This window comes from Lygodium microphyllum, chromosome 29 (assembly GCF_053477565.2).
Source record: "Lygodium microphyllum isolate KBCC chromosome 29, Lygodium_microphyllum_v1.1.10, whole genome shotgun sequence".
NCBI classification, from domain to species: Eukaryota; Viridiplantae; Streptophyta; class Polypodiopsida; order Schizaeales; family Lygodiaceae; genus Lygodium; species Lygodium microphyllum.
Window position 1 is genome coordinate 99,988,097 of NC_141163.1, and position 72,089 is coordinate 100,060,185.

The 72,089-nt window shown below is 39.3% G+C and overlaps 2 pseudogenes; both read right to left on the reverse strand.

The window, feature by feature from the left end:
• Window positions 1-41,022: 41,022 nt before the first annotated feature.
• LOC148010961 (eukaryotic translation initiation factor 3 subunit F pseudogene) lies at window positions 41,023-42,837 on the reverse strand (annotated as a pseudogene).
• Window positions 42,838-43,018: 181 nt separating this feature from the next.
• Window positions 43,019-43,384, reverse strand: LOC148010962 (V-type proton ATPase subunit F-like; annotated as a pseudogene).
• Between the last annotated feature and the right edge of the window lie 28,705 nt (window positions 43,385-72,089).

Here is a 72,089-nt window from a genome sequence, read left to right on the forward strand (position 1 = left end):
ATCTTTGAGACAATTCAGCATAAGTGGAAAAATAACTTCGAGACAAATCAACATAAGTGGCAATACCTTCCAATAGACTTCCTGGACTTCCTCTTCCTAGGGGATTAGTTTGGATTGAATTTAAGCAATAATTTCATACTTGAGGATAACTCCCTTGGAGTTACATGGGTCTTTGCCTGCAATAAAAGAAAATCTTGGTTAGTTTAATTATGTACAATATCATTTGGCAATTTCATCTCAAGGTCTCTTATATACTGAGGATTAGTGTTTGTGATTACACATAAAATATTTTGTTTGATCAACAAAAAAAAAAATCAAAAATATTAAATCTTTTTGGGACGTAGTACATTCCTTGTACTTGCTTAGGTTCATCTTGTATAGACCTAAGTTACGCCTTGGAATTTGTGGTTAAGAATTTATCGAAGAGATTATATATATGAATTGAATAAAATCTGATTGTATGCTCATGGCATCAAAGCCTGCTAGTTTTTTTTAAAAAAAATAGTACCTGAAGATCCATGATGGGTGCTTGGTTGATGGTATTTGCGGCTTCATTTGTAATTCTTGTACTCGCCATTCCAATTGTAGTAATTGTATCTGTAGTGTCATTGGTAGCTCCTACCTCCACAACCTCCGTAGCTTTCTTCTTTGGGGCCATGGTTTCTAGTCGTGAGATTGCAAAAAGGAGAATTTGGTGAAGGAGATTGGGGGTAAATAGATTGACAGAATCTTGATTGACGGGGGAAAAAGCAATCACCAAGAATTTTGAGAAATCAAGAAGAGTCTTGATTCCACAAAGAAATAGGATAAAAGGGATAGAGAAATTGAATTCGAGAGCTCGCGGAGTATCCACCTTGTCTTCTTGATGAGGAATTCATGTGCTTATGCTTCTCTTGCCCCACTCTCTCTTGCTCTATACTCCTAACAAAGGTCTCTCCCCTCTTGCTGGAACTGCTGTCAACGGCTCCCCATGCCTCTTATTTATAGTAGCTAAATTAGAGAAGAAGGGTTGCGGCTAAGAAGAAGAGCTCTTTATGGAGGGGATCTTGACAAAATCAGCAATCTAAAGTTTCCAAGATGCAATCTGATGCTCAAACTGCAAATCTAATGGTTCTGTTAGATCCAAAAGGGAATAAAACCCTAGGACACCTGATCATAATTATTCCACGTCACTCCTTCTCCCCGTTCGGGGTGCTTTTTAGTGCCTGTAAAATGCGATCGCAACACACACGATTTCTTCAATTCTTCTTTTTGCATGAAATCTCCAAAATTAGCTCAAAAAGCTACTTTTTATATGGCATCCTATTTTAGATGTTTCCATAGATTTTTAGAATATTTACAATAAATAATATCCAAAATATTAAAAATATGCTAGTTTTTTCCAAAAATCTAGTACTATTGGACCATTCATACTATAGACACTGACACTAATGACTAATATGGTTCATAACTCTCGTTCACATGGTAACTTTTGTGATGGGTGGCTACAGTCCTTGTCAATCCAAAAAAATGTCAAGTTATGATTCTTGGGTCTTTTTGCTCGAGATCTTCTCTATTTAATGATTTTAGAGTTCTTCAAGTCCATTCTATGAGAAATCGAGAAGATTTTCAATCAAATTTGGGATATCACATCCTCTCCCCCTTAGAGGAATTGAGATATCCTCATCTCGAATGAAACTCGGGATATTGGTTACATAGTGACTCATGGTCAATCTAAGTGGCATTTTCTTCAGGATAGTCTTTCCACTAGGCAAGGTTTTACTTCTTAGAGTCTTTTCCTGCATGTCAAGTATCTTTTTTGGTTGACGTTTGAGGACTCCTTGGCTGGACATTACAATTTTTTGGTTGTTTAGTATATGGGAGTTGCAGCTTATAGGCATTTGGCCCTAGACACTTGGCAACTTTTAATTTACTCAATATCTTCTCTATTTAATGATTTAGAGTTCTTCAAGTCCATTTTTGTGAGAAGTCGTGAAGATTTTAAATTAAAGTCAAGATATCATATCCTCTCCCTCTTAGAGGAATCGAGATGTCCTCATCTCGAATGAAATTGGGGATATTGGTTACATAGTGATTCATGGTCAATCCAAGTGACATCCGCTTCAGGGTAGTCTTTCCACTAGACAAGATACTCTCTAAGATTTTTGCTTCTTAGAGTCTTCTCCTGCATGTCAATATCTTTTCTGGTTAAAGTTCGAGGACTCCTTGACTTGGCATCACAATTTGTTGGTCATTAAGTACATGGTGTGGGTTAGAAACATAAGCTTTCAATAGATTGACATGAAATACATTATGTACTTTCAAGTTGTTATAGGGAGTTGTAGCTTGTAGGCATTTGGTCTGAGAGGCTTTAGCACCTTATATGGTCCACAATACTTGGGACTTAACTTCTTGAATTCTCCTAAAGATAAGGAAATTTTCTTTGGGAAAAATCGTAGAAAAACCATGTCACCTTCTTTGAAAAGACATTCTTGCCTTCGTTGGGATCGACATATGCCTTCTGTCGATCCTTGGTGGCTTGAATATCTTGCCTTATAGTTTTCACTTGCTAAATCCATGCTTCCAGCATTTGCCTAGATGCTTCCACTTGTACGGTAGGATCGGAAAAATTTAATGGTGTAAGACAATCTTGCCCATATAGTGCCTAAAAAGGAGTCATTTGAATACTTTGATGGTATGATGCATTGTAGGCAAATTCAACTAAGGGTAGGTATTGGATCCACCATTTGGATTCCCTATTACAATAAACTCTTAATATGTCTTTAATAACCTAGTTGACCCGCTCCATTTGACCATCGATTTGGGGATGGTAAGTAATAATGAAGTAGAGCTTTGAACAAACTCTTTCAAAAGTTTGAGGTGAAGACAAAATCGCGGTCGCTGATGATTCTTTGGGGTAATCCATATAACCTCAAAATTTTCTTATTGAAAAGCCTCGCGATATCGGAAGCTTTGTAATTGATTTTTACAAGAATAAGATATGCAACTTTTGTTAACATATCAATGACTACCATTATGGAGTTATATCCTCCTTATATCGAGGGTAATTCGTTTGGCACCTTGACATGCTCAGCCTTAATTCATTAGGTAGTTCAGGCATTCGGTCATATACTTGAGTACATCACCCTTGAGTCTTTCCTAGTAGAAGATTCTTCTGACTATATTAAGAGTCTTAGCATAACCAATATGACTTAAAAATGGGGAATTGTAAGCTTCCCAGTGTATTTTCCTTTTGAGTTCCTCACTTGCAGGAATACATAGTCTTATCTTTTGTGTAAAAATTACATGGCGCAGCTAACAAAATCTGAGATAGAGATAGAGAGTACACAACAAATAAGAGGAGAATCAGTAAATTCTTTAGCTCCAAACAACTGATACAAAGATGGATCTGTCCACCTGTGCACTTCCACTGTGCGAAGCTTAGATGGCGATCTAGATAGAAGATAGGTGAAGAGCTTAAGGCTAGCTGGAATAACAACTCTGACTGGGTGAAAGATGAATGATCGATGGCTGTGAAGGGGTTTAGCTTTTATAGCCTGCGAAGGCCGTTAGGTTGGCCTGACCGACCTACCATATAAGCCTCCACTATCCCAAAATAGGGGTCCCTTTTAACTCCCTTACCCCGCAACTCGATGCAATGCGCCTCGAGTTGCTACCAACTTAACCACTCCGTCTAACCCAAAGATTAGACCCACAACGGTCACCTTTTTGCCATCCGGTCACATAGACCTCATTTGATATACAAGTCAGGACTCAACTAATGTCGGGCTCACATTTGGCTTCTCCTCATAGTGGGGGCCTTACAACTTTGAGCACCATGGATCATTGGTGGTACCTAATGAGGGTGGGGCATTGATTATATCTAACATTTTGTAATAGGCAAGCTCCTCGTTTATGGAAAAATCTTGATACTTAGCCTTGAGTTTTGGACTTGAATCCAAGTTGACGAAAATTTCTCTTAACAAGTTTTAATAGCTTGGATCCTTTGATGCCTCTTCTTTAGCCATTTCTATGAGAGGGTTACTGGGCATTGAAATCATTGTAGCAAGAGTTCCAATCCTAGAGGGTTCCTTTAGGATTAGAGCATTAGGAAATGATTTACGCCTTAGGGCATCCTCAATCACATTCTCCTTGCCTAGTCTATACTTGATTTCAAAGTCAAATTCTTGCAAGGTCTCAATCCATTGGTGTCGTCTCATATTGAGATCTGGTTGAGTAAAAATCCTCTTTAGGCTTTTATGATCAGTGACTAGAGAAACCCTATTACCAAGCAAGTAATGTGTCATAGTTTCTTTTGTGGATCTTTAATTTTCTTGAAGCATAGGCTATTGAATGTCCTTCTTGCATAAACACACAACCCAAAGCAAGAGAGCTCATGTTAGTTTTATGACTTTGAATTCTTTGCTTAGGTCGAGTAGCCTTAAGATAGGGGTAGTTACCAAACTCAACTTAAGCTTCTCAAAGCTAGATTGTTTTGCAAACATCCACGTAATGGGGATCTACTTTTTGAGAAGTTCGGTGAGAGGCACGACGATTAAGGCATAGTCTTTGATGAAGACTCTATATCAATCCGTTAGCCCTAGAAAGCTTTGGACTTCCTTGATCGTTATCGAGAGTGGCCAATCTTGTATATCTTGGACGTTGGCAGCATCCATTGAAATGCCATTTGCTAATACTATGAATCCTAGATATTCAATATGCTTCTTGAATAAGGCACATTTCTTTCTTTTAGCATACAATTTGTGGATTCTCATTGTTTCAAGAACTATTCATAGTTGTGGTCCATAGTCTTCTTCATTCTTGGAATATGTTAAGATATCATCAAAGAAGATGAGGACAAAATTGTCAAGGTAGGGTCAGAAAATGTCTTCCATCAATTTGTTGAAGGTGGCAGGAGCATTTGTTAACCCAAATGACATCAAAACAAACTCATAATGACTGTACCTTGTGTTAAAAGAATTCTTAGGAATATCTTCCTTCCTAATTCTTATTTGATAATAGCCTTATCTAAGATCAATATTTGAAAAGACCTTTACTCCCTACAGTCAGTCGAGCAACTCATCTATTGTAACGTGCCCACCTAACGGTTATCCAAACATGTCTTTAGCAGTCCATCAAAAAACGAATCTAAGCGTCGCTCTGCCTGGAACTCCCATGGAATGTTCCAGGGTTTGTCGCCTAGGGTTTCCTGAGAGTGCGTCTCACAATGGAATGTTCGCGGCCAAACCCATTAGGACCAACTTGAAATCTGGGTTCTTAGTGGCCAAGGTCTCCTAACAACATTCTAGTGTCGAATCCTAGACATCCTACTTTATGCAGAGATACCCAAGCCGAAGCAGACCCATGCCACACTTGGTTCAAAGAGAATGGGAAACGAGAGGGATGCATCACTCAACCTCTCTACCCATAGGGCATAGTCCCATTCCGGTCCCCTAAAATGGCATGAATCGGGTTCTAACCTAACAATACCTAAAGGTCGTACAATTGTATAACCTTGTGAGAAGCTAGCTGAACCTTAGGGTTTCATGCTTTTCCCTGAGTGCTTACTTATTCTCCTTTTGAGTTTTGGAATGTGATTTGGCCCTTTTTGGAATGGATATGGGCATTATTTGGAATTACCCAATCCATTCCTAGCAAATACTCATAAGCCCCAAGCTTCATAATTCAGAAGTTCATTTTGGAAGAATTGCCACCCAAGCTAAATTCTACCTTGCTAGTTTGTTGTGTTGATAGAACTTATTTTCCGTTTGCTAACTCCATAAGCATTCTAGGTACAAGAATAATGTTTATGCCTATCCTTTTTGCACATTTTGGTGATACGAAAGAGTGGGTACTTCCACAATCGATTAAAATTTGAAAGGGTTTACCTTGATAATCTACCGGTGTTTCCATTACTAATAATTGGCGATTTTGACCATTCTTATTGAGGGTGGTGTGTACTCTGGCTCTTTCCATATCGGATTCCATTGTGGGATCTTTATCATTATTGACCTCCTTTAGGTTTATTTCAGCAACCTTTTCCTTGGCATCTTAGCTTTGCCCTCGAAACTGACCTTGGCCAAGCTTCGGGCACTGCCTCTTGAAATGTCCTAGTTCCTTGAAATAGAAGCACCTTGGAGTCTCGTAGTTCCTCCCTGTGGGCATAAAGCTTCCCATTACATTTGATTTGGCCTTTTTTGTCTTGTTTGGTTGGTACTGCTGCCCTTGGGCTCTTTTTGCATAACCTTGGAAGTTGCCCTTATTCTGATTGTTTCTATTCCAAATTTTTGCATTTCTTGGCCTTTGTTCGAACTTCTAAACTATTGGAGCTCCTCGAATCGATGCATCTTGTAAATTCGATGGTCTCATTGATTCAAGACACATATTCAGGGGCTGATTTAGACCATTGCAAAATTTGGATACTTGTGAAACATCCATCGTAGGTGCATATTTTAGAAGAATTACGAATCTGGGATAGTATGCTTCTAGGCTTAGGCTTAACTTCTTTAGATTGAAGAACTCATGGATCTTCTATGCTTGATATGTGGGCGAAAGATATCTCCTATGCACCGCGTCCTTAATCTTGACCCAACAACCGATAATGCTTTTGGACGTTCTTTGGTCCTTGCACCATTGTTTCCACCAAAGATGGGCATCTCTTGTGAGTTTTAGTTTGGCATTCATGGCTTGATTTGATGCTGCAATCCCTACAGCAGTGAAATAGTCTTCCATAGATTCTATCCATGTTTCTGTCTCAGCTGGAATGTCCCTCCCTTTACCATCAAACTCCAGTGGATTGTACTACTTGAGAAGAAACTTCTTCTCTTGAGCTTTCATAATATTGAGATTCAGAGTGACATTCTAGAAAATTATGTGATTTTATGATCAATTTTCTCTCCAACCATATTCAAGATAGATGTTTAGTTATTTAAACTACCTCATTAATTTAGGAATGAAATTATGTACTATTTGTCCTTCCAATAATGATCAAGGTTTATACTTCAAAAGAGATTTTTTATTTTTAATCAAAAAAAATATATCTACTATTTTTTATTTATCACAAGGAGACAAACGAATTGACAAAAATAATTATTTATGTCAATAGGAAGGAAATACATTACTCAGTAATTCGAGAGCTCATATTATTCTTGGGAAAGGTCCTTCTACCACAATGTAGGCATGGCATTGCGATACATCCATCGCATAGTAATTAGGATTCTGAGAATAGATATCTAGAAATCTATATTTTAGGGGAAGATCAGGCAATCCATCTTTCTTGTAGTTCCGGCAATTGGAACGTCCTACTACCATGACTCGATCACTCATTATAACCTCCTCATAGATGTACCGATTTAATTAAACTTGTTGCCCTCTAGTGAACATGTTTGAGTTTTATCCTAGCTTCATAGAAGAGATAATTCTTGGCAACCTTAAGGGCTTCCATCCACCTTAACCTCTTTAAATTATTCTGGAGGTAAGAAAGATGGTTTGCGTCAATGTAACAATACCCTCCACTTAACATCCATCGTCTTTCGTAATACAAAGGCAAAGGATTGTATATCTGATCTAATATTCACATCATTTGGTTTCTCTAGCTAAAACTAGAGGAGTGCATTGCTGACATAAACATAACTTGAAAATTTAAGAATCGTTCCCAAGGTTTGTCTTTCTGCCAGAAATCAAGAACATATATCAACAAGAGAAGATTTTCACTATTCTGAGGAAAAGATATTTTATAGACCATCTCCTTGTACATCCAAATCACTCAATAACTTTTGTAGCTTTACCAACTCACATATTGCCATAGTAGCACCTCTATACTCAGCGTCTATACTCGATAAAGCAACTTTAGGTTACTTTTTACTAATCCATGTAACCATTGCACTACCAACAAAAAACATGAATCCATTGGTAGATCTTCTGTCAAATGTGCTACTAGCCCAATTTTCATATATGTATCCAAACACATGTATATCCTTACCTACCTCATAAAAATGTTTGTAATGCAAAGTGGACTTGACATACCTCAGTATGCATCTAATTGCATCCAAATGAGGCTTTCTAGGCATCTGCATAAATTGACTGACAAGGGGCTGACAACATAACTCTAGCCTTGTGATAGTCATGTAAATCATCAAAATCCCTAATATTCTCTTGAACATAGTAGGGTCTTCTATTTCATCCCTAACATCAACACTTAACTTCAATACAAGATTGAACATGTGCTCAAGATTTATCCCAAAGGGAACACAAAGTCATATAAAAGTGGAGGGAGATATATATAGGTTTAAGCACATACTCAACGTCTATCCTAGTATCTTGCCAAGTTTCCTTCACCTTTGTCTCAAAGGCACCTCAAAGTGTAGATTCAAGGTTGGGAACCTCAAAGTCATATCCAAAAAATAAAGTCAATATAGGCTTGATCAAATGCTCATGATCTCTATTGGAATATATCTAAAAGAGTAAGGAGAAACCATGAACCTATCTTGCAAAGTCATTTAAGAAATTCACATACTTGAAAGAAGCTTGAGCACATGCTCAATCTCTATCATAGATATATCAATGATAGAGGAGAAACTACCCCACCACATTGAGAGATAAAGGAAAAACAACACTACCATGGATACTCCCCAATAAAGAGAAGGGTGATACAAGCTTAAGCATGTGCTTAGGCTCTCTCCCAAAGAGAACTCAAAGGCACATAAAAGTGGAGAGATACATATAGGCTTAAGCACATACTCAACCTCTATCCCAGCATTTTTCCAAGCTTCCCTTGCCTTTGTCTCAATGGCACCTCAAAGTGTAGATCCAAGATTGGGCACCTCAAAGTCATATCCAACAAAGAAGATTGATAAAGTCTTGATCACATGCTCAAGCTCTCTCCTTAAATATATCTCAAAGAGTAAGGAGAAACTAGGAACCTATCTTTCAAATTCATTATAGAAATCACATAGAAAAGATAGTCGCTATAAGATTGAGCACGTGCTCAATCACTTTCTCATAGATAAATCAATGAGAGAGGAGATACTATGCTACTATATTGAGATATAGAAGGTTTGAGCATGTGCTTAAGCTTTGTCTAAAAAAAACTCAAAGTCACATAAAAGTGGAGAGATATATATAGGCTTAACCTCTATCCTAGTATCTTTCCAAGTTTCCCTCGCCTTTTTCTCAAAGGAATCTCAAAATGTAGATCTAAGCTTGAGCATGTGCTCAAGCTATACATATCGGAGGATTGGTATACTACAATCCTTCTCCAAAAATGGAAACGATCATACAATTTTTCTTTCCTAGAAAGAGACGGGTGAGATAGCCTTGGAAGCTCTTTTTGTGAGCTATCTCAGAAGTCTTGCAAGAGTTTATCTAACTTTAAGCATGCTCTATCCCTAAGACACCTAAAACTCAGATCAAAATACGAGAGGGTTTATACACACCTGAGAATGTGCTCAAGCTCTATCTCAAGGAAAATCAAAGATAGTGAATAGGCTATGAATCTATCCTGCCAAGATCCTCCCCAAGAAAGAGAGGGTTGAGATGAGCTTGAGTGCATTCTCAAGCTCTATTTATAAGACATTTTAAAAATTCATATGAAATAGAGAGCATTAATGCAAGCTTGAGCACATGCTCAGCTCTGTCTCATACATGTCTTAGTGGGGGAGGAGAAAATATATTGTTGTGGTATCAATGAAGTGAGAGTAGAAACATTCATGCCACTTTGCTCACCTAGAGAGAGTGGCCTAAGAGATTCTTGAGCACGTGCTCAAGCTCTTTGTGAGGGCTATCTCAAATATCTTGTGAAGAAGAGATAGTCGATACAAGCTTGAGCATGCTTTGTCCCTAAATCACCTAAAACTCACATCAAAATATGAGAGAGTTGATATATGCATGAGCATGTGCTCATGCTCTATCTCAAAGCACCTTAAAGATAGAGAAGAGGCTAGGAATCTATCATATCAAGATCCCCCCCAAGAAAGAGAGGGTTGAGATAAGCTTGAGCACGCTCTGAAGCTTTGTCCAAAAGACATATAAAAAATTCATATCCAATAGAGTGTGTTAATGCAAGCTTGAGCATCAAGATCCATGTCATAGGCTTCTCGATAGGGGAGGAGAAAATTCCTAGGCATGGTCTCAATAAAGGGAGAGGGGAAACACTCATGCTAGCATACTCCCCTAGAAAGAGATAGAGCTTAAGCCTATATGAACCTTCTAAAGTCCTATCCCAAAGAGAATCCAAAGACACATAAAATTGGAGAGTGTCTATACAGGCTTTAGCACCTACTCATGATGTGTCCCTCTGGTTTGCAAAGTTGCCTCCCCCTCCTCCTTTCCCCAAAAGAAATAGAGGGAAATTTAGTTTGGGCCACATGCTCAAGCTCTTATCCAAAGTTACCTCAAAAGTCTTGAGACAAAGAGATAGTTGATACAAGCTTGCATATACGCTTAACACTACAAGATATAGACCTTATAGCGACGTTTAAAGCGACGAAAATACAAACAACAAAATTTGCCCCCGTCGTCGCAAAAAGCGTCGTTATTGACGACGCCATGGAATCGTCGCTATTTGCGTCGCTATATGCATCGCTATTTGCGTCGCTATATGCGTCGCATTTGCGACGCATATAGCGACGCAAATACCGACGCATATAGCGACGGTTACAGAGAATTTGCGACGCTGATAGCGACGACAATAGCGACGCCTGCAGTAAATTTGCGACGCAAATAGCGACGGTAACAGAGGAAAAAAAAATTTTGTGGTAGGGCAGCAAGCTGCCCTGCCACATATAGCACTGTGTGCTGTATGAGAGCCATACAAAATAGTTTCTGCACTGCTGTATACAAAGCGTTTGCAAACAAAAAGAATCTATACTGAAATCATAAAACTGATAGATGAAATAAATACATGATATCGCATAAAATGCGATTGGTACAATCATAAAACAATATCACTAATACATAGAAAATGTCTACATAGATCGGGCGACTAAAAACTAAAGGTATGTGAGCGCTAAGGATCCGAGGGCGAGCTACAAATCGTCGTCCCCCGAAAGCTCGTCCCTCTGCAAAGGAGCATCAAACGGATTCTGCAGAAAAAGAAACAACATATCAATCCACCATACAATAATGCATTCAAATATCTCATGGTAACTACGGACATGAAAGATGAGAGACTTACTGGGCCGCCGCGTCTGTACAATCGGTCGATCAATGATCTGAGACCGTGCCTCTCTGCATATTGAGTCTCAAGGCCTTGCGGATCACGATTTGTAATGGAGTGCTGCAAAGAAAACAAAATGCTAACTGTTAGAAATATGATTGTCAGTACAAATAATATCTCAAAAAAACAAATAAGCAAAACAAAAGAGAAACTTACAAAGTCCTCCAAATATGTCCTGTGGCCGCCACTCCCAAGATGATGTACCGATCCGGCCTCGATTCGTGCCCTCGCCGCCTCCCGCTGCTGACTCCAACGTCCTGGCGAATTTGTAGCCTCCTCCCTCAGTCGGCGCCAGTCCTCTGCATCTAACCACTCGGGCTTTGGAGCCCCACTCTTGATTGCCTTGCGTGCGTCGGATCGTCTATGTGACATGTATGCACGCATGCAATCCATCATCCAGCCCGTAGAGAATCTATCCACTGCGGCTGGCACCGGGAACTCCTCATGCAAGGATGCTACTATGTACTCCTTGCTCCCCTCCGGTATGTTCCTCCAATGATCCAGGACGTTGTGCCGAAAAACTTGTTGGCACAACTCCCTCATGCGAGCTATCACCCTCCTCCCCTCATCATTCATGATGATAGCTCCTGACCTGCCATCCACTAGGTATCCATAATCCCTAGGAGTGTGCCTCGTATGGGCCCTCTCCCATCTCCGTCCACGCTCCTGGGCATATCCAGGAGACCCCTGAACATCCGGTGTACCGACGGGGGTACCCTCTCCCGGAGTGCCACTGAAAGGGGTGCCACCAGAGGGGGTGCCACCAAAAGGAGTGCCACCAGAGGGGGTGCCACCAAAAGGAGTGCCACCAGAGGGGGTGCCACCAAAAGGAGTGCCACCAAAAGGCGTGACATCTGCCGACGGCTGCGCAAAAGCCGGAGTAACTGGAGTGGACGTCCCCACAAGTGTGACAAATCCTGGAGGTGACCGAGCTCTAGCTGAACGACGAGACGGAGACACCGCGTCCGTGTCTCCACAGCAGCACCCCCCTGATCCTCCTGCAGTCGCAGTCCCTCCCTCTGGCCCAAGTCGCGAGCGTCGAGATCGTCTGCTCGAAGCTGAAGCATCTGATCGCACTGAAGCTGATCTAGCAGAGCGCCCTGACGAAGAACGAGACAGCTCCTGATCTGCTATCTCTCTGAATCTCGCGAGCTGATCTGGAGACATACGTGCCATCATCTCCTGAAACTCCTCATCGCTCATCCCTCGACTCATCCTGAAAATAAAGATACCTGCAGAGATAAAAAATAATGTTAGAATAATCAATTGAAACTATACAAAGCGCATTAATATAAATCATTTTTGAAAAATCCATCTTAAAATGCATATCTTATCTACCTTTATGGAAGATCTAAACAACGAATTGAGTAATACAATTCTCCAAGAATGAAGTATTCTATGGTCCCATGTTAATCTCCTGACATAACTCTGCATACACTGGAAGGTCGATAGACATGTCACCACAAAAGAACGAGTCTGCCTCGTTCTCAAAAAATTCTACGACTTCTGTATTTCCATCATTGTTAGCCGATGCGGGCTCCAAGCTTGCGGTGGCCTCCACCCCTTGTAATTTCGATCCCTCTATTTGCATATATTCTTCATCTATGCCTGGAACATCGCTTTGATCGTATACTCTCGCACCTCTAGGAGTTGAAGGTATAACATACCACCATCGAGGTTGTCGGGGATTTGGATAGAAGATTACCTGTTCACAAACACTTACAAACCGTCTTCAAATCATTGTGACATAAAGCATGTCGTATTACAATTAGCAAGCAAATGACTAGAATATTACCTGTTCACAATGTGCCGGCAACACAAAGGTGTCGCGCAAATCCATCCATTTTTTTTCGGAATCTATTTCGAGAAATCCAGATGGACCTCGTCGAACCGTTGCGCCAGCTCCTCCAAGTACCACTTTGAACCACTGCACATCGAATATTATCATGGAGAAGCTACGGTAATCCACCGTAATAATACTTTGCAAATTCCCAAAATACTCCATCTCATCCACAACCGTGTTCGGATCCGTTGCTCGTCGTCGGCTCTCTTGCTCAAACCTTGCCATGACACCACAGTCCATTGTGGAGCGCATTTTGTCAATACGCTCCACCCGAAAATGCCGTCCGCGCGACCACGCTGCACTATATATTTTGTACTGCACATTGAAACACTCAAATTAGATGTAGCAAACAAATTCAGATACGACACATTCTAAACCCCTCATTACCTTTGGACTACATCCCCTCGAGAACTCCCACTCCTCCATTGAGACCTCTGCCCCTTCGCTGGATGCTGCGATCAAGGCTCCATGCAACCATCGTGTTGACATAAACCGCGGCATCTCCTCCATGCCTTCGGGATATCGAATCGGTCGGTGACGCGTACTGCGTCGGAATTCAGCTCGCGCTTCCTCTCGATCTTGCCTTGCAATCTGGTACTTGGCGAGCCACGTCTCCATGGAGGCATGGTGCAACATACAAAAGCGATTCACTTTCTCTTCCATTGAGGCATCCATTCTTTTTTCTACCCCATTTCCAACCACCACATCTCCAGTCAGCCTGTCATCGTCCTTGAGCGTCCATAGCATTTCATTGTCTGGTTCCACCGTTGGTAGCCATTGTGAGATATGCACTAATGCCTCTGACACCAACCAACCCTCCGCCATGCTACCTTCCGGACGAGCTCGTTGTCGCACAAAGCCTTTCAGGGTTTTCATGAAGCGCTCCAGGAAGAACATCCATCGCGTATGGACAGGTCCGACAATCTCCACTTCGTCCACAAGATGCACAAGAAGGTGAACTTGTATCGTGAGCATGCTAGTGGGCAGGTATTTCTCAAAGAGACAGACCGTCTCAACTGCTCCCCGCCTTGCGGATTCAATAGAGGACGTCTTAATCTCTTTCTGTGAGATCCATTGCACCAAAGTCGACAGCTTGTAAATGGCCCCGCGAATTTCTGGAGTTAGGCATCCCGCGATCGCGATCGGTAGGACAAACTGCCACAAATGAGAAAGCATTAAGAATAATGGTCACTTTTCAAATTTCAAAATGTCCACGCTTATTAAAATCCATTCTGTTCACAAACCTGACATATCTTATGCCAATCATGGGATTTTAGCCCAGACATTTGGTCATCTTTAGAAAATGCGGACCTGAGAGAACGCATCATACCCGTCGGAGTGCGGATAGACTTGATTACTTGCTTCACAATGCGCTCTTCTTTGGTAGACAAAACCCAGGGAGCGCGAGGAAGCTGCACTCCCCCTTCAGCACTCGACTGCGGCCAAAGCGCCTCCATCTTACCTACCTCCTTTAAATCCATTCGTTACCCTATAGTGTCTCTCTTTCCTGTGATGTGGTCCCATAGCAAGCTGCCCACATTTTTGAAAATATGCATGGGATCCAACAAGTGGTTGACCTGTAAGTGGGTCCAATATGGCAACTCGTAGAAAACTGAGAACCGTCGCATTCCATTTGGATGTGATTCCGGGTTTACCATTTTCAGCTCGTACCAGCTTGCAGCGTTCATACGTGCTGGAGGTCGTCCAAGAAAACCTTCCCTGAGTTCATGATCCTCCGGCAAGAAAGTGGCGTGTCCTTGATATACCATCTTCTTCATGGTTCGTGACCTTCGGGAGTCTAACTGTGGCCCACACAATGGACATGCATGATAACCTGAGGTAACGAGACCTGCAAGGCGATCCACGACCTAGTGAATACTTGATTGAATGAAATAAAATATAGATATTACCGGCGTGAACAAAGGTCTGCTCACCTGAGCACTCTCCCAATCCCGGAAAGTCATGCATCGTCCACATGAGAATGGCTCGAATGTTGGCTGACCGCCGACCATCGCGCCTGCTCATATCTTGCACCGTGACCCCCTCCTCCCACAAAATCTTAAGCTCATCGACTAATGGACGAAGATACACGTCCATATTTTTTACTTTGTAGCGGCCCGGGACGAGCAAGCTAAGGATGAGATGTCCTTTCTTCGTAGAAAGCCATGGAGGAATGTTGTAGTTGACAAGCACTATAGGCCACACACTGTAAGAAGTCGAGCGCAGACCGAATGGGTTCACACCATCCATGGCGAGACCGAGCCGAAGATTCCTTGGCTCTCGCGCAAAGCCTGGGAAGGTAGAGTCAATGTGGCTCCATGCGCGCGAATCTGCTGATATTCGTTGCACTCCATCCGTAGACCTATTCTGCACATGCCACGTTGTCAAGCTTGCCATGGCAGACGTGCGAAACATGTGGTTTATGCGGGGGATGAGCGGAAAGTGTCTGAGGACTTTTTGAGGGATGGTCTGCCCTTGCAAGTCCTGTCGATACCTGTGAGCACCACACTTTGGACATGTCTCCATAGTCTCGTATTCATCTCGAAACAATATGCAGTCGTTGATACATGCATGGATGTTATTGTAGTCCATGCCAAGCTTCCGTAAAACATGTCGTGCATCATCACGAGACTCAGGCATGGTGTTTGCAGGTGGCAATATATGATATTTCAATAACCTGAAAACATCATAAAACACCTTGAAAAATCCATCCATATTTACAATAATACTGTTTAAAAAAAAAACAATGAAGTCTGTATGCAAGGTACCTGAATAACTCAGTCACACTCGTATCGCTCCAACCGTATTTCGCTTGCACACTTAAGAGTGCAAGCAATGTCTTCAACCGAGATACTCGGCACCCATCATATAATGGTATGGATGCTTCCTCTCTAAGCGGGTCAGATGTCTCAACATCCATGGGAATCAATGCATCGATCATTGCCTCCATCTCAGGCTCCAAGATTGTAGGCAAGTCGGGAAGGTTGTCTGTCTCCTCTGACATTGACGATATAGATGGGCCTTGCGAGTGGTCTATTGGCTCCTGCCATCCATCCATCTCACGTCCACGAACTCTTCTAATTGGCCGCAAAGGGTGCACTCCCCCTTGGGTCGAGACATCACCCCCCTGGACACAAAATTTGCCAACAAGACCCAATCTTATTGTGTATGGTTTTCAATTAGCTTGAGAGTACAATGCATGAAAAATGCTAACTTGAAAATACCGTTTGCTGAAAATCTGCAATCGCCTGATCAATAATCTCAGGTTGAAACTCGCCAAATCGTCGTACGTGTTCTATAGACAATCGGTGTTTTCGTCTAATTGCCAACTTGCATTGAGAGCAAGGACATGGGACACGCTGATTAAGATACGACTCGCGGTCTTGAACAATAGGACCTTCTTCGTTTGCCATCTTATCTACATTACAGCAAACGAGGCTTAAATGGATAGCTTTTTGGAGATGTACGTCAACTTGCAAGTTGACCATAAACCTTGCATTGTATATAGTAGTCGAGAGATTTTCCGATGTTATATCTCGGCCTTGTATCATGCTCAACGATTTGTTTGTCCCGGTAGATAATTTTTTGTTATATCTCGGCTTTGAGTATAAGTAATCCATTTTAAAATTAATGCGCGCCATCTATGAAATTTTACAACTATAGTAATAAAATTTATTTCAATCAATTCTACTCATAGTCATAAGACCTGAGAGAAATTATCCTATACTCAATTTAAGGGATCTCCACTTCTATAACAATAATTTTGGGTTAATTTTGATGAAGTACGTGGCCGTATGCAAAGCACATTGCATACCATTATCGATACGTATATTATCTTAAATTTCATTCCCTTCTCTCTCCCTCTCCCTCTCCCTCACCCTCTCCCTCTCTTTCTCTCACCCTCTCCCTCACCCTCTCGTTCTCTTTCTCTCCCTCTCTCATTTCCTCCCTCCTCCTCCCTCTCCCTCTTTCTCCCTCTTTCTCCCTCTCCCTCTCCCTCGCTCCCTCGCTCCCTCTCCCTCCCCCTCCCTCTTTCTCTCCCTCTCTCATTTCCTTCCCCTCCCCCTCCCTCTCCCTCTCCCTCTCCCTCTCTTTTTCTCCCTCTCCCTCTCTATCTCTCTTTCTCTCTCATTTCCTAAACAAGCAAAAAATAAAGTGATTTAAACATCCTCCAAGCAAAAGGGAGAGGGAGAGATACAATGCACTCTCCCTCTCTTTCTCTTTCTATCCCTCTCTCATTTCCTTCCCCTTCCTATCCCTCTCACTCTCTTTCTCTCTCATTTCCTCTCCTAAACAAGAAAAAAATAAAGTGATTCAAACATTAAACAAGCAAAAGGGAGAGGGAGGGAGAGAGAGAATGCACTCTCCCTCCTTCTCCCTCTCTTTTTCTTTCTCTCCCTCTCCTATTTCCTCCCCCTCCCTCTCCCTCTCCCTCTATTTCTCTTTCTCTTTCTTTCCCTTTCCCTCTCCCTCTCCCTCTCTTTCTCTCTTACTCTCTCGTTTCCTCTCCTAAACAAGCAAAGAAGAAAGTAATTTAAACATTAAACAAGCAAAAGGGAGAGAGAGAGAGAGAGAATGCACTCTCACTCTCTTTCTCTCCCTCTCCCTCTCTTTCTCTCCCTCTCTCTCCCTCTCCCTCTCCTTCTCTTTCTTTTCCTATCCTAAATAAACAAAAGAGAACGATTTAAACCTTCAACAAGTAAAAGAAAGAGAGAGGGAGACTCACCAATGAGATATGGCGAGCGTGGGCGGCTTCTCTTTGCAACGAGGGCTCCTCCTCTCCTTCGCGAACAACGACGGTGGCGGTGGCGGTGGCGGCGGCGGCGGCAACAAGTCTCTTCCTCCTCTTCTTTCACAAAGCCTTGGCTCTCTCCCTCGCTCTCGCTCTCAAAAGGCGAAGAAAACAAAATGAAAACGGCGCTCTGGTTTCGGCCGCGCTTTTTTTCCCTGCGGCGTCGCTATATGCGTCGCTATTTGCGTCGCTATTTGCGTCGCAAATGCGACGCAAATAGCGACGCAAATAGCGACGCATATAGCGACGCCAATAGCGATGCCGATAAACGCCGTCGCTAATCGGCGTCGCTATTGCCCCAGTCCCTTGTAGTGTAAGCTTTGTATCAACAAGGGCAATTAAAAGACAATGGAGAAACCATGAATCTATATTGCCAAGGTCCTCCCCTATAAAGTGAGACTTGATATAAGCTTGATATATTCCACAACACATGCTAAAGCTCTATCTCAAAGCACTTCAAATCTAGAGAAGAGACTATGAATCTATCATACCAAGCTCCTCCCCAAGAAATAGATGGTTGAGACAAGCCTGAGCATGTTCTCCATCTTTGTATAGAAAAAATTTGAAGAATTCAAATCAGATAGAGAGTGTCAATGCTAGCTTGAATCAATGTCTCATAGATGTCTTAATAGGGGAGGAGAAATTGCCTTTCCATAATCTCCATAAAGGGAGAGGGGAAGCAACCATGCAGCTATCCTCACCTAGAAAAGGAGGGCTTAAACAATCTTGAAGCTCTTTTCATGAGCTGTTTCAAAAGTCTCACCAAAAAGAGATGGTTGAAACAATTTTTCCCTAAGATGCTTGGAACTCATGTCAAAATTTGGGAGGGCTAGTACACACTTGAGCACATGCTCAAGATCTCTCTCAAAGTACTTGAGAGGTAGATCAGGGGTTGTGAATCTATCATGTCAAGATCCTCCCCAAGAAAGTGAGGGTTGGGAATCTATCATGCAAACATCCTCCCCAACAAAGAGACGGTTGGGACAAGCTTGTGCACGTTCTCAAGATTTATCTAAAAGACATTCAAAAAATTCATATCTAACAGAGAGTGTTAATGCAAGTTTAAGCATGTGCTCAAGCTTTGTCTCATAGACATCTTAATGTGGGAGGAGAACTATCTTGCAATTTTCTCAAGGAAGGGAGATGAGAAAGAGTCATGCCACTTTTCTAACATAGAAAGAGAGGGCTAAGACAGGCACACATGCCCAAGCTCTATCTCAAGGAACCTTAGAGATAGCAAAGAGGCTGTGAATCTATCATGGCAAGATCCTCCCAAAGAAAGAGAGGGTTGAGACAAGCTTGAGCACATTTGCAAGCTCTATCTAAAAGACATCTCAAAATTTCATATCAAACAGAGAATGTCAATGCAAGCTTGATGCTCAAGCTCTCTCTCATAGATGTCTTAGTGGGGGAGGAGAAACTATCTTACCTTGGTCTCAATGAAGGGAGATCAGAAACAATCATGCCGCTTTGCTCAACTAGAAAGAGAGGATTGAGATAAAGAACTTGCAAGGGTTATCTCAAATGTCTTGCAAAAAAGAGATTGTTGATATAAGCTTGAGCACACTCTATCCATACAACACCTAAAACTCATATCAAAATATGAGAGGGATAAGCATGTGCTCAAGCTCTCTCAAAGCACTTCATAGATAGAGAAGAGGCTGAGAATCTATCTTGCCAAGATAAACCCCAAGAAAGAGAGGGTTAACACAAGGTTGAGAGAATCTAAGAGACATAAAAAGTTCATATCCAATAGAAAGTGTTAAAGAAAGCTTAAGCATGTGCTCAAGCTTTGCCTCATAGACTTCTCAATGGGGGAGGAGAAACTACCTCGCCCCATGCTCTCAAAGAAAGGAGAGAGGAAAAAATTGTGTCGGCTTCCTTACCTTGAAAGAGAGGACACTCAAGCCTATATGAACCCTCTAAATCCATGTCCCAAAGAGAACTTAAAGACACATAAAAGTGGAGACTGTCTATATAGGCTTAAGAACTTACTCATGCTCTGTTCCTCTAGCTTGCCAAGTTGCCTCCCCTCCCCCTTTCACCCAAAATAAATAGAGGGTGATAGATATTGGGTCACATGCTCACTCTCTAGTCATCACAAAATTCTTTCCAAAAGGAGATAGTTGATACAAGCTTGCATATATGCTCAAAATGTGTCTCAAAGATAACTGAAAGACAATGAGGAAACCATGAATCTATATTTCCAAGGTCCTCCCCTATAAAGAGAGGCATGATACAAGCTTGATACATGCTAGAGCATGTGCTCAGAGTTCTATCTCAAAGCACTTCAAAGATAGATAAAAGACTATGAATCTATCATACAAAGCTCCTCCCCAAGAAAGAGAGGCCTGAGACAAGCTTGAGCATGTTCTCCACCCTTGTCTAGAAGACATTTCAAGATGTCTCAAGGGAGAGGGGAAACAATAATGCTACCTTCCTTCTAGAAAGAGAGGGGCAAGATAGGCTTGATAGCTCTTTTCATGAGTTATCTCAAAAGTCATGCCAAAAAGAGATAGTTGATAAAAGCTTCTATCCCTAAGATGCCTAAAACTCATATCAAAATATGAGATGGTGTAGACACACCTGAGCATGTGCTCAAGCTCTATCTCAAGGAAACTCAATGATAGAAAATAGGCTCTAAATCTAATGTGCCCAGATCCTCCCCAAGAAGATGAGCTTGAGCACGTTCTCAAGCTCTATGTAAAAGACGTTTCAAAAATTCATGCTCAAGATGGAAAGAGAGGGGTGAGATGGGCTTGAGCACATGCTCAAGCTCCTTTCGAGGGATATCTCAAAAGTATTCCCAAAAAGATATGGTTGATACAAGCTTGATCACGCTCTATCCCTAAGACATGTGAAACTCATATAAAATTACAAGAACATTGATATATGCTTGAGCATGTTCTAAAGCTCTATCCCAAAGCACCTCAGAGATAGAAGCTCATATAAAAATATGAGAACATTGATATATGCTTGAGCATGTGCTTAAGATCTATCCCAAAGCACTTTAGAGATAGAAAAGAGGCTATGAATCTATAATGTGAAGATTAACCCTGAGAAAGAGAAGGGTTGGAATCTCAAAGAGGTGAACTAACTATCTTTCACCATTATTTCCATCCATGCCCATTACCTTTTCAATTGGAATTTCTTGAAGATGTTTAATGCCATGTCTATCATGTGTAAAAACTAGCTTCTAACAATTGCAATATTCTAATCGATGTGAACTTGCCTTGGATAGGATGGCACCTACAACCCTCCAAGAGATCTCGATGCAAAAAACACTCAAAACAATGATGATAATATACTCTATGCTTTCTCTATTGGGGGTAAAGGTGCCTATGCCTACCCACCTGTGTATTACTACACTGGGGTAGTACTCGCACATCTATACACATTGCAGGTGGTGGACACCCATCACTGTCACTTTATTATTTATTCTTTTAGTGACATTTAAATAAAGGGAAGGTTGATTATAAATTGTGATTGTTGGAGTTCCCACATCTTGTATCTTTCTCTCTCTTGCTCTAGCTCCTTCCACCATAGCTCTTACTTCTGCTTACATGCTTCCACTCCAAGTTCACTCTCTTCAACTAATATCAAAGCCAACCATTTGAGGAGCTTCAACATCCTTTGCTTCAACCCAGATTCAGAGCTTCAACTCAAGGTTTCATGGCAACCATTCTTTTTTTCTCTCGAAGTATGCATTGAGTCTTTCCTTCTTTCGGCTTGTTTCAACATGCTCCATGCTTGTTGAGTAGCTTTTCAAGGCTTAGTTGAGACTTGTTGAGGGCTTATTAATGTGAGGAGTAGTAATTTTATCCATTTTTTGAGTGGATACAAAGCACGTTGGTGGGTGAAAATGAGCAATCATCGGGGACATGATGCTGCGTGGAGTCAAGTGGGGTAACCTATGCGAATATCACTTTTTTGTCTTTCTAACACCTACCCCTAGCAAGAGTTGGGTTGATAGATGGAAATCATAAGTGGTATCATTCATGTTTGACTTGTGATTGTGATATTTCAACTTTGAGACCAACGCCTCATGCATGAAGAGATATCCTCATACATGGAACGTGTTCTCACTTCTGATTTTGAGTCCCTGAGGAATTTTACGTGGCAAGGGGCATGTTTGCCATCTAGCAACTAAGGGAAAGTAGAGGGAAGCTTGGTAAAATAGATTAAAAAAGCAAAAATGTGAGGAGTTTTTAAAAGAAAAAAGAAAGAGAGAGAGAGAGGGATTCTACACAAGACAATCAGCGTATGAGAGAGAGAGAGAGAGAGAGAGAGAGAGAGAGAGAGAGAGAGAGAGAGAGAGAGAGAGAGAGAGGAGAATCTTGCATTCTAAAGAGAAGGGAGAAATCTGAAGAAAGAGACCATGTGGTTGAAGTTATTGGAGTCATGGAGCATGATGGCAGGGTTGTTGAAGACAATTGGCCGATACGAGTTCTCAGTTTTTAGATGGTGGTAATAAAAGTCCTCCTTTTGTCTTATTTTCCTTTACCGTTGTGTGGGGAACAGAGTATGCAGATCTATTCTGATGTATGGATATGAGTGAAAGATAGTAGAGGGTTATTATTTGTTGTGTTGAGAGTGATGTATATTAGTTGTTTGTGTGAGCCTTCATGTCTAGTGCGAAGTGGAACATGTGGCAAATATGTTGCAGTTACTGTAGAAATTTCTATGCTTTGAATCTTGATGTTTTGACGTCACCATCGCGTGTGCCAAAACTCCCAAAACAACTCTTGAAGCTCTGAATTCCGATACCAAATGAGGGAGAAACGAAAAAACTCAGTTTTCGTCCCCTTCTCCTGTTTTGCACGCGATCCTATTGCTTTTATAAAGAAAGCTAAAAAAGCCTTCTAAACTTAACCACATTAAGAAAATAGCAAGGTATTCCATAAAGAAAGCTTATTTCAATAAAAGCATATCTTAAATCTCATATTCTAAAATAACCTATATTAAAAATAAATAAATTAATAGTACTAAGAAAAATGATCTAATTATTACTAAATAAGTTTAAATTTATAACTTACAAATAGAGTAATAATTTTATTAATACAATATCATATAAATATATAATATTATATATTATACTTAAGATAACTAATTATAATTATAAAATTCATGCTTGGACCCACGCCAATGCCCAGTGCTATCCAAAGCCACCGCTACCCGCTCTACACATAAAAAACTGAAGCATTCACAATTGTCTATAAATTAAATAAACAAACAATAGTAAATACTTAACAGTCTTCAACTACAAATAATTAAAATAGGTTAGAACACTATCCTAACCTTAATTTAATTCGAGTGTGCTCTCTCATAAACGCTTATTAATTTGATATGTATTTTGCGGAATCGCCCGTTGTTGAATCACCCACATGTACATTAAATTAATTTGACATCTGAAAAGGACAGGCGTCCCCGTCAACTTCTTACACAAGGAATTCACCTTATGTACGAGCCCCAACAAATACATATAGTTTTGCAGAATTCATCATAAAACCTCACGGAATCCACTGTTGAATATGCCTCTAGTTTTACCGAATCCAGCGAAAAACCTCATGGAATCCACCTTGGAATATGCTTCGTCCACAATTGCTATTAGTTGCTCAATGTGGAGCTAGTAGTGTAGAGTAAGCACTAAGAGGGCAAGCGGTCATCCATTGCATGTCTTCAACTGAACCAATTAGTATCTAGTATAGGACAATGAGTCAATCAGAGTCTAATTATTAGCAAACAATTGATTCTAATAAGATTAAAAACTAGTGTTAGTGCTATAGGTCTTTTATGGGAGTAAGAGAGTCCAAAGATACATAAATATTATGAATACTAGGTCTCATACTCAAAGCATCGACAATAAGAAAAAAAAGTGTTATTTTAGTTTAGTAGTAAGTAAAAATTTAACTAATAACTCTAGAAAAGAAAGAAGTAAAAGATTACTTATCTTAACTTGATTGGAGATCTCTATCTTTACTAGAAAGTGTAAATTCACAATAGAATTTGGAAGTTGCCCAAAGTACTTTTATGAAAAATTTGTTAGTCTCAATGTTTATCAAATCAAAAGATAACAACATTAAATGCATACTATAATTGTCAAAAATTAAAGAGAATCATATTGAAGGCCTACTTTGAATAAAAAACAATTTATATCTTCTTGTGAATCAAGTTAGTCTATAACTAGAGAGTTGGAGCTTATAAGGAATTTTACAAAACATTTACTCATGACTAAGACAAAAATTTAAAAAAGAAACATATTAAAGATAAGGCTAAAGTTGGATAGAATACTAGTCTCTTGGTAAGAAAATAGTAATATTCAAGTTGTATGGCATATTTAGATATGATTATCTTTTAATATATGCATATGTAGACAAAACCATGTCTAATATAAGTTTTAGATCTTTGTACAAGCTAAAAATTTTTCTTTTGGGAGTATAAACCAAGACAATTCATTGATAGAAGAAAGACTAAAGATCAAAGATAAAGATGAAGGTTTTTTAAGAGTTGATTGTGGTTCTTCTTCAAATTTGTTCGCAGGGACGCTTCACACTTAAGCATAGGAGGAATGATAACCAGGAAATCATTGCAAATAAAGGCACCAAAATGTGTTCACATGAAAACAAATTTTTTGTAAAATGAATCATTGCAAATGTACCCCTTTGTCAAAATTTCAAATATGAAGCAATGTAAAATGTGTAGTCCAAAAAGGCTCACATTAAAAAAATGTTGAAAGGAAAGGGAAGGTCAAACACCTTTTGTCTCATTCAACAAATGAAGGGTTTTTAGACCTTATCCAAGATGTATGCAATTCAATTTTATAATATCAAGAAAGGAAAAGGAAGAGGCTTGTTGGGTGATTTGGGGAGGTGGGAGGTTGAGGTGGTTACACCCTCTCTCTTCCTTTATCTTCTCCTCTCACGCTTCGTTTCCTCCTCTCCCATTTTGGCACAACTCTCATCTTTCTTGTTCTTGCTCCTTTCTCTTGTGCTTCATTGCCAAATCTAATGGAGAGTGAGGAAGAGGAAGAGGAAGAGAGCGAGGATGGAAGAATTGTCCAATTTCTTGTGGGCATTCCTATTGTGTGTTTGGAGAGCATGGATTCTTGGTGAAGAAGAAGGTTTCTTGCAGGTTTTTGTGTCCAGCAAGTGTGCTTGCATCCTCTCTTGGCTGGTTCATGATTCATATTGTGTCGTGGCAGGGTGCTCTTCATCAAGTATGTCAACGAATGCCTAAACTACCAATGAATTAAGGTCGAGCATGTCAAGATGCCAAGAAACCTCCAGCCACTTGACATCCCTCAAAGGAAATGGGAGTATATCAACATGGATTTCATAGCTGGATTACCCCCGATACAAGGTGGATATAACTCCATAATGGTAGGCATTGATATGCTAACAAAAGTTACACATCTTATTCTTTTCAAAACCAATTACAAGGCTTCCAATATCTCCAGGCTATTCATTCAGGAATTTTTTAGGCTACATGGATTACCCCAAAGAATCATCAACAGCTACCACAATTCTCTCTTCACCTCAAACTTTTGGAAGAGTTTGTTCAAAGCTGTAAGAACCCAGCTCTACTTTAGTACTGCTTATACCATCCCCAAATCGATGGTCAAACAGAGCAGCGGGTCAACCAAGTTATTGAGGACATACTGATAGCTTATTGTAATAGGAAAACCAAATAGTGGATCCAATACCTACCCTTCATTGAATTTGCCTACAATGCATCATACCATCAAAGTGTTCAAATGGCTCCTTTTCATGCACTATATGGGCAAGCTTGTCTTACCCCATTAATTTTTTCTAATCCTACCCTACAGGTAGAAGCATCTAGGCAAATGATGGAAGAAATGGATTAGCACAAGTGAGAGTTATAAGGAAAGATATTCAAGCCGCCAAGGATTGACAAAAGCCATATGCCGATCAACGAAGGCAAGAACACATCTTCAAAGAAGATGACATGGTTTTCCTACGAGTTCACCCAAAGAAAAGTTCCTTAACTTCGGGGGAATTCAAGAAGCTAAGTCCCAAGTATTATGGGCCGTATAAGGTGATAAAGTGTCTCAAACCAAATGCCTACAAGCTACAACTCCATATAACAACTTGAAAGTGCATAATGTATTTCATGTCAGTCTATTGAAAGCTTATGTTCCTAGCCCACACCATGCACTTAACAACCAACAAATTGTGATGCCAAGTCAAGGAGTCCTTGAACTTCAACCAGAAAAGATACTTGACATGTGGGAGAAGACTCTAAGAAGCAAAAATCTTAGAGAGTATCTCATCTAGTGGAAAGACTACCCTTGAAGAGGATGCCACTTGGATTGACCATGAATCACTATGTAACCAATATCCCCAGTTTCATTCGAGTCCCAAGGAATGACACGGGGTTTGCCAACTAGAGTCTCTCGAGCCTACCTCGCAATGGAACTTATCAGCCGTTCCCACTAGGATCGACCTGAAGTCCGGGTTCCCAGTCAACATTGTCTAAGGTCATAGACCCGACTTTTTCCTAACACTTTTCGTTAACATTTCCTTTGAGGAAAGCTCTCAGCTAACTGAGACCACCCTTCCGTAGGATAGACCCATTGGTCACATCCACCACACTTCCCTCGGGGGCTGTTTTAGTTATCTAATTACCTGCCACGTTATGTTTGACACATAAAAGTAGCTTCCTTAATTAACCAATTAGTCACAGGTTCCTTTACGTAATTTAGGGCACAGACACGAAGACAAGATAAAACAAGATCAAACACTTCCTTAATTTATCTTCGGATTAATGTGTGTCTCTTGTCCATAGAGGAGAATTAAGTGTTCCTTTCTGCCTCTGCAGAAAAATCCTTCCTCCTTCCGGGAATAAAACCGGAAGGTTTATCCTTCCAAGATTCCACCTTGTAACTAGTATCAAGGCCTTGAGATCCCATCTCGAGTCACGTAGAACACTTGTGTAGGGCTCAGAGGCATCGGGATTTACGGCTAGAGCCCCCATTGGCACCCAAGCGTCCTCCTATGCCAAGTGATTTCCATGGAGAGACATCTCGTGGTGGGTTTGGTCCACATTCCTGGCACGGATTCATAACCCCCTTGGTTAGGTTTTGGCGGCTCGGGGGGGGGGGGGGGGAGGGGGGCTAGCACCATCCTTCCTTAATTATCCCTTTAGAAGATCAACCATAGCTAAAGCAACCAGCATAATAACAATCGCTACGGAAAACATCCCTTTCGTTTCCATGGCAATCAGTCATCTCAGACCCGACCTTGAAATCATCAAACACTCCCCCACTTGGGTTAACATCCAAAACCACATTAACAAACAGTTGAATGCACAACCTCTTGCTTCAAGGCATCGCAATCCCATTGCATGCACAATCGAAATTTTAACAAACACTCCCCACTTGGGTTAACATCCAAAACCACATTAACAAACAGTTGAATGCACAACCTCTTGCTTCAAGGCATCGCAATCCCATTGCATGCACAATCAGAATTTTAACTGAAAGTATCAAGCACTTGCTTAAGGGATTTACAAACTTTTCAAACTGCCAAGCATAACTTGGGTTAACAGTCCATTTGGGGTTAGATCACCAACTCAATTAGGCTAGGAGCGTATTTATTTGCGATAGTCTATGGCAAGACCGATAAAACAATTCGCATGCAACTATGCTTATTCCTAATGCACCGGATCGTATGAAGGTCTAGGTCTCTATCCATGGAAGACTATCATTTCATGTGTTTCTTTAAATCATGTTTGCACTGAACTGGGTTAAGAGCTATTATTTTATGTGAAATAATGCGAAGACCTTATCATACTCTACCATTTCACGCATGCAACTTAGTGCTTAGAGTAAACAAAAACCCTATTGGTCATTCTGCTCGCCCCTCCAGCATTATCGAGGGCTTGGGCGCCTACGATTCCCGCGACTTTCTTCTTGGGAGCCATTTGCCTCGCAAAGATTGGGCAGTCTAGACCTTAACAGGTTTCGGGGTTGACAGGTTCGGTAGGAAAGACCACTGGATAGGGTCCTTCGCCAAGGGAGTGGTTTGGGTGTGGCTTGTTGCGATTACTCACCAACTCTCACTTCTTTCTTTCTCCCTCTCTCTCTTCTTCTTCTTTTCACTTATTCTCCTACTCTCTCTCTCTCTCCCTCTCTTCTTTCTCCACTTATTCTCCTACTCTCTCCCTCTCTTCTTCTCCTTCTCCCTCTCCCACTTCTTTTCTCCTTCTGCTCCTTCCCTCTCTTTCTATTCCTCTTCTCTTCTTTTCTCCTTCTACTCTTCCTCTTCTTCTTCTTCTACTACTTCTTTCTTCTTTCCTTCTACCTCTTCCTCTTGTTCCTCTACCTCTCTCCTTCCCTCTCCCACTCCTTTTTCTCTCTCCTTCTCCTTCTCTCCCTCTTCTTTTTTCCCCTCACTCCTTTTTCTCTCCTCACTCCTCTCCCACTTCCCCTTCTCTCCCTCTTCTTCCCTTCTCTCTCTCCCTCCTTTCTCTTCTCTCCTCCTTCTTTCCCTCTTCTTCCCTTCTTTCTCTCTCTCTCCCTCCTTTCTCTTCTCTCCTTCTCCTTCTCTCCCTCTTCTTCCCTTCTCTCTCTCCTTCTCCTTCTCTCTCTCCTTACCCCTTCTTCTTCTCCTTCTCTTCTTCTCTCCCTCTTCTCTCTCTTCCCTCATCTTCTCCTTCTTCTTCTTCTCCTTCTCTCTTCTCTCCCTCTTCTCTCTCTTTCCTCTTCTCTCTTCTCTCCTTCTACCCCTTCTTCTCCTTATTTTTCTTCTCTCTTCTCTCTCTCCTTCTCTTCTTCCTCTCCTTCTCTCACTATACACGGGGGGGAGAAGCGCAACTGTCAAATGTATGAGGAGGGGGAGTGAAGAGTGCTCTAACGGAGGCCCCCAGGGAGCCCGCTGTTGCCCACGATGCTGGGGAAGGGGGCACTGCTACGTTGAGGCAGAGGAGGCCAAGGAGCAATTGTTGGAGTCGGAGGGGGGGGGCGCAGTGCCAGTCGGAGGGGGGGCCATAGCGTCATTCGGAGGGGGGGACAGAGCGTCTGTCGAAGGGGGGGGCACAGCGTCATCACAGGGGCCCCCGTCATTTGCTAGCAGGGGGCGATTTATAGGTGGAGGGGGGGTGGCAAGGCGGTGCCACCCGCCACCTAGGGGCTGCATGCCCCCCTATCTTCCACACATCACACACACACACACTATCTCTCTCTCTCCCTGCCACGCACATGGCAGGGGGAGAGAGAGGGAGAGATTAAAAAAATTGAAAAAAAAAAAGGGGGGGAGAGTTCCCATGGGGGGACATGGGGGGAGGAGAAATGTTACAGATCTTGAGTAAAATGACCCAGGGATCGTAACCCGCCAGATTAACAAGGACTGTAGCCATCCATTATGGAAGTTACTGCATGAACGAGAGTTGTAAGACATAAGTCAAAGTTGACCAAACACGTTTAAAACTTGGCAAGCAAGGTAAGTCACAAAAGATTTAAGCTTTAAAGCTTAATTATTTATTAAAAAAAGAATGAGAATGAGAGCGAGATGGCAACGAATAGGTCCTGGCCCCTCCCTCCCCTTTTTTTGGGAAAAAATGACACACGATCTTTCCCAATTTTGGCAACTTTGATTCGAAATCAAAAAGCTTGAATTCACATCAGTAATTCAACAATTAACTCCAGCAATTTCCCCCTCTTCTTAGTTTGACAAGAGGCTTTGATTGAAGTAAGATCATCTGAGAGCCAAGTGAATCTGTCATGGTATCTTTGGCAGTCTCTCTCTCGGGTAAGTTACTTATGAATATATGTGTGCATCACGTGGGTTCAAAATAATGTATTTTTGAAATACATTTTTTGTACATTTTTTACATTAGAAGGGTGTAATATAAAGGGGTTATTTACAAATTGAAAAGAAAAGGGTTATGTTTTATTCAAGAAAAATTCATAGATAAGGATATTTATATAGGCCTTGAATTCATGTGATGTAGAGGGCATACATATAGTAACTTCCCAAAGGCCTCTCTGGACCTCAAATATCAAATTCCCAATATCGAATTGCATCTTGAAAGCTTCAAATTGCTTATTTTTCCAAGATCCCTTCCATAAAGAGTTCCTCTTCTTAGCCACAACTCTTCTTATTCAATTTAGCTATGAATACGAGGCATGGGGAGTCATTGAGGGTAGCCTCAGCAAGAGAGGAGAAACCCTTCTCAAGAATATAGAGCAAGAGGGAGTGGGGCAAGAGAAGCATGATCATAGGAATTTCTCATCACGAAGACAAGGAGGATACTCCGCGAGCTCTTGAATTCAAATCCTCCATCCCTTCTATCCTATTTCTTTGTGGAATTCTTCTCAAATTTTCTAAATTCTTGGTGATCACCTTTCCCCATCAATCAAATTTCTATCAATTTAATTACCCCCAAGATCCTTCGCCAAAACCCTCTTTTAAATCTTGAAATTAAGACCTTGGCCTTGAAGAAGAAAGTTACGAAGGTCGCGGAGGCAGGAGCTGCCAATAATGGAATGGACATAATTACTACAAACGGATGGTGAGTACGAGGATTACAAACAAAGTTGTGAATACCATCAACCAAGCGCCCGTCATGGATCCCTAGGTGTATTATATTTTATAATTAAGGCAGTCAGTAGGCCTTCATCCCATGAATGGGCAATAAAAGTTACATTTGTGAAATAAGATTTTATTCAATTCATGCATATAATCTTTTTGAAAGAATTCTTAACCATAAATTCCAAGGGAAAACTTGGGTCTGTACAAGAAGAACCTAAGCAAGTATAAGGAAGGTATTGTGTCCCTGAAAGATTTAATATTTTTAATTTTGTGATATCTGATGGGTAATCACGGATGCTAATCCTCGGTATATAAGAGACCTTGAGATGAGATTGCCAAATGATATTGTTTGTAATTAAACTAACCAAGATTTTCTTTTATTATGGGCAAGGACCCATGAAACTCCAAGGGATTTATTCTCAAGTATGAAATTCTTGCTTAGATTCAATCTAAATCCCCAAGGAAGGGGAAATCTAGGAAGACTATTGTAAGGTATTACCACTTACACTAATTTTACCACTTATGCTAATTTGTATCAATGTTATTAAGGTATTTTCACTTACGCTAATTTTGTCACTTATGCTAATTTCACCTTAATATTAAAGTCCAACACATGAAAAAAGTATTGGAGTTGAGCAGTAGCTCTAGAATTTAGCAATCCCAAAGTCGCTATATACCCTACCTTCAATGAGTGAAGACAACAAAGTGCTTCAAAGCCAGCAATCAGCCATAAAGTGGAGCCTATGAAAGGTAACAATAGACCTCAAATTAATTCTGAAAACATTGCCAAGTTTATACCTATGGATCTTTTTAAGAGAAGGAAGGAGCAAGGTTTATGTTTCAAATGTGGTGAAAAGTATGTGGTTGATCATGCATCAAAGTATATTTTCAAGAATGCGAAGGCTAAGAATTACAACATGATAGTACTTGAGAATGGGGATAATGAGATTTTTGTTGATGAACCAATAGTGAGTGCACAAGATGAATTTGAAGAGCATGATGAGGATCCTGATCCTGATCAATCTTATGAGGTTGCAGATGGATCTCCATTTGACCTAGGTGGGCATATTCCTTTTGATCCTAGTGGGACAAATTTACCTCTTGTTGCCACTACCCTTTATTTGATTTCCATGGATGCTTGGACATGTTCAAAGAACCCTAATGCACTTTGTATGAAGGGTATGAAAAATGAAATCATGATAGACAGTGGCAGTGCACAGATTTTTGTAAATAAGTCAGTGTTGGATAGGTTACATTGCTTTCCCATTGAGCTACAACAACCCATAAGAGTACAAGTAGTAGCTAATGCAGAAGACGAAATCATCACTCAAATGTGCCCACATGTTCCCGTATAGTTAGCTGAAAATTTTAAAGTACATATGAGCCTAATTGCTTTGGAAATGGGATCCATTGATATTGTACTTGGTTGTGATTGCTTGATAACTTTAAGAAAGATTACTATGGATCTCTTGCAATTGGACATGGAGTTTGCCATTGATAGGTAGCCTATCCATCTACATGGAATCTCAAGTAAATTTGATTTTTAGCTTATCACTATTAAGTAACTCAAGGAGTACAAGAAGTGCTCATAGATTTTTGTGTTGCACTTAAATAAAGAGGTAGAAGATCAATCTAAGAATTTAGCAGAGCATTTGGCTTTAAAATCTCTACTTGAGGAGTACAAGGACTTATTTGAAGTACCTGGTTCATTACCTCCCAAGAGAGCAGTGGATCACTCTATTGATTTAGAGCTTCATTCAAAGCCAATCAATAAGCCACCCTACAGGTTGTCAAAATGCAAGCACGAGGAAGTAGTCAAGAAAATCAATGAGCTTTTACAAATGGGATTTATTGAGCCTAGTTCTTCACCTTACGCATCTCTAGTCTTGTTAGTGAAAAATAAATATGGATCTTTCACGGTGTGTATTGTGACTACAAGGATCTAAACAACATCATAGTGAAGAATAGGTATCCAATACCTAGAGTTGATGATTTTCTTGATGAGTTCAAGGGGGCCAGATCTTTACCAAGATTGATTTGAGGTTTGGATATCATCTTATTCGTATGTGAGAGGGTGATGAAGTGAAGGCTTCCTTTAGGACTAATCGTGGGCTATGCCATTTCCTAGTGATGACATTTGGGCTTACTAATGCTCCAGCTACCTTCTAGAGTCTAATGAATAATATTTTGCAACCTTTCCTCTTTCAATTTGTCCTAGTCTTCTTTGATGACATTGATTTATAGTAAGACTCTACAAGACCATTTATCCCATATGAGGAAGGTTTTTTTATGTGTTGAGATATCACAGACTCTTTGCTAGGGAGAAGAAATATTCTTTCATGTAGATTGAAGGGGAGTACTTGGATCATAATGTCAATGAACTAGGGATACAAGCTTACCCTAAGAAGCTGGTTCAATGTATCAAAGATTGGCCAACACCTACCATCACTACCTATCTTTGAGGATTTCTTGGTCTATCATCATTCTACCACATATTCATTAAGCATTATGTAGTTGTAGCAACTCCTTTGATTGACAGCTTAAAGGAGGAAGCTTTCTTTTGGGATACACTTATAGACAATAGATTCAAGCGATTTAAAAAATTGCTTACTTCTACTCCTATTCTAGTATTCTCAGGTTTCTCTAGAGAGTTTATCATACATTATAATGCTAGTAGCCATGGCATAGAGCCTATCTTGCCACATGAGCATGGAGTTATTGCCTTTGAAATATGTAAGATTACACATAAAGAGATGGCTATGAATGTCTATGACCAAGAGATGTTGGCTATTCTACATGCAATAAAGAATTATTTGTATGGCAGCTGGTTTAGAGTTCAAAGTGATAACATGGTCCTAAAGTACTTCCTTACTCAATCAAATCTTACCCCTAAGCAGTGTAGGTGGGTAGCTACCTTGCAAAATTATGAATTTGATATCACTTCATACAAGGGGCAAAGACAATGTGGTAGCTGATTCTCTCTCTAGAATGTGGGTATGTTAGATTTTTAGTGGACAAACTCACTAAGGTAGCGCATTTCATTCCTATTGAGACTCAATTTACTACTTCACAAGTGGCTAGTCAGTTCATGGAGCTGATCTTTAGATTACATCGATGAGACCACATGTGATTGTGCAAAATAGAGATACCAAGTTCATGAGTAACTTTTGGCACACAATGTTTAGCCCCATGGAAACTAAATTGGCTCCTTCTATAGCCTATCATCTATAGAATGATGGTATGACAAAAAGGGTTAAGAAGTGGTTGGAGACTTACCTTCGCCATTTTTGTCATGATGTACAACATGCATGGGATTCATGGTTATATTTGGCTGAGTTTGCCTATAGTAACTCCACTCATAATAGCATTGGAGTCATTAAGCATATCATCATCTCCAACATTGCTATTTTGCAATCCATCATTTTCATAGGTCACTGATGCTAATTCATCAAAGATATCAATGAGAAGAAATAAAACCAAGACTTGGTTATGCAAGTAAGTACACTTAAATGTTATTACCTCATGGAGTTGTTGGCTCTTGCTAAGAGGCATTTCCTCTACTAGGAAACCTTACCACTCAAATGATCTTCTTTATCTTTGTTTCCAACCTTTGATATAGGAGCTTATTTATACGGCTCCCCAGTTTTTGGTCCTCATACACAAAAGTTACTTCCTTTTGAATGTTCTTCAAGACCTTATCAATGTGTAATTTTGTGGCATAATGCATAGACATAGCTTGGAAGAAATGTATCATGGGCCAAAGAAATCACATCCTCGAGAGTCATTGGATTGAACATGTTCACCTCCGCATAAAAGAAACCAAGCAAACCAGACATAAACTTGCGCTTATGGATCACCTCATGTACATCTTCGAGCATTCGAAGTTACAATAAGGTGTTCCAAAAATGCTCGATATATTGTGAAGTAGGCTCATGATCTCTTTGTTGCAAAATATCCCACTGTTTGATTGCTTTTTCGTGGAATTGAGGTGGAAGAAAATTCCACAAAAATTTCTTTTGAAAAGCCTCCCAAGTAGTAGGACAATCAATACTTTTGTGGAAAACAGTCCACCATAGGGATGCTCTATCCACTAAATGGTTAGTGACACACTTGAGTTTATCTTTTTCGACATACTGTTCTTCATGGAAATAATAATTGATAGATAAAAGCGAGAATAGTCTTTCCATCACGTAACCCATTAAAAGTACGAAATTTGAAATTACTTTTACTTATCTTAGCTTCTTTCCTGATAGATTGTGCTTCGAGTGCCACATCCGATCGTACATCATATAACATCTTTGGGTTGCACTCCATCTTGTTTGATAGTAGATCATTGAAGAGTGGCCAATTGAGCTTGCAAAGTTTGATGTGCTCTTCGTTCCTCTTAAAGCTGCATCATAATTAGGTCCAGTTTTTGCTCCACCATTGGTTCCGGTAAATCACCTTCGACCATAAAATCTTCCATATTTTGATTGTTCATCTTGCAAAATTTCAAAAAATCTCACACACTCGAAATCTTGTTAGCAAGATGAGTGTAGCTCAAAGTTGGGTTTACAAGGCTTGCTTCTTTTTTTTAAATGGATTTTTGCAATCTTTCTTCTTTTTGTGTACGAAAATTGATGAAATCCTTCTTCCAAGCAAAAAATATACTGTGTATATCAGTTTGCTTGCTGGAAACTATCTTTGTCAGAGTGCATATATGAACAGGGGTTTGTTGAAGTTACAAAGCCGATTCGAGGTTGGTTTAGTGTGAACTGCTACTATGGAAAAGATTTAGAGAGTGATTTTTTTAAAAAAAATCTTTAGAAAATCTTAGAATCTTTAAGCTTTGAAAAATCTTAATATCTTAAATCAGTCATTTCAGGATGGCAGCATGTCCTGGTCGTAGTCGACGTTGTCGAGTTTGTGTTGCCGCCGCAGTCGTTGAAGTTTAGGAGATTAAGCTTTTTTTATAAAGCTTATCAAGATTTATAATCTTCATTTCACTAATGAAAGTTTTTGCTTTCTCAAAAAAAAAAAAGTTTTGATAAAGGAACTTCCCAGGTGGTTCTTCGTCAATAGAGAGGGGTCCTTCGCGATCCAACAATACAACAGGGGGTTCTTCACCACCAGGAACACGCTGGTATTGACGGTTCGACTGTAAGGTCTATTCATTCCAAGAGCTTCGCCTTTGCATAGGATGGTAAGTGATTGGAGGTCCTTGATCTTAGCCTCGCTCTAATACCACTGATGCGCAAATTGGATGTGGGATGCATACGTAGCGAGCGTCGGAAGGTCCATAAGAATAAAGAACTCTACTTGAAGCTCAAGAAAACAAAAAGATAGACTTGCACGACATAAGGCAAAAAGACCAATTGGGTACAATCTCCCCCCATGCCTTGTGTGAGCGCTTCACAAGGCATGTATTTATAAACTTATTCATCTCAAAGCTAAAAAATAGCCTAATTTTACAATAAGCATGCTTTATCCTTTGTGTTTGCTTTTGTCCAAATAAAGAATAAAGCGGTTTGGCGGCCCTAGAGACAGGCTCTGCCCAAATACAATGTCCAATAATGAAATATTTAAATCGTGCGTCCATGCGCACAAAATAATAAATATTCGTCAAGTGCTTTAATAAATAAGCGCATCTAAATAAATATTAGTGCCATGCCTTCAATAATAAATCGTGCACCCATCAAAAATGATCATTCCTTCTAGATAATTTGAATACACGCTATCACCCAGTGCTTCCCAATGTCACCACCGCGTGCTCTACACATCAACTAAAGCATTCACAATCGTTAGAAAATAAGAAAATTAAACCGATAAAAGTGAATACTTAGCAGTTTTCAGCTATAAAATAAATAAATAAGCTGGAACTTTGTCCTAACCTTAATTTAATATGAGTGCACTCTAGACTCATAAACATCCATTAATTTAAATATGTATTTTGCGGAGTCACCCACGTGCACATTAAATTAACATGACACTCGAAAAGGACAGGCGTCCTTGTCAACTTCTCGCACAAGGAATCCACCTTGTGTACGAGCCCCGGAAAATAAATATAGTTTTACAGAATCCACCACAAAACCTCATGGAATCCACTGTGGAATAAAAACTCACGAAATCCATTGTGGTCTCACGGAATCCACCGCGGAATATGCCTATTGGCATCAAGGCTCTAAGAAAAAAGCACTCTTCCTTTCAAAAATTTTATTGTCCTACCCCATGTTTAAGAAAGATTTGCTAACAAGATGAGAGTTTTTTAAAGAGTACAAACTCATCAATGGTTGCAAGTTCAAGTGTGGGCGGTGTTGATGTAACTGATGCAAGGACGACCCCTTTGAAAATTGCTTCACTTGTTGATAGCCCTATCTCTATGGGAAAAAGAAGAGGTGAGCTTGAAGCAAGTGTTAAGAGCATGAAGAAGGGATTCCAAGACAAGCAAGAATCTCATTAACACTATGGAGAAATTGTAGAAGGAAAGAGCTAAAGCACAACAAAGGCAAGCTGATTAAATGCTTCCTCTACAACTAAGACATGCGCAATTTATTGAAAATCAAGTTTAGGCTCTTCAAGAATTTACAAGGGGAATGTATGATTCTATTTTTGGACACCTCTCTTGAAAAGCCCCACCTTTGTTGTAGGTGCAAGGCTTACATGGAGACGATATTGCTTTCAATTTCCATTCATTTTCTCTATTAGTAGAATGATTTTATCCTTTAGTTCTTTACGAAGATGTAGCAATTCTATTAGTTAGGCTTTCAACATCTAAAATCTTTCAAGGAAGCATTGGCATATTGTAATCAATCAAAGAACCATTAGCATTTGTGCGCCTTAAGTTTAGTGATTATTCCATGTGTACTTACCTTGATGTGATTGTCAAGGATTTCATGTGCAAATTTATATGCTTTATGTACACATTTATGTGATACAATTTGTAACTCTCTTACTTCCACATGAAATGTAGATCTTTAAGTGATGCAATTTGCAATGATTTTTTTCTAAGTGTCCCTCTACCTGCTCAAATAGTGGCTAAATAATCTTTATAATTCACTTTCTAAAAGCTCACATAGTTGTACCCAGCTTCTTTCTTATATATTTATCTCCCATTTGTGCGATTCAACATAAGAGAATAGAACTTATGCAAGTAATGTTGTTACCCTTAGAAATGTGGGCAACAAGTTCTCTAGCCAATTGTCACACCAATCTTTTAACCTAGTAAGCCATTTCAAGAATGCTAGCAAATGTTTTCCAAGACCTGGGAGAAAATTATCAATGAACCTTGCCCTTTTCAATAGCATTTTTAGAATAAACCTTCAAAGTTAAATGCCATATTGGAGACAACAATGAAAGACAAGTGATGCAATTCAGAGAACATGAAGAGCAAATTACAATGTGCCATGAATCTTATCAAGATACATGGTCATTGTCTCAACATTAATAGCATGTAAAGGATCTACCCTTTGAGGAATTCCCTCATTGTACAATGCAAGGTCCTAGTCCACCTTGTTGTCAACATTCATCCCATGATCAATGGCCATGTTCTACTACAACACATAGTTATGATCTTAGGAAGCTTGCAAACATTGGGGGTTTTAATGATTCCATTTAGAATTTTCCACAAGGTTTTTTTAAATGCCCAAAGCCACACTCAATTATTATTCTAGATGATGAGAGTTGAAAATTGTAGCAAGACTATAATGGGGAGCAAGATTCCTAGACAGGAATGAGCAATCATGACACGTGGTAGAAGCCTTTGCCTCTAATATGTACTCCCAAATGTTGTAACATAAACCAATGAAAGATGGCATGTCTAGTCATCTATTCCTTGTGCCAATCAAAAGGAGAAACTATTTTGCAAGTTCTTTTGGTCATTTTTTGGACTAGGAAAACCTGCGTACACAGCTACCAATTGCAAGCTTGCATCCACAATATCTTGTAATGTCATGGAGTTCCCTTTTCTATCATACTAGTAGCTGGTAGGCAATTCATTTGCAAGGTGTTCCATTTTTATATGGGTGCAACCAGTCACACCCATGCAATTTGGGAATCCTTGGAATGTGGAAGAAAGATGGGAGTCGCATGTGATCCTTTATGCACAAAATATGGTAATTAGGCCACCAATGTATGGAGCGAGGTTTATATACTAGAATTTAAAGTGGATTTCAACCTAGTCTACATGAGAAAGGTACAAGACGACAAAAATGTGTCATGGAGTTGAAGAACATAATGTATTGCTTGAAGTCCACCAAATGAAAGCTATCCTCAACATATGAAGTTGGAGACCCAATGTGAAATGCAAGCTCATGAGGTATGATCTCATAAATTGCAGTATGGTGATGTAGATCACGAGGATCTTGGGCAAATACTTGTCCATAAGAATCTAAAGAAAGAAAGGAATTGGGCAGATTCACAATGTAGCAAAAGAAGAGAATTACTCATTCAAGATGGAAGCATTGTATTTGAAAATGAAAGGATGCAAATGAGTACTATTAGTAAGCATTTTTGGGTGTCATAAAATCTCCACAACATAATTAATAGCCAAAAAAGGTAAATAAATAATTGACAAAGATTATCACCACAACTGATACACAACATTGTAGAGATATTAACCACACTGTTAGTGTTACATGAAAACATACATATATAAACAAGATGTCTGAACACATTTAACACACTATTAGCATTACAAGAAAACATAAATAGTTAAACAAAACTAGTGGATGCTTCCCTACACTAATAGTGTGTTGAATGTTTATACTTGTATTAGTGTAGGGGTGCTCACAAATATATCTTTAAACATATGTGTAAACATTTTTAAGAGGGCACTACTATGCTTCCCACTGTCTTGACATTAGTGTAGGGTTGTTGACAATATCTATTCGATAGACATTATAGAGAGAGAGAAATGTACACATACATATACACATAGAGAAAATTACCTAATGTGTAATAAGAAAAAATTGACAATGTTTAGAAATGTTTAATAATGCCTTATAGGTGTGAAGCCCATTTTGAAAACTTAAAAGAGATGTTTGCTTGGGCTTAAAGTGTGAAGCCCATTTTGAAAACGTAAAAGAGATGTTTGCTTTGGTTTTAAGCCCACTCAGAACGTAATTAGAGAGGAAGGAAAATGTTCATGGTTATAGTAGTTTCGTACATATAAGAGAGAGAGAGAGAGAGAGAGAGAGAGAGAGTGTGTGTGTGTGTGTGTGTGTGTGGGGGGGGGGGGGGGCTTTAGATCTTTCCTTCTACAATTTCTCCATAGTGTCAATGAGATTCTTGCTTGTCTTGGAATCCCTTCTTCATGATCTTAACACTTGCTTCAAGCTCACCTCTTCTTTTTCCCATAGAGATAGGGCTATCAACAAGTGAAGAAATTTTCAAAGGGGTCGTCCTTGCATCAGTTGCATCAACACCGCCCACACTTGAATTTGCAACCATTGACGAGTTTGTACTCTTTAAAAAACTCTCATCTTGTTAGCAAATATTTCTTAAACATGAGGTAGGACAATAAAATTTTTGAAAGGAAGAGTGTTTTTTTCTTAGAGCCTTGATGCCAGGAGGCATATTCCATGGTGGATTCTGTGAGACCACAGTGGATTCCGTGAGTTTTTATTTCACAGTGGATTCCGTGAGGTTTTGTGGTGGATTCTGTAAAACTATATTTATTTTCGAGGCTTGTACACAAGGTGGATTCCTTGTGCGAGAAGCTGATAGGGACGGCCGTCCTTTTCGGGTGTCATGTTAATTTAATGTGCACGTGGGTGACTCCGCAAAATACATATTTAAATTAATGGATGTTTATGAGTTTAGAGTGCACTTGTATTAAATTAAGGTTAGGACGAAGTTCCAACTTATATATATTTTTTGTAGTTGAAGACTGCTAGGTATTCACTTTTATCGGTTTAATTTTATTATTTTCTAACCATTGTGAATGTTTCAGTTGATGTGTAGAGCAGGCGGTGGTGACATTGGGAAGCACTAGGCGATAGCGTGTATTCAAATTATCTAGAAGGAATTATCATTTTTGATGGGCACACGATTTATTATTAAAGGCATGGCGCTAATATTTATTTAGATGCGCTTATTTATTAAAGCGCTTGACGAATATTTATTATTTTGTGCACATGGGTGCGCGATTTAAATATTTCATTATTGGACATTGTATTTGGACATAGCTTGACTCTAGGGCCGTCAAACCGCTTTATTCTTTATTTGGACAAAAGAAAACACAAAGGCTAAAGCATGCTTATTGTAAATGTAAAATTGGACTATTTTTGAGCTTTGAGATGAATAAATTTATAAATGCATGCCTTGTGAAGCACTCACACAAGGAATGGGGGGAGATTGTACCCAATTGGTCTTTTTGCCTCATGTTGTGCAAGTCTATCTTTTTGTTTTTTTGAGCTTAAAGTAGAGTTCTTTATTCTTAGGGATCTTCCGACGCTCGGTACGTATGCATCCCGCATCCGATTTGCACATGAGTGGTATTAAAGCGAAGCTAAGATCAAGGGCTTCCAATCACTTACCATCTCACGCTATCAAAGAGATCGTGCGAGAGCTGCAGAACACGGGGTTCAAGGCACAGCAATGGAAGAGACTAACAAGAAGAACTCAAATTTTTGATGTCAAAGTTCACTATATTCCTTGTCAGGTGAGTTACAGGAAACTCATGTACAGAAAAATCTGAAGTATCTCAAAAAGTGTTTACATTCAGGTGTATGATGACAGCTAAATTGAGCAGAACAATGGGCATTAAATAATAATCCACTCAAGCATGTCCTTTAGTGCAGAGAACCATCTGTTGATAAAATGTTGTAACAGGAATAAAAATGCATCAGAGAACAAATGTTTCCATCCTAGTTTGCTAGAACAGCTATCAAACTTTAGTTTCCCAGCAATTGTCAGGAATATCAACAGTTATCCTTCAGCTGATCATGACTCCGATTTTGATTCATTAACATAACCTTGAGGACTTGCTGTATTACAAACTTCACAGTTGTAGTTCCAGTAAACCTTGAAAGCAGTCTGGAGGCACATTCATTGCAGTACCTTTCTAAGAGCTCTCATTAATCTGTCTGTATGTTCTGGCTTTTCCACTGATATACGAATAAACCCCTTAAGCTCTTTTTTTAAAAATCATAGTGGCATACCATTACACCCTCCTTAGCAAGATCCGCCTTCAACAAACATCTTTCTTGTGTGGGAACACCCTGGTTGAACGTGTCCAAAACTTTGAAAAAAAAACTATCTCCTCGACTTCCTGAGATAATTTGCCATTTACAGATCATCTCTTCCCTTCTGAGAGTGCTTTTTGTGGTGATGCAAAGCCATTAGAAATAGGACTTTGTTTGTATATATCTGACTTTATATGTGAGCTTGACTTATATGGAAACTTATCAAAATGAGCCAGAGGTCAACCCTGTCAAGACAGCATCATGCATTTGAGACCCCTCTTGTGCTACTTCATTATGTGGAGTCAGTTCAGGCTCTGCCAAATGTCCTTTTTCCAGATCTTTCCAATTCCAAAGCTTGAGAGCTGCGCCAAGAAGAGCAGGCTTAACAAACTGTGCTGGACAAGCAAGTAATATACTGTACTTTTTCAACCTGAGCCGATGCAAATCATTTGCAAAGTCGCCATCTCCTGATATGAGAAGTATGTGGGCAGGTGGAGAATTATCCAAAGCCCAGAGCAACATACCCACTAATATAGCCTTGTCAGTAGCATCCTTGTTTCCTCGATTGAATGTCCTCTCTTGCGACTTGTATGTCTTAGACTGAGTCAGCAGCAGTTTGTAGGATGTATTCGCCTTTTGGAACAGCAAGATCCTTTAGCATTCCATATACGGTCTAAGGGTTAATCGCAAACTGAGCAGCTACTTCATCTGGTATGGTTTCAGGTACTACACTGAGCATTTCCTCTCTGACTGATACAAATTCTTGCCATGTTTCCACTCCTCCATGTGACAGTTCCTCCCAAATGAATGGCACCACACGTTGTCCAGGTCTGACATTCACAACACCCTTTTTAACCGAATGGACAATACCAAAGCCTTCTGAACCAGGTGTTGGCGGATCTTTTGTAAATCGAGTCAAACGACCAGAGCGGATGGCTACAAGGTCTGTGGGATTAATTGGACGGAGCTTGATTTACACATCCACCTGTCATGGAGCTGCTTCCATCATACGAAGATCAAGCTGAATCTCATGGAATTGAGCTGCAAGCTGTCGTTCGCCAAGTGTCAAAGTGGTGGATACATAAGCTCTGATGCTGTTCAGACGATTCATTGTGAGGCACTGCATATGAATTGTGGATAACAACGATGCCATCAGAAGATATCGAGCCTAGCTGAGTGCCAATGACACGATCGGTCTGGTCATTGCGCCTGATGTACGAGTCACAGATGTTGAAAAGGACAGTGGGATAGAGTTTGGCCACCGCCCCCGGTTGAGCCAGAGACGAGCTGCTGGATCATACTCCCTGTCGACACACCTTGTGCCTCCCAATTCCCTGCCCCTTAAGCTCCCCCTTGACGATTTCAGCTCCTCCCCTTTCCAATTCAGGCGCAGCTCGCCATTTTTGCCCTTTTCAAAAATATCCCCCTCCCAGAATAGGCTAGCTTTTTTTTCTTTAGAACTTCTTGCCTTTTGGATCACTTAGAGAACATGTGCTTCACACGTGCCAAAATTGAGTCTTGAGCAGGGTCATATGGATGCTCTTTGGAAGGTATCTCCAGAATGGCAGGCACTGGCCTGTTGTAACTGTCGACCAGGAACCGTATCATATTTGCAATATGTTAATTTATGAGAACAATTGCAATATCTTCCCTGGCTGTGAACTCCTTAAAGGTGTCTTCGATTGTTTTTATCGTAGTCTTGTTATCCACAATCAGATAGTTGGTCTTCCTCCTAATGTCAACGTGGCCAACTCCTGTTAGAATGAAGCCAGTCACGGTGTCCTCGTCTCCAATGACCGCTATGAGGGAAGAATTTGTCGAAGCCATGACTCCACTTCTTTATAGCACTTCAATTGCAAATACATATTCATGGCACCGTCAAAACATGGTTGGAGTGGTTTGAGGTCAGTCTTCTCAACTTCAGATAGTAACTCCAGAACATAATCAGTGTGCAGGGAATATATACATTGGCTGCGGATTATTAAAATGCACCACACAAACAATGAATCACACGCAGAAATTAACACAAATACACAACAAAAATGGAGGTGTTCACGGCTCAGATGCGCAGCAACACGACAATGCGAAGGCGAAGCTCTTGGAACGAATAGGCTCTACAGTCAAACCGTCAATACCAGCGTGTTCTTGGCGGTGAAGAACCCCCTGTTGTGCTGTTGGATCGCGAAGGACCACTCTTTGTCGACGAAGGACCATCTGGGAAGTTCCTTCATCAATTTTTTTTTTTTTTGAGAAAGCAAAAATTTTCATTAGTGAAATGAAGATTATAAATCTTGATAAGCTTTATAAAAAAAGCTTAATCTCCTAAACTTCAGCTGCGGTGGCAACACGAACTCAACAACGTCGACTACGACCAAGACATGCTGCCATCCTGAAATGACTGATTTAAGTTATTAAGATTTTTTAAAGCTTAAAGATTCTAAACTTTTCTAATGTTTTTTTTTTAATTACTCTCTAAATCTTTTCCATAGTAGTAGTTCACACTAAACCAACCCCGAATCGGCTTTATAACTTCAACAAACCCTTGTTCATATCTGCGCTCTGACAGAGACAGTTTCTAGCAAGCAAACTGATATACGCAGTATATTTTTTGCTTGGAAGAAGGATTTCATCAATTTTTGTACCACAAAAAGAAGAAAGATTGTGAAAAGCCATTTTAAAAAAAAGAAGCAAGCCTTGTAAACCCAACTTTAAGCTACGCTCATCTTGCTAACAAGATTTCAAGTGTATGAGGTTGTTTGAAATTTTGCAAGATGGCCAATCAAAATATTGAAGATTTTATGGCCGAATGTGATTTAAGGGAACCAATGGTGGAGCAAAAACTGGATCTAATTATGATGCAGCTTTAAGAGGAACGAAGAGCACATCAAACTTTGCAACCTCAATTGGCCACTCTTCAACGATCTACTTTCAAACAAGATGGACTTCAACCCAAAGATATTATATGGCGTATGATCGGATGTGACACTCGAAGCACAATCTATCAGGAAAGAAGCTAAGATAAGTAAAAGTAATTTCAATTTTTGTATTTTTAATGGGTTACGTGATGGAAAGACTATTCTCACTTTTATTTGTCAATTTGATGATTATTTCCATGAACAACAGTATGCCAAAAAAGATAAACTCAAGTGTGTCACTAACCATTTAGTGGATAGAGCATCGCTAAGGTGGACTATTTTCCACAAAAGTATTGATTGTCCTACTACTTGGGAGGCTTTTCAAAAGAATTTTTTGCAGAATTTTCTTCCACCTCAATTCCACGAAAAGCAAGCAAACAGTGGGATCTTCTGCAACAAAGAGATCATGAGCTTATTTCACAATATATCGTGCGTTTCTGGAACACCTTATTGCAACTTCAAATGCTCAAAGATGTATGTGAAGCGATCCATAAGTGCGAGTTTATGTCTGGTTTGCTTGGTCCCTTTTATGCAGAGGTGAACATGTTCAAGCCAACGACTCTTGAGGATGCGATTTCTTTGGCCCATGATGTTGAAGACAAAATTCAAGGACAAGAGAAGCGACCACAACAATTCCCAACTAACGGTAACTTCGGTACAAAGCAATTCAATTCTAACTTTCGAAGATTTAATCAAAATCGCTTTGTTTCATTTTCTTTCAGTAAATCTTGGACACGACCCCCTGCTTTACCATCAAACACAAATCCAAATCCTAAGCCATCTTTCCAGTCAAATCCCAACATACCTAAACTCCCAGCTATTACCAATAATGTTTCCAAAGCCAAACCCATAGTTTGCGACAAGTGCCACTAACCTGGACATCTAGTGGTGAATTTTCAATCCAAAAAGCCAACTGTTCATATCAACTACTTGGGAGCGACTAAAGATGAAGACCATATAGAAATGCTAGATTTCACAGAAGATGATGACGATATCGGTACTACTTCAGAAATTTTACCAGATATGCCAAATGCTCATTCTTTTTTAACGATGAAATGTCTTGTGCATGGTAAAGAAAAGATTGTTTTACATGATGACGGGAGTACACATGATTTTATTTCTGCAAAATTGGTCAAAGAATTGAATTTACATATTGTTTCAACTCATTATTGCATCAAGGCTGCATTCTTAGGTACTTGATACAATGGTACACAAGAAGTTCATGACTTAAAAATTAAAATTGGTGATTACGTTGAGTGCAAAAATTTCTTAGTTGTGCCTTTGCAATCTAGTGACATTATTTTAGGAATGCCTTGGCGTCGTAAATATGATCCTGATATAGATTATTCCACGCATTCAATGAAGATTCATTCTAATGGAAAACAAATCACATTACATGGTACGTACACTTTTGAAATCTTTCTATTACATAGTCACACACATGCTAAATGTGCGTTAAGAAAAGGTAACAAATCATACTTAATATGGTGAATGAAATTGAAGCTAAGGAATACTAAAAAGGTGGCACCCAAATAACATGCCCATAAGTTTCTCAAAACCATATGGAAGCAATTTTGAATTGGCCGATACCTAAAAATGTGCATGAACTATGTTCTTTCTTAGGTCTTGCTAGCTTTTACAAAAAATTCGTGAGAATTTTTTCATTGCTTGCATTGCCTTTGACAAAATTATTAAAGAAAGGTATTGTGTATCATTTGTCTGATAATTAGCAAAAGTCTTTTGATTTACTAAAACAAGCCTTAACACATGTCCCTATTTTGGAATTACCTGACTTTAATAGACCATTTTTCCTAGTAGTCACTGATGCTAGTGGATCTAGAATAGGAGCTATCCTTATGCAAGATTCACATCCCATAGCCTACTCTAGCTACGAACTTAAACCATCTGAACTCAAGTATTCTACCTATGATAAGGAATTGCTAGCGGTAGTACAAGCTTTACGTTAATGGAAATACTATTTAATGGGATCTGAATTCATGATCAAAATTGACCAACAAAGTATCAAATATCTCCTTACTTAACCACAAATCTCTAACCATCATATTAAATGGGCAGCTTTTATTCAATGTTTTCATCCACTTATCCAATATCAACTTGGAAAAGAGAATGTTGTTGCCGATGCCTTGAGTAGAAGACCAACTATCCATAATATCTCTGTTATATCTTTTGCTTCACTTATCCCTATGAAAGATACCTGTGACCAAGACCTCAGTTTTCAAGCTGATTGGAATAAATTAGTTGCAAATAATTGGATTTTAATAGATTCATTGTCTTATACTAATGGATTTATGTTTTATGAGAATAGGTTGTGTGTAACTCTTCCATTTCGATCATTTGTATTGCACGAAATTCATTGTCCCCCATATCAAGGCCATAGAGGCATTATTTCTACTTTGCATACATTGGTTGAAGATTTTTACTGGTCACAGATGGAGTTTGATGTTTCTAGCTTTGTATTCAAGTTTTTAATTTGTCAAAGATTTAAGCGACACCATGGTAAGCAATATGGTTTATTAATAACTTTACCAATTCCTAAACGACCTGCATGGGAACATATTTCAATGGATTTTATAACTAGTTTGCTTAACACCCAAGCTAATCATGATATGATTTGGAATATTGTAGATTGATTTAGCAAATAAACATATTTCATTCCATGCAAGAAAATATTAACTGCATTTCAAGCTGCACATTTGTTTTTTAAAACTGTTATCACTAACCATGCTTTTCCTAAAGTTATTATTTCTGACAATGATTCTAGATTCTACAATAATTTTTGGACTACTTTGTTTGCTAATTTAGGTAGAAATATTGATTTCTCATCTGCATTTCATCTTGAAAAAAATGGGCAAACAAAAGCTACTAATAGTATTATTTTAGACCTTTTGCATGCATACACAATTTCAAAACCACAAACATGGGATACACATTTACATTTACTTCAGTTTGCATACAATAATATATGTCTACATACGGCTACACCAAAAGTACATTTTGAAATCATTTATGGACATAGATTGCCTATACCTGTTACATCATTGTCAAAAAAAGTTAAAGTTGCTGATGATATTGCCAATATGCATGCTACTATCTTTGTTGAAGTTAAAGACATGATTCTGAAAGCCCAGCAATCATACACCAAACAAGCTAACAATAAAAGAAAAACTATGAGTCTCAAAGTTCATGATTATGTTTTGTTACGCATTAAAAATAGAAGATTACAAAGTGTTGAGAGAGACACTGTATTGTTAAGTTAGCTCCTAGATTTTATGGACCTTTCAAGATCATTCACAAAATCAATGACAATGCATTTAAATTAGAATTATCCCAACATTGAAAAATCCACAAAACTTTTCATATCTGTTTGTTACGACCTTTTAGAGGCCAATTACATGTTCACACTATTTATGAAAACCCTCCTTTGTTAGAAGAAGAAACTAAAATCCTTGAACCTGAAACTATTTTAGACAGTGACTTTATGACCACTAGAACTGGCTGTAGATATTCTAGATATTTGGTTAAGTTTAAAAATCATCCTGTTGAAGAAGCCCAATGGATGCATGCCCATGAGCTAAGTGCTTACCCCTCATTGCTTGCTTCTATAGTAAAACTATATTTATTTGCTGGGGCTCGTACACAAGATGGATTCCTTATGCGAGAAGTTGACGGGGACGCTTGTCTTTTTCAGGGTGTCACGTTAATTTAATGTGCACGTGGGTGACTCCACAGCGGGTGATTCCGCAAAATACATATTTAAATTAATGGACGTTTATGAGTTTAGAGTGCACTCATATTAAATTAAGGTTGTGACAAAGTTCCAACCTATTTATTTATTTTGTAGATGAAGACTGCTAGGTATTCACTTATGTCGGTTTAATTTTATTATTTTCTAACAATTGTGAATGCTTCAGTTGATGTGTAGAGCAAGCGGCGGTGGAGTTGGGAGGTACGGGCGATAGCATGTATTCAAATTATCTAGAAGGAATTATCATTTTTGATAGGTGCACAACTTGTTATTAAAGGCATGGCACTAATATTTATTTAGGCACGCTTATTTATTGAAGCACTTGATAAATATTTATTATTTTGTATGCGCATGGACACATGGTTTAAATATTTAATTATTGGACATTGTATTTGGGCATAGCCCAACTTTTGGGCCGTTCAATTGCTTTATTATTTATTTGGACAAAAGAAAACACAAAGCTAAAGCATGGTTATTGTAAAAATGGACTATTTTTGAGCTTTGAGATGAATAAATTTATAAATACATGCCTTGTGAAGTGCTCACACAAGGCATGGGGGGAGATTGTACCCAATTGGTCTTTTTGTCTCATGTCGTGCAAGTCTATTTTCTTGTTTTTTAAAAGCTTAAAGTAGAGTTCTTTGTTCTTGAGGACCTTGTGACGCTTGCTACGTACACATCCCACATCTAATTTGCACACCAAGCCTCTATGAAAGTATCCATCAAGCTAGATCCAAGGTCCAGGGCACATCAACATCAAACCTAGTGTTGAGAATACCCTACAATATTTATAAGGAGAGGACATGGTGAGGAATTCAAATTGGTCCAAAATAGAGAGATATTTGCATGTAGATTACAGTGAAATAGAGCATATAAACAGACACAGCCTTCCTCCAAAGGATCTCTTGAAGATTCCACAATGAGTACTAGTCTAAATAGATATTTTCCCAAACTCATGCTTTATCCACCTAGATCAAAAGGAAAACTATCATCAAATCCATTAGACTCTATGTTAGGGGATGTGGATTTCCAATTAACATGGAAATTCCAAACGAAATTGGATTTCATCAAATTTGGAAATTTCATAAATTTGGAACTTGATGTAGTGAAATGTATTATTGCTTATGATGATTTGCAAGATCTTGAAAATTTTTCATACATGTAGTGTCAATAAGCACCTTAATCTTAATACCCTTGATACTTCCATGAAAATCTTCAAGCAAATGATTATTGTAGACTTTCTTTGGCCTTCAATACAATCTTTAGGGGATCTTTTTCTTTTTAGGAGCATTTGAACCTTTCTTCATCCAAGAGAAAATAATGATATCTATTATTTCCCATTGTTGAGGATCTTTATTGTTGCATATCATTCAATATTTATCCCAACTATTAAGATACACTTTTATCTTTGTAGCATTTTGACGACTACAAACCTGTGCCCAATATGGTATATGTACCTCTTTGAAGTTTTTAGATTTTTATTTGTATCCACCTCACTTTGTGCAACATCAAGCCATATTGGATATTCTAAATCTAAAGGTCAAACAAGCAAAAAGTCATCTTTCTTAATGTCTAGTATTCGTTGAAATGCATGTTTTGGTCATTTAATGAGAGGTCCACAATAATAGTCATTAAACTCATCCAATCCAACAAAGTTATCCACATCATCTACACCTATATTGGTTGTATCACTTTGTGTTTTGTGCCAAAATCTATAAAAAATATGTCCTCTTGGACATTTGGAGTTTAAAGAACATAGATCACATGTTTTCAATAATCAAATCACTAGTGTTACAAACTTTGTGAACTCTACCTCATATCCTTATATATTTGACCATCTTTCCCAATACTTCAAATAGTTGTTAACTCCACTTACTACTTCTTGATGGTCTTTAATGTACTCAAACATGGGTACCAACATTGGAAGGCCCTTTTGAAAAAGTAGGTTTTCCTACTAAGTCTCTCTTCCATAATTCAATACCATCTTCCCTTAGTAACTAGTCTAGTGACTTTGAATGCAGCTTATATTGCATGAGAGGTATATCTCCTTGCATATAAAAATAAAATGGAAGAGTTTGAGTGGCCAACAAGTGCATATTTGGAATCACACAAGTATTTGTCAATGTACTTCTTGAAGTTAGATCCATGTGTTAAGATTTATGTAGAACTTGTCATTGGCATGGTTGAAAATGCTACATAAGATGAGGAAAAGTGAAGGTCCTGCTTGTCATTAGCCTCTCTAAAATTCTAGTAAGCATTGCATCAATTTCGTCATGTACATGGCCCACCATGAGAAACCCAAGTTCGGTCATCTTAAATGTCCCTCATGCAACAAGCAATGATAGATATGCAAAGAAGTAGTGATTTTTATTTTCAAGCCTACAATTATGTGGTTGAAGTAACAAGCTCTCTAGCAATCATTTGAAACTATGTTGGCCATTGTGTGGTGCTATATCTTCCATCCATGTAGCAATGCCTTGATGGTGGTCCAATGCTTTCCTTGAATTGAGGGTTTTTAGTAGCATACTGGTTTGTCAAATAATTTCATCCACATGTAGATCACCATTTGCATGCCTCTTTCATTGCTCCAAGTTCTTGTAGCAAAAGGAGAATGAGCAATTGTGAAGTTAGGATCATGAGGCCATAGATCAATTGAGAAATGTCCATATCTACCTCCTCCATGCCCATGTGTAATCATGCCTACTAAAGAAACTACTATTTGGGTGGACCTTTCAATCTCTTTTGAGATCAAAGCCTTTATCTAGGGATAGTTGTCTTTTGTTGGTCTACTTGGTCATGTATGATGCACAAGTTTTTCTCCTAAAGGTGGACAAGGGCATTTTCTTACATCGAATATCATCGAATCTCTATTATATGTGTTGAACATCATAGCAAGGATAAAAATAATTTCAAGTCTTTTACCCTTAATCTTCTGAGAGTCTAATGCCACTTCTTCTCCCACCACTATGTGTGTCTTTGCTATCCCAACTAAAATCAATGATGTCACAAAAATTCTAAGTCAAACCTACATATTGCGAGAATAATTCATGCTTTGATTCTTTAACTATGAATAGGAGGCTAGAAATCTCTTGAAATTCCATGGAAATTTTAAAGGAAATCCCCTATCTTAAAAAATGAGGCTAATCTCCAACTTTAATGAAGCTCTTTTCTTTGAATTAATTGTCAAATTGTCATAAACAATTTGCTAAGATAGCTTCTATCTAATCATTTTTGTATGATCCTCCTCTCGGGGGTTCACTATATATATATCCTCTATATAACATGCGTTCATGGCCTATCTACCAATATCCTAATCTGTAAATTTTTCTTGAATAAAACACAACCTTTTTCTATTCAATTTGTAAGTAACCCCTTTATATGACACCCTTCTATATGTAAAAAAATGTATAAAAATGGCATTTTAAAAACCCCTATGAATAGCTCCAAAGATGGTCACGACTAGAAGGCTTGCTAGTCATTGCCATGTATGTACCTTCCATAGATTTGGACCATGTGTACCATATTTGAATTGGATTTTTTGAGTGAAAATTGAAAATGAATATGGAAGAAAGAGAAAACAAATGGATCAAAATCCTAGGCTTTGATACCACTTATAAGGAGAGAACATGGAGAGGAGAGCAAAAATGGAATGAAGAGAGAGAAAGAGGAGAGAGAAGAATAATAAGGGAGAGATAAAGAATGTCAAGGAGAGGGCTGTGATGTGAGAGAAAAACTCTCCCTCTTGAAACTCCAAAGGTTGCCTCTTCTCATTAGCATACACCTTCATCTGATCTTGAGCTTTTCTAAGATTGTTGAAGAAGGACCTACATTTTTTCCAATGCCCCCTTTCCATGAGGGTTAATCTCTCTCACTAAAAATAACACGTAGCCTCAAAGGGTGAAACTCCAATGCTATTATGAGTGGAGTTATTATAGGCAAACTCAGCCAAATATAACCATGAATCCCATGCATGTTGTACATCATGACAAAAATGGCGAAGGTAAGTCTCCAACCACTTCTTAACCCTTTTTGTCTTACCATCATTCTACAGATGCTAGGCTATAGAAGGAACCAATTTAGTTTCCATGGGGCTAAACTGTCAGAGAGAGAACTAGGGAGAGAGAAAGAGGAGATAGAAGACTGCAGAGGAGAGAGAAAGACTGCAGGAAGAGAGAGAATAAGAGTGACAAGGAGAGAGAAAGACTAGATTTAGAGAGAGAAAGACAAGAAAGAAGGGGAAGCCATAGAAGCTGTGAGCAAGAAGGGAGAGAAAGTCTGTAATTGTATTAATGTATCAAAAAGATGTGAGAAATTACATCTTCTCTCCTTTTATACCAATGTCAGTGTGACATGGCATAATATCAACATTATTAACACTTATTTGCTATTCCCAACTTCTTACAATCCATCCCTTCCCAAAAGTTTTTGTCCTCAAAAACAAACCTAGAAACAACTAGAGAGGAGATGGATAGAACAGAGTACTACTCTGTTTTACAGCTTTACAAATGGGAAATGAATGAAGAATGACCATTACAAGAGCTGAATTTGAAGAACAGAAGTAAGGCCCAACTATATACATGATTTGAAGTACTTCAGAAGCAAATGGAGCCATAAAGTTTTCAACAAATAGTCCCAGAACAAAGCAGACAGCTTGCTGAATAAACAGTCCTTGCTGGACCAAATCTGCCATAATTTTTGATAGAAGTGTCCAAATGAGATGTACCATATATCAAAACGAAGCTCTTGAAGAGTACTTTAAGCCCATGTAGATAGCTTAATTCTAAAAATTAGGTATGATAAAAACTGTTCTAAAACAGCGTGCTGTCCTGAACCAGTCTGCATCAATACTAGCTCCATAAGCAATAGGCTTCAGCCACCACCAATGTCTCCCTCAAGTATGGATACTCATCCAATATAGAATCAGGTCTCCAAGAAGCCTCTTCAGATGGTAAACCTCTCCATTTGATCAAATATTCCACAATAGAACGTGATCGAAGCTTCTTTTCGCACTGACCTATAACAGCCTCTAGGATGTACTGAACAAGACTATCTTCATCAATAGGTGGCAGCTCATCAACTATATCCACTGGATCACCATAATGAGGCTTGAGCTGACTAACATGGAAGACGTTATGAATCTTTGTAGAAGTGGGAAGCTCTAGTTTGTATGCCAAATCTCCAATCCGCTTAAGGATCCTATAAGGGCCATAAAACCTGTGGGCAAGCTTATTACTGGATCCATATTTCAACGTAGAGTACTTGGATTTGGGCACTTTCAACAAAACCAACTCTCCTTCTTGAAACTCTAAAGGCCTCCTCTTCTCATCAGCATACATCTTCATTTGATCTTAAGCCTTCCTTAGATTCACCTTGCATTGCTGAAGAAGGGTCTGCATTCTTTCGAACTCTTCCTTCCCATGAGGATTGATCTTTTCATTAAAGATGATTGTGGGTAAGGGCACCTTGTAACCATACAAATCCTCAAAGGGTGAAACTCCTATGCTCGCATGAGTGGAATTGTTGTAAGCAAACTCAGCTAGGTGTAACCAAGAATCCCATGAGGTTTGGACATCATAGCAAAAATGGCGAAGATAAGTCTCCAACCATTTATTAACTCTCTCTGTCTGTCCATCAGTTTGGGGATGATAAGCCATAGATGGAGCTAACTTAGTGCCCATAGATGTAAATACCACTTGCCAGAAGTTACTCATAAACTTTGAGTCCCTATCATGGACAATCACCTGCGGTAATCCATGTAGTCTAAAAATATGCTCCATAAACTGATTGGCCACTTGAGAAGTAGTAAACTGAATTTTTGTTGGGATAAAATGAGCTACTTTGGTGAGTCTATCAACCACCACATAAATACTATTCCACCCCTTCTTAGTAGTAGGTAAGCCAGTGATAAAGTCCATAGTAATATGAGTCTATTTACCCGTACGAATAGGCAATGGCTGTAACAAACCTCCTGGCTTATGGGTGCTATCCTTATTTTGCTGACAAGGCATACACTTCATAACGAAGTCCTTGACATCTTTCCACAGTACTTTCCAATAAAAGCTTTTGCTTATCCTGTCATAAGTCTTGAAAACTCCCAAGTGTCCAGCTAAAGGCAAAGAATGTAACTCCTCCATAATTTTTCGCTTGAAAGAAGAAGTAGAGGGAATAACAATCTTGCCCTTCCACCAAATAAGACCATTTTTAAGCTGGTACTGCGAGTTTTCTTCCATAAGACCTTGCTATATTTTCTGAAAGATTTGGCTGAATTCCTCATCTAAAAGATAGGCCTCCTGTAATTCTTTAATCCAATCATTATGTACTTCTGTCATGACTGACACTTTGCAGGCCCACATACGAGAAAGAGAATCAGCCACTATGTTATCTTTGCCCCTTGTATGAGTGATGTCAAAGTCATAATTCTGTAATGTAGCTACCCATCGTCGTTGCTTTGGAGTGAGACTTGACTGAGTAAGGAAATACTTGAGTACCCAATGATCACTATGTACATTAATATCATAACCTATGGGGGAGTCCCCTTGCTGTATCGAAGCTGAACGATAAAGTTCATGTCTTTATTTGTGATTGTGACACACTTTGCATGGATGGTCGCTAGCTATGTATCATTGAACAAGTCAATGAGAAACCCCTCTGCAGCCATTTGTAGGGCATCCATAGCTGCATCATTCCACTTTCCTTCTAGTGGGCCATTGCGCACTCACTCCCAAAATCTTACCATCTCTTTCAGCCCCAAGTCTTGCATAACTTCCCAAACAACCTTATGAAAAGATCTTTTTGGGATGAGAATCTCATATCTGCACTACATTCTCCTTATCTCCCAGAGGGCGACACTGCCCGGTTTCGGGATGAGAAGCTTGTATCTAAACTAGATTCTCATTATCTCTCGAAGGGCGACATTGCCTAGTTTCCATCTCCTCTTCTTTTGTGGTGGTCATTGTGCTCTATGGGGAGCACCTGCTACTATACTAGAGGAGGCTTCACCTTGTATTGTAGGTGGTGGGCCTTGGCGTGAGGCCTTCCCCTAACTAAAATGGCAACCTGCTTGCTTGGTGCATGCCATGCAAGCTCGAGGAGGGCAAGATAGAGAAGAGACATAGGTTGGGGGTGTGAGAATGGAGGAAGCAAAGAAACTAAGATGTGAAAATGAGAAAAAGAATGAACTTTTAACCCATCTAAACCCCAAAACTGGGTTAATGGAGATTCATGCGCACTATCCATCATGTGATTATAAATCCATAACCTTTTATCAGAATGCAATTAAACTTCATACATGCACTCATTAGGTGGCTAAGAGCCCAAATTATTTTTGTGGAAATTTTTTTAAATGTAGAACCCATGTTCGAAGTCTAGCGTCTAGAGCCACTTTCTTGCAAGCAAGACTTCGGACCAAGGATCTGCATGTATTTTTTTTTCCAAGTAAATAATTTGGGCTCTTTGCCACCTAACGAGTGTGCGTGTAAAGTTTAGTCGCATTCTGATACATTTTGGTATTTTAAAACTTATCCCACATCAAAATTATGGATGGCTTGATAATCGAGAAATCAACATCACGACTATTGGCCCTTAGAAACTTTGCACCATATAGACTATATAGAGGCATTAGATGTAAAATCTGCAACAAGAAATGGGAAATTTTTGCATGTTTTTCATATTGAAATTGACAGTGCTAGTAAAAACTATAAGTAAGAGTTGAAAATAGAACAAAGATGCACAGTTAAAGTTGAGAGCGAAGGACAATAGAAAAAATTTAATTCATATTTTAAGAGCGCATACAATAATTTTGCACTGGGACGTAGTCATATGTCTAATGCACGAGGAGAACACTATGCCAAAAAAGATAACATTACAAACTAAGTTCATTCCATTGGAATGAATGCATGCTTCATTGCTTGAAGATTTCTTACAAGTTGGAACTCCTTGGGAGATACAGTGATTTGCTTCGCATGTATTGTAGAACACTGAGCATCAGTCCATCAAGTCAACTAAAAAGGCCTCTGCAACACACTGTAGAGTATGAAGACATTCTTTTGTGAAGTGATTAGGTCTATCCTGACCTTGTGCCAAAAACCACCTCTTGCTTTCTATGCGGTAGAGGTCTTGTACAATCTCACAAACAAATATCAAGAAGCTCGCCTTTAGAATGATGAGATCAAAAGAGCGCTGATTTCTCTCAAGGCCACTATTTCTGGCTTCCACTTGTATTTCTTGTGGGGATGCTGAGGAGGACCCTTGTGAGGGTGGCTTGAGGAATCTGAGTCAGGTTAAGAAGGGGGTGCATCTGAGGTAGTAGATGCTCCAAGGGGTTGAACATGATATGGGGCTCTGAGCAGAAGCTTATTTGCAACTACCTTAGGCCTAGCCATCTTTCCTACACAAGAGATGTGAGAAATGAATGAATAAGATAGAAAGTGAAACCCTCTTTTATATAACCCTAAACTGTAAGACTCATTCGCAGAGATGCACACACTCTCTTTCTCTCTTAAATAATGAATTGTGTTCACACTAAATACATTGTTCATCTTACTATCTTAGCTCTCTTTGAAACCATTTTTTGCCTTCTCGAAGCCTTATTTATAGCCACTTGGCGTGGTTTTCTTTGGCACTTGAGGCTTCATAACACACTCTTTTAGTGATATGACATGATTCCATCATGTCTGTAGCCGATTCATCAGCACTTTCATTTGCTCTCTTTTTCCAGAGTTTAGCTTCATTCACTACTATAATCCTATACTACCAAGATAGCAATTGGATCATTGGATTGCTACCATTCACCCCTCCACCATGATCGATTTTTCTTTGGTATGCACCACATGCTATCTAATGTGAAATTTCCATCCCTTGTGTGGACAAAAATCCGATGCTTCCCTTTTTTACAAAGTATGGCACATGTGCCTCAAGGATATGCTACAAGGACACATACCACACATAAATAAAACTATGCTCAATAGTTTATACAATTCATAAAATTTTAAAATATTGACTTAGTATGCACCATGTAATGTGTGATAGAGCTTTTGTCCCACACTATGTAGTGAGCCACCACACATGACGCTCAGATTGATTACTAAAGTTCCCTGGGTTTTCTTATTGAATTGTAAGGCTCTATTCATCAAAGTTACACTAACTCTTTCAAGCTTTACTCCTTTGACGACCTTACTTTCATCCAATTTTATAATAAATTGCAATTTACCATTACATTCCTCAATAGACATATTGTAGTACATTACCATTGCCGACTGCACCTTGTACAAATCTAAACAGTAATTATCAAGTTCAATGAACTTCACCTCATATGCATTTTTGGTCCCAACCTTTAGTGTTTCCATGCATTGAACATGCATGGGATCTCCTATTGACTGAAAAACCTTTGCATTAAGTTTTCATCAGGCCTCTATTAACTTTGAAGGTTGAGGAGGAGGCACGGTTCTATTTCTCTTCAGTATAAGGCCAAAGCCAAGCTTCACACCTTTGAATATCTTTGAGTAAGTCGTTGTGCTAATTCCAGACCTATCACAAATGGATTGTGCATCCACAGCTGAGAACTCATTTGTCACATCTTTTAATGTGCACTCAATCACCTTTTTCTTCATAGCCTTAAACTTAGGATTTCTCAAAGCGTTTTCCAATGTACTTGCCTTCAACAATCTACTAATACATGATCCAACCTCACCCTCATGTAGGTTCTCATTCTGAGCTACCTTTCATACTTTGATATGTCACTTCCACTTGCCACTATTCGCAATTAACTCGTTGATTGGCTTCTTCTTTCATTTGTGCTCGTGTGTTAGCTTATTGTTGATCTTTCTCAGATCGTCCAATTGAGCCTTTGCCTCCTCATATGAGATGCCAATGTCATGGATAGTGTCCTGCATTGAAATAATTTGATTACTTTTTTGAATTATAGTGTCATTTAGTTGTATCACTTGTCCTATGAGCTGTTGTATATAAATTTTATATGTAGTGATGACAATTTTTAATGGTTGCTTGGCAAGTTGTCAATACTTTGAATGCCTGATCATTGAGCCACCTAGTGTAACCGAGCAATCCATTTTCACCCTTGCATACATACTTCAGCAAATTTGTGATTCTTGAGAAAGTTGGAGGTCTATTGTTTAAGGGGTCAATTGGGTAGATTTCCCCATCAACCCACAATTCCACATGTTTCAATCCTATTTGCTTATAACTCTGTAGAACCTGAGGGTTGACACTAGTACACTAGGTTCTTTTGAATAATCGGATGTATTCAACCTCTACGTCAATATGCACCTCATTTCCTATATTCATTTTACTTATTAATAGAAACGGGGAGCCTACTTGGTTGTCATAGGAGGTAGAGTGGAGATGTAGAGAGAGGTACACAAAGGTGCCAAGGGAAATGAGGGTGTAAGTAATTAGTGAAGGTTACATAACCATAGAGAAGAGGTCACAATAGAGCCGTGAGAGAGTATAGATATGGAGGAAAATAGCTCAGAGAGTAGGGATGTCCAAGACTTTTCGTATTTTGGAAATTTTTATTTTATCTCCAAAAAATTTTCTAAAAAACGAGAAATTTGACCAGTTGGTTTTTTTTAAAACCAAAAGCTAGAATATAAAAAATCCCCAAACTATCTTAAAAGGAACTTCGAAAATTTATTTTCCTTGTTCTCAATTTAAAAATCAATTACCTTGTATTTATTAGTCATTTTGCATTGAAAATGAAGCACCACACTCCCATAACTAACACCTCTTTGAATATAAAATTTGGTTGAAAAAGACTTCTTGAATGAGGAGAGAGAAGGAATCTAAGTATATCTTTGTAGATAATATAAAAAAGTCAAAACGAGATTGCAAAAGTGGAGAGAGAAGAGGATTATTTACTATTCTTCTCTTCTCTTTTCCTTGTTTTTTTCCTAATATATACTGGTACCATGAAATTAAAAAAAAGAACTAGATAGCACATGATCCAACAATAATGACAATGAGAGTTGTTGTGTCATATCATGTTTCATTAGAGAACAATTAATGAAAATGAGAGATGTTGGCATATTGGAAACACAAGACTTTGCCCAACATCATCATGCATTAGTATTGATGCCATTCACAATGAGAATCACACATCATATGGTATACTATTATACATTTCTTTAAATACGTCAGTAGACATCTTGTAGCACTTCATCCTTGCATCTATCAATCCCATTGGAAACTTGATGGCATGTACTAAATGTGTGTATGCCAAAGCTTCTTCATTCTACCAATCCATCGACTTGAAAGAGACATCATTCACTTATTTATACCAAAGTCCTTTGATCATATAAGTATTTGTGGCAATCTTGTTCTTCCAATTTTCTATCATTGCATTAGGGACATGCTCCCAACGTCCTTTGATCATATAAGTATTTGTGGCATTAGGGACATGCTCCTTTACTGAGATGCATTGCAACAACACATAAAAATCTAGGCCTTCTTCATTGTTCTTCTCTACAAAAACTACAAAGTTTTCTCTGAGATCTTCAAATCATAAGACATGATATTATGGTGTCCTTCATACAATGGCTCATCATCATCTCCAAAGTCAACCTCATTGTCTTTCAGCAAAGGCTCAAGCACGTGATATGTCCAACCTTCAATATACAACCCATTTGTGCATCATCTCCACTTGCTTTGCATACAAGTACAAAAAAGAATGCCAAATTTCTTGATATTAATTTTTTTTTACTTGAATAACCACAAAAAACACGCAAGTACCCTACAATGGGTTTATAGTCCCATGATCTACTTATGTCAACCTCATCCCAAAATACTCTATTCGCATGGTCTTTATTAGCCAACAAATGGCATTTGGCTTTGTGTTTATGTCTTGTCTCAAAAATCTTATAATATTGATAGCACATTGTAGCTTTGTTGCATCCTATTAAAGTTGCTCACAAGTCAATATTCCTTTCACAACTACACCACCTCCATCATGTTCTCCTTTCCCACGCTCGAATCCAAAGAAGTGGCATGTCATGGTTAATTCTATCATTCCTTTGTATTTAGAAACAAAATAAAATGGTATTTGTGCTTTGAATTGAGATATGACCCCATCCAATCAGACCCAATGCTCTTCCAATTGCAAGTCTTACTCCTTCAATAACCATGATGTAGCATACATCAATGTTGAACAAAGAGTGTATTCTGGGTCCTATGTTCTAAGATGAAAAAATGAAGAGTCATTTGAACTATACCAACCCTAGAAAGTGTAATCTTCTACAAAGTCTATGATAGACACAACCACCTCCTTGTTGAATATCTATATACAAAATTTGAACTAATCTACCTACCACTTGACAGTAGTGAATTTGTGAACAATAAACTTTTGCAAGTGTGTTCTATACACTATTATCAATTGATAGCTCATCTCCTTAAAACTAAGAAGTATTCTCTTCTTTTTCTTTCCCTTCTTGTCAACCCCAATATCAACATATTCAAATATTTTAATTGTGATACATATGGTAAGGAGAGTTTTCAACTTGGGCACAAAGAAATCTCACTCATATTTAGCTGAATTTGAGTGTATGCACTACAAGTACTAGTCTTAGCACATTTGCAAATGTGATAGCTATAATGAAATTATTCTTGTGGAAACCTAGTTAAAAGTATATTTCAAGAACAAAATTTGCATGTGTTGAATGCAATAACATGTTTTTCTATCCTTCAACTTGCGCAAGAAATTGGGCTTCAACTTTTTGAAGCCCAATTTTGATGTAGTTGGTTAAAAGTATCTTTTAAGAACAAAATTTGGGGGTGATTAATGTAACTAGTTAAAAGTATATTTCAAGAACAACTTTTTAATGTGTTGAATGCACAATAGCACGTATTTCTATCCTTCAACTTGCGCACAAATTTGGGCTTGAACCTTTTGAAACTCCTCTGCTATATAAGGACCTCTAGATGTTTGCTTTTAAATTGTAAAAACAAATCCATCTATAGCAAAAAGGATGAAAATGTTAATTCAAAAAAAACATAGGTGAAACAAGTTTATGCATTCTTAAAAAAAACAGAAACACATATAAGATATTAGGTACATATAAGAAATGGCAACTTTGAACTAGCTACTAATGTTTATGATACATTGTACTTTGATATCAATTTTTCCATACCATGATTATGCATAATGTTGCTTCTGCAATATGATTATACTAGTGATTTGTCAAGTTATAACCAACAAATTCTACTCTTGATTATATCTAGATGGTTTTGCATGGAGTGAGGAAATTTCAAAAGTCATATCTAGTATTATTTGTATATGGCCTCAGAATCAAAGTAAAAGGGGTATAAACAATGTACTATTCTATTTGGAATGAAATGCACTTCCTACTTGATTTAACTTTTAACACAATGATGCAATTTACCTAGGAACTACATTCCTTGTTGGAGCCATGCTAATCTTGACTCAATGACTATGTAGGTGCCACCTAGTTAGTTCTCAATTTTGTTTTGGTGAGTTAAGTATCCCTTGAGTAGCTAGGTTCCTAAAACAAGCTTCCTTTGACTAGCTAATGACAAACCATCCCTTGAGTAACTGGGTAGTTCTTGAAACATAATTTGTGACGTAAGCATTTCTTGAATACTTATACTGAGACTAACTAACTAGGTAGTTCCTGAACCAAGAATCCCCTGACTAACTATGTAGTTCCCATCCCTTGCTCAAAGTATCTCTTAACTAATTAGGTAGTACCTTAACCAAGCATCCCTTGACTAACTAGGTTCCCAAAATAAGCTTCCCTTGATTAACTACTACAAACCATCCCTTGACTAACTAGATACTTTCTCAAGCATAGTTCGTGACCTAAGCATCCCCTGACTAGCTATTGACAAAGCATCCCCTGTGACTAACTAGTAGGTAGTTCCGAACACAAGCACCCCTGACTTAGGAATCTCATGAACTAGCTTGGAAGTTCATGAACTAAGCATCCCTTGACTAACTAGGTAGTTCTTGAACCAAGAATCCCTTGGCTAGCTAGGTAGTTCCTGAACCAAGCATCATCTAGCTAATTAGGTAGTTTCCATTCCTTGCACTAAGCATCCCCTAACTAGGTAGTGCCTTCAACCAAGCATCCTTGAACTAAGAATACCTTTACTAACAAGGTACTTTCTCAAACATAGTTCGTGACCTAGCATCCCCTGACTAGCTACTCCTGACAAAGCATCCCCTGACTAACTAGTAGGTAGTTCCTAAAACAAGCACCCCCTAGCTTAAGAATCTACTGAACTAGCTAGGAAGTTCGTGAACTAGGATTCCCTTGACTAATTAGGTAGTTCTTGTTGAACCAAGAATCTCTTGGCTAACTAAGTAGTTCCTAAACCAAGCATCCCCTGACTAGGTAGTGCCTTCAACCAAGCGTCCTTGACTAGGTACTTTCTAAAACATAGTTCATGTGCTAAGCATCCACTAACTAGCTACGGACAAAGCATCCCCTGACTAACTAGTAGGTAGTTCCTAAAACAAGCACCCCCTAACTTAAGAATCTCCTGAACAAGCTAGGAAGTTCATGAACTAAGCATCCCTTTGTTGAGAAACACAGATCTAGAGCTATGCTAGCTATGGTAGATGGAGGTTATAAACATAAAACATGATTGAGATAAAGAATTGTAACTCAAGTGAATTAGGTTCCAAGATAGATTAGCTTGGACTCATAAGCACAATCTTGAGTGACACAGAATGATAGGTTTATTGGATTGAAATGAGTGTCAAGTACATGCTTATATAGCTTTTGGCTAGTACCACTCTTCCTCACATTGTGCTTATGGGATTTTTGACATCTCTTCCTAGAGCTTCTAGAGCATATATCTTTGTCATATATCTCATACAAAGCCACTTATGGAAAAGCCTCTTTTGAGCACACATCTAGCCCTTATGGGCCTACATACCAAGCATCATTTTCTATTCTCAACACCTCCCCTCAAATGATGAGTCTCTACCCTTGTTGGCTTTTACCCCCCTACATGATGACATGACCCGGGAGACTAGCTCTTTGGTAGCCTAGTCAAGTTAAGGCTTGAAACTTTACATTTTGGTAATGGTTTTTACATTCACTATGGGAAACAAGATCAACTACATGAGATCCACTATGGAAAATTATTTGTTTGTTAGCAATGGAAAATTCTTTTATCTTCTTCTTGCTTCTTTGGAAACCTTTGGTGATCACGATCTTCTTGGTGTCTATGATCTTCTTTGAATCCTTCTTGGTTTTCATACCCTCGTCCCTTTTGTTGATGCATAGTACTTTTCTTTTTGTCTTCTTGACATAGTTTTTTTTCTTTATGCTTTTATGATTGCTTTGACTTGACAATCTCTCTTTTGACATACATGACATAGATTTTGAAATACATGATTTGTTGGATTTATTTGGCTTAGGCTTATGGCTTATCATTACATTGGTATTGATCTTTTGAGTGTGGTGTATACAACTCATTTCAAATGCAGGAAGGTCTTACCGCAAGTATACTCGAGCAGTGACTAATCCCTTTTACAAGTGCTTTGACAGATATTGAGAAAGGCACACAGTGCTAGTGTCTAAAGACACTTGATGGCAAAAATGGTTAATCACTTGGATGTCAAGAATGAAACATAAAACATTGCAATGTGAATGAGATTTACAGCTTCAAGTGTGAAAGAGAAGGTGTGAATGGGCTGGTTTTGGAGAGGTGTAGGTGTGAACAAGTGTGGGAGAGAGAGGATGAGCTAGTGTGAATGAGCTTTAAGGTCTAGGGCTTTAACCTTAGTATTAGCCTTGCATCTTGCCTCATTGCCCTCAAAAGCCCCATCTATCCCTTCCATTGCATCATCGACATCCTATATCTTCCCTTCTGGAAACCCTAGCACATCAAAAACCTTGACAAGCACTAATGGTGCTGTTAAATTAGAGATCTCTGCACCTAATGATGCCAATACGGCTGGTTTTGGATCTCAGCAGAATACTCTGGCGTAGATGTTATGGTAGAAATTCTTGATTTAAGAAACAAAGAAGAGGCAAATGAAAGCGACCAGTACAATCATGGCAAGATACTACTACTACATAGAAAATGTCTACACATATCACGTGACCAAAAAAGAAGGGTATGTGAGCTCCAAGGATCCAAGGGCAAGCTATAGACCTCACCATCTGAAACCTCATCCCGCCGCAAAGGAGCATCGAACGGACTCTAGAAAAAAAGAAACAACTACACATCAGTCCACCATACAATAAAGCATTCTAATTAAATATAGTAGCTATAGATAAGAAAGATGAGTGACTTATAGGGCCGCTGCATCCATACAAAATCTATCGATCAATGCAGTGAGACCGTGTTTCTCTCTACATATCGAGTCTCAAGGCCGATGGGATCACGATTTGTAATGGAGTGCTGCAAAGAAAACAAAATACAACTATTAGAAACACGATTGTTAGTACAAAGGATATTGCAAAAAAACAAGCAAGCAAAACAAAAGAAAAACTTACAATGTCTGCCACTCCCAAGATAATGAACCACTCTGGCCTCTAGTCGTGCCCTCACCGCCTCGTGCTATTGTCTCCAACGTCTTGGAGAATCTGTAGTCTCCTCCCTGAGTTGGCGCAAGTCATCTGCATCTAGCCACTCGAGCTTTGAATCCCCACTCTTGATTGCCTTACGTGCGTTCGATCGTCTATGTGACATGTATGCATGCATGCACTCTATCATCCAGCCTGTAGAAAACCTATCTGCTACGGCTCGTACTGGAAACTTCTCATGCAAGGATGCTACTATGTAGTCCTTGCCCCTCTCCGGTATGTTCTTCCAATTATCCAAGACGTTGTGCCGAAAAACTTGTTGGCACAACTCTCTCATGCGAGCTATCACCCTCCTCCCCTCATCATTCATGATGATGGCTCCTGACCTATCATCTACAAGGTAGGCATACCCCTCTAGGGTATGCCAAAGATGGGTCCTCTCCCACCTGTGACCACGCTCCTGGGAATATCCAGGAGACCCCTATACATCTGGTGTACCTACCGGGGTAGTATCTCTCAGAGTAGTACCCATAGGGGTGCCACCTCTGCAGAGACGGCTGAGCAAAAGTCGGAGTGATTGGAGTAGACATCTCCATAGGTGTGACAAATCCCAGAGGTGACGCAACTTCAACAGAACGACGAGACGGAGACACTACATCCGTACCTCCACTACAACCACCTGAGCCACGCTCTCTCGAATTGCCATGAGAGTGAGGAGTAGCACCTGTATCCCAAGCCGACCGTGGGCTCACTGGATCCGCATCTCTACAACATCCCCCTTAACCACTCCCTGATCCATTCCTTGAACCGTAGGCTCACTGGATCTGGACCTCGTCTGCTAGAAATTGAAGCATTTGAGCGCGTTGAAGTAGATCTAATAGATCGGCCTGATGGTTTCTAAGATAGCTGTTGGTCCGCCATATCTATGATACTCGCCATCTGATCTGGAGACATACGTATGAAGATCTTCTATAGCTCCTCGTCGCTCATCCCTCGACTCATCCTGATGATCCAAGTATCCACAAAGGTTACCTGCACAGATCTTACTTAAAATGCATATCTTACGTACCCTTATAAGCGATTCGTCAACGAATTGAGTAGGTGGATGCTCCAAGTATAAAGTACCCTATGGTCCCATGTCAATCTCTTGACATAACTCCACATACACTGGAAGGTCGATAGACATGTCACCACAAAAGGATGAGTCCACCTCGTTCTCAAAGAAATCTTGGACTCTTGTATTTCCATCATTGTTACTCGATGTTGGCTTCTCTACATGCTCCAAGATTTTCGTGGCCTCCATCCCTTGCAATATCAACCCCTCTATTTGCATATTGTCCTCATCTATGCTCGGAACATCGCTTTGATCATATACTCTCGCACTTCAAGGAGCTAAAGGTATAACATACCACCATTGTGTTTGTCGAGGGTTTGGATAGAAAATTACATGTTCACAATCACGTATAAAAGATATTTAACTATTGTGACATGTACCATGTCGTAATACAATTAAAAAACACATGAGTTCATGCACCTATTCACAATGGGATGGCAACACAAACGTGTCGTGCAAATCCGTCCATTGCTTTTCAGAATCTATTTCGAGAAATCCAGATGGACCTCGTCAAACTATCACTCTAGCTCCTTCAAGTACCACTTTGAACCACTGCACATCGAATAGGATCATGGAGAAGCTATGGTAATCCACCGTGACAATACTTTGCAAGTTTCCAAAATACTCCATCTCATCTATAACCGTGTTTGGATCCATTGCTCCTCGTCGGCTTTCTTGCTCAAACCTTGCCATGATACCATAATCTATTGTGGCGCGCATTTTGTCAATGCACTCCATGTGGAATTGTCGTCCGAGCGACCACGCTACACTATATATTTTGTACTATACATTGAAATACTCAATTAGTTGTCACATATAAAATATAGATAGGACAAACCCTAAACATGTCATTACCTTTGGACTACATCCCCTCGAGAATTCGCACTCCTCGGATGAGACCTTCGCCCCTTCGCGAGATGCTACGGTCAAAGCTCCATGCAACCATCATGTTGACATAAACTGTGGCATCTCCTCCATGCCCTCGGGATATCGAATCGGTCGATGACGCGTTACTATGGTTGGTACTTAGCGAGCCACGTCTCCATAGAGGCATGATGCAACATACAAAAGCGATTCACTTTCTCCTCCATTGCAGCATCCATTCTTTTTTCTACCCCATTTCCAACCACCACATCTCCGGTCAATCTATCATCGTCCTTCAACAAACATTGCATATTGTTGTCTGTATCCACTGTTGGTAGCCATTATGAAATATGCACTAGCACCTCAAACACCAACCAACCTTTAGCCATGCTACCTTCTGGCCAAGCTCGTTGTCACATAAAGCCTTTTAGGGTTTTCATGAAGCGCTCCAAGAAGAACATCCATCGCATATGGACAGGTCCAGAAATCTCCACTTCATCTACAAGATGCACAAGAAGGTGGATTTGTATCTTGAGCATGCTCGTAGGCAGGTATTTCTCAAAGAGACAAACCGTCTCCATTGCTCCCCACCTCACAGATTCAATAGAGGATGTCTTAATCTCCTTTTGTGAGATCCATTGCACTAAAGTCGACAACCTGTAAATCGCCCCGCATATTTCTAGAGTAAGACATCCTGCAATCGCGATCGGTAGTACCAGCTGCCACAAACGAGAAAGCATTATGGACAATGACTACACTCCAAATAGTAAAATATGCAAACCACTTACAATCCATTCGTAGTAGTACAAACCTGGCATATCTTATGTCAATCATGAGATTTTAGCCCTGATAATTGGTCATCTTTAGAAAACGTAGACCTGAGAGAACGCATCATATCTATCGGAGTGCAGATAGAATTGACTATTTGCTTCACAATGTGCTCTTCTTTAGTGGACAAAACCCAAGAAGCATGAGGTAGCTGCAAGCAACCATCAACACTCGACTGCAACCAAAACCCCTCAATCTTGCCTACTTTCTTCAAATCCATTCGTGCCCCTACAATGTCTCTCTTTCCTGTGATGTGGTCCCATAGCAAGCTGCCCACGTTCTTAAAAATATGCATGGGATCCAACAAGTGGTTGATCTGTAAGTGGGTCCAATATGGCAACTCGTAGAAAACTAAGAACCGTTGCATTCCGTTTGGATGTGACTTCGTGTGGACCATTTTCAGCTCGTACCATCTTTGGGCATTCATACGTGCTAGAGGTCATCCAAGAAAACCTTCCCTGAGTTCATGACCCTCTAGCAAGAAAGCGGCGTGTCGTTGATATACCATCGTCTTCATGGTTCATGACCTTGGGGAGTCTAACTATAGCCCACACAATGGACATGCATGATAACCTGAGGTAACTAGACCTGTCCCAATACCTCTATCTAGTGAATACAAACTTGAATAAGCTATGATAGATATTACCAATGAGAACGGAAGCCTACTTACATGAGTACTCTCCGAATCCCGAAAAGCTTAATATTACATGAGAATGGCTCAAATATTGGCAGACCGTCGACCATCGTGCTTTCTCATATCTTGCACGGTGATCCCCTCCTCCCACAAAATCTTAAGCTCATCGACTAATGGACGAAGATACACATCCATATTTTTGACTTTGTAGTAGCCGGAAACGAGTAAGCTAAGGATGAGATGTCCTTTCTTCGTAGAAAGCCATGGAGGGATAGTGTAGTTGACAAGGACTATAGGCCACACATTGTAAGAAGTTGAGCGTAGATCGAATGGGTTCACGCCATCCATAGCAAGATCGAGCCAAAGATTCCTAAAACATGTTGTGCATCATCACGAGACTCAGGCATGGTATTTGCAAGTTGTAATAGATGATACTTCAGTAACCTGAAAAAAATCATAAAACACCTTAAAAAAGCACAAATGTTTGTAATGATAGTGCCGAAAAGAAATCAACGAAGCATACGTACAAGGTACCTGAACAACTCGGTCACACTGGCATCGCTCCACCCGTATTTTTCTTGCAAACTTAGGAGTGCAAATAGTGTCTTCAGGAAAGATACTCGGTACTCATCATATAATGGTATAGATGCTTCCTCTCTAAGCGGACCAGAAGTCTCGACATCCATGGGCATCAATACATCGATCATTGCCTCCATCTCAGGCTTTAAGATTGTAGGTAAGTTTGGAAGGTTTCCTGTCTCCTCTGGTACTGATGATATAGATTGGGTAGTACCTTCCAAGTGGTGGATTGGCTCAAGCACTCCATCCATCGCACGCCTACAAACTCTTCTAACTGGCCACAAAGGGTGCACTCCTCCTTGGGACGAGATATCACCTCCCTGGATAGAAACATTTGCCAGCCACACCCAATGTTTTTGTATATGGTATTCAATTAGCTTGCAAATACAATGCATGATTGATATACACTTTTCTTATCGTTTGCTCAAAATTTGAGATCGCCTGATCAATGATCTCAGATTGAAACTCACCGAAGCATCGTACGTGTTCTATAGATGATCGACGTTTTCGTCTAATTGCTAGCTTATATTGAGAGCAAGGACATGGGACACTCTAATTAAGATACGCCTCGCAATCTTGAACATCACAACCTTCATCGTTTTCCATTTGGTCTACATTACAACAAATAATTTGTTTTTGTTATCATTGTTTTTTTATTTCTTAAATTGTTTGAGAAGGGATTTCTTCTCTTGTAACTCAATAAAATTAACGTATGTAAAGTCTCCATCCAACCACAAATTAACGTATGTCGGAGTGTTCCCCATCTCATGGTATTACACCGGACCTTGCCACCACTCTCTCTTTGTTTTTTATCCATTCATTCTCTTCTCTCCTTCTATCTCTCTCTCTTTTTCTCTTTCTTTATTATGTTGTATGTTTATTCCCTCTCTCTCATTCCTTCCTCCTTTTTCTATTCCTCTCCCTCTCTCATTTCCTTTAACAAAACATCTCTCTCTCTACCACTACCACTACCACTACCACTATAATAAACAAGAAAAGAAAAAAACTACTACAACAACAACAACAACAACAAACAAGAAAACCACCACCACCACCACCACCACCACTACTACTACTAATACCACAACAACAAACCCTTATCACTTAATATATTTAGATTGTTACACCTACTTATAGCACTGGTAAAGATATAGTGCCAGTCGATTAGTATAGTTGGTTATGCACTGTTTGACTTAAAATGCCACTTTCCTTCATGTTGTATCTTATCTATACTTTGTGTACATTGTATAGTGTGTGGAAGAAGAAGAAAAAATTAGCAAGAAAATGTTTTGGCCTCCATCTCTCTTCTTGTGTTCTTGAGTGAGATTCCTCTTGTGTATACAGTGTGTATTTGGCACAACAGCTCAAGCAAAGTCCCCCACCACGCGATTCTTGACACTTCATGGAGAAGAAAGTGCAAAGGGAAGCAGAATACTCAAAACCCTAATTACTCTCACCAGGGAGATTCAATGGAGATGAAAATTCACTAGTATAGAGAAGAGAGGGAAAGTGATCTACTGCTCAAGTTTTGGGTCAAATTGATTTTGTGAGAGAGAAAAAACCAACATTAAATTTTCTCCAAAAAAGGGGGGAAATATGAGGTGAGAGAAACTCAAATTTTGTGTACTATTTATTCTCCCTTTTTTAAAATACCCCACTACCCCTTTTTTAAATAAAAGATCTAAGATTTGGAGAGAGAAAATTCACCCTCCATGGATGTCAACAACTAGCCTTCCTATTGGGCAATCCAAAAGGCCTACATCTTAAACTATATTATTTTTAAGGGCCCATTTGTGAGTTCATTTTTTCCCTAATGTATATATGCAAATACATAATTAAAAAGGGGGTGACTTTTGTGTATATATAAATCACTATCCAACTCTCTTATTTCACTTTTAGAATATTCTTTGTGCCAATTTTGTATGATGCTAGTACTCTTCCTATCATAAGGATATAGAAATGGGTGAGATTTTACGTAGTTAAACCGATCCGAAGCCACAAGCCAAATGCATAATCACTAACACACATATCTTTTCATGTAATTTGCAAGCTCTTTTGGTTTCTAATCTTCAAAATTTTTTATAATACCATAAGTTACAAGAGGACTATGTATACACATACTCATTGTCATATATGAGCATTGTGTTTGTAGGTGTGTATTTAGGTCAGTCATCCCAAAATGGTTGTAAAACCTTATAAAGTACTAGCTTTCTTTCCTATGGTTGCATGCTTTTAGCATGCTCATGGCCCTCTCTCACTTGGCACATGTCCAAACAAACACATTGAACCTTGTAAAGCACCAATCCACAAACATTTGTGCATCCCTTTTGAAAATGACCATCCCAAATCCATGAAGTCTTCTGGCATGCCAACATGCTTTCCTTTCATTCACTTTTGTAGAACACTATCTAGATCCACTATCAAAGCATGTCTAGTTTCAAATTTAGGTTCTTGGGGTCCTCCCATAGCCTATGCCATACGTCTTTGATACTCACAACAACAATGAGAGAAACTAGAGGGTCTAGAACATTATCTTCCATGGACTCTTTCTTGCCAAGCTTGTCTCCATATACCATGTTGCAATTGGCATGCTTAACATTCACTTTCTAAGACTCCACTAGGCCACACCAAGAATCCAACACACTTGAATTTGCATGCTAGCTTCACTCATCTTGTGCTTCATGTGATCCATGGCTACAACAACCACCTTCATCTTCAATAGCATATAATATTTCCAAACCATGGAATGTCAAAGGATCCAATTCACTAGTATTTTTCATAGCAGTTATGCCCTCATTGCTAGGATCTTGTGCAACATGCATACTCTCATAAGAACTAGCAATGACATCCAAATCATCCAAATGATGCGATGATAATGATTGTGTTGCAGTAGTATCTTGACAATCATGCATCCCTTTTCTTCCATGGTCTTATTCATTGTGTAATAAATTCTCAACGAACATGCCTTCACTATGACTATCTTACATATCATCAATCATTGTGATATCTTGACAATCATGCATCCCTTTTCTGCCATGGTCCTGCCCATCATGCAATATATTCTCAACAGGCATGCCTTCAATACACATATCGTGCATCTCTTTTCTACCATAATCTCGCCCATCATGCAATAAATTCTCAGCAACAAGCATGCCTTCATTGTGACTATTCTACACATCATTAGTGGCAGTGACATCTTGACAACAATCATGTATTCGTATTCTACCATGGTCGTGTCTATTGTTTAATGCATTTTCAGGAAGCATACCTTTACTATGAGTATCATGCATCCCTTTTTCATCATGGTCCTATCCATCATGTAGATACATTTTTAGC